This window comes from Myotis myotis, unplaced genomic scaffold (assembly GCF_014108235.1).
Source record: "Myotis myotis isolate mMyoMyo1 unplaced genomic scaffold, mMyoMyo1.p scaffold_m19_p_10, whole genome shotgun sequence".
NCBI lineage: Eukaryota > Metazoa > Chordata > Mammalia > Chiroptera > Vespertilionidae > Myotis > Myotis myotis.
Window position 1 is genome coordinate 31917141 of NW_023416314.1, and position 71744 is coordinate 31988884.

General features: G+C 42.1%; 1 protein-coding gene and 3 pseudogenes across 3 annotated transcripts; all 4 read right to left on the minus strand.

The window, feature by feature from the left end:
- Window positions 1-21108: 21108 nt before the first annotated feature.
- LOC118662745 (selection and upkeep of intraepithelial T-cells protein 1-like) lies at window positions 21109-28941 on the minus strand. 3 transcript variants are annotated; one of them, XM_036321517.1, is made up of 4 exons: window positions 28723-28939; window positions 23457-23604; window positions 22688-23035; window positions 21109-22290 (listed from the first exon to the last, which is right to left on the minus strand). In XM_036321517.1, exons 2-4 carry the CDS (start codon window positions 23584-23586, stop codon window positions 21962-21964), a joined length of 807 nt encoding a protein of 268 aa, XP_036177410.1. In that variant the 5' UTR covers window positions 23587-23604; window positions 28723-28939; the 3' UTR covers window positions 21109-21961. The 3 variants fall into 3 exon arrangements, with proteins under 3 accessions (XP_036177410.1, XP_036177420.1, XP_036177430.1); XM_036321527.1 differs by lacking the exon at window positions 28723-28939 and adding an exon at window positions 27225-27332; XM_036321537.1 differs by lacking the exon at window positions 23457-23604 and having other exon boundaries at window positions 28723-28941.
- A 1111-nt stretch (window positions 28942-30052) lies between these two features.
- On the minus strand, window positions 30053-35139 carry LOC118664166 (annotated as a pseudogene).
- A 1036-nt stretch (window positions 35140-36175) lies between these two features.
- Window positions 36176-37268, minus strand: LOC118664167 (annotated as a pseudogene).
- A 3061-nt stretch (window positions 37269-40329) lies between these two features.
- LOC118664169 lies at window positions 40330-44559 on the minus strand (annotated as a pseudogene).
- Between the last annotated feature and the right edge of the window lie 27185 nt (window positions 44560-71744).

A 71744-nucleotide genomic window follows, 5' to 3' on the forward strand; every position in this document is an offset into this window, starting at 1 on the left:
ACATATTGCTTGCCTCCATTTTGTTTACTTCCTTTTCTGGTGATGCCTCCTTTTCTTTCATATGCAGACTGTTTCTTTGTCTTCCCATGATCTCTCATCTCTGGGTGTCTGGTTATGTAGCTGTCTCTCTCCTGCGTTGATTTAAAGGCACAAAATACAACACAACATGGCACAATGCACAAGGCACTGAACACAAATGTATTCACAATACTAATAACCCCAAATAAAGGTGACCACCAGAGAGCAGAGAATTAGGGGGGAGGGGAGGAAAGGAGTGAAAAAAGTTATATATATATATATATATATATATATATATATATATATATATATTTTTTTTTTTTTTTCTGCTTAAAGTAATACAAAGGGTATTACATATGTGTCCATTTTTCCCCCCCGCCCTAGACAGTCCGCTAGCCTCCCCTATCCCCCAGTGTCTTATGTCCATTGGTTATGCTTATAGGCATGCATACAAGTCCTTTGGTTGATCTCTTACCCCCCTACTTCCTGTCCCCCAACCCTCCCTGGCCTTCCCGCTGCAGTTTGACAATCTGTTTGAGGCAGCTCTGCCTCTGTATCTATTATTGTTCAAAAGTTTATAATGGTCTCTATTATCCATGAATGAGTGAGATCATGTGGTATTTTTCCTTCAGTGACTGGCGTATTTCACTTAGCATAATGCTCTCCAGTTCCATCCATGACGTTGCAAATGGTAAGAGTTCCTTCCTTTTTAGAGCAGCATAGTATTCCATCGTGTAGATGTACCACAGTTTTCTAATCCATTCATCTACTGATGGGCACTTAGGCTGTTTCCAGATCTTAGCTATGGTGAATTGTGCTGCTATGAACATAGGGGTGCATATATCCTTTCTGATTGGTGTTTCTGGTTTCTTGGGATATATTCCTAGAAGTGGGATCACAGGGTCAAATGGGAGTTCCATTTTCAGTTTTTTGAGGAAACTCCATACTGTCTTCCATAGTGGCTGCACCAGTCTGCATTCCCACCAGCAGTGCACAAGTGTTCCTTTTTCTCCACATCCTCTCCAGCACTTGTCGTTTCTTGATTTGTTGATGATAGCCAGTCTGACAGGTGTGAGATGGTACCTCATTGTTGTTTTGATTTGCATCTCTCGGATGATTAGTGACTTTGAGCATGTTTTCATATGTCTCTTGGCTTTCTGAATGTCCTCTTTTGAAATGTGTTTATTTAGGTCCTTTGCCCACTTTTTGATTGGATTGTTTATCTTCCTTTTGTTAAGTTGTATGAGTTCCCTATAAATTTTGGAGATTAGGCCCTTATCAGATATGACATTGGCAAATATGTTTTCCCACACAGTGGGTTTTCTCGTTGTTTTGTTGGTGGTTTCTTTTGCTGTGCAGAAGCTTTTTACTTTGATGTAGTCCCATTTGTTCATTTTGTCTTTAGTTTCAAGTGCCCTAGGAGCTGTATCAGTGAAGAAATTGCTTCGGCATATGTCTGAGAATTTGTTGCCTTTGGATTCTTCTAGAATTTTTATGGTTTCCTGTCATACATTTAAGTCCTTTATCCATTTTGAGTTTATTTTTGTGTATGATGTAAGTTGGTGGTCTAGTTTCATTTTCTTGCATATTATCTGTCCAATTTTCCCAACACCATTTATTGAAGAGACTATCTTGGCTCCATTATATGTTCTTGCCTCCTTTGTCAAATATTAATTGAGCATATTGGTTCGGGCCGGAAAAATGATATTGAGAAAGGAAAAAAAGTAAAAGAGAAAAGAAAGAGAATAAAAAAGAAGTGGGGGAAAATCTAGTTATATGAGGAGTAAACTCCAATAGAACAACTACTAATCCCAGAAAATGCAAACAAACACCCAGATATGAATGCAAACTACACACAACAACTAATAACAAGTGAGGAGAGGAGAAACAGGAGCAAAAAACAAACAAAAACAAAAAAAAAGAGAAACACTCTCACAAACAAGCACACATACAAAAAATACCAATCTAATCAACAATCAAGCAAACAACAACAATAGGACAGAGAGAAAGCAAGGCAAAACAAAACAAAATAAAACCAAAAAACCTAGGACAAAACAGAACAAAACAAAACAAAAAAACCAATAACAATAACAACAAAACAAACTAACAAAAAGGGAAGAGAGAAAAAATTTGGATAGTGAAGAAAGAGAAGAGAGAGGTGTGTATGGAGTTAGAGCAGGAGATCAGAAATTAGATATATAAGTAGGATGAATTTTTAACAGGGGGTAAAAAGAAGGAATAGGGATAATCTAAAGCAGGAATAGGATAAGAGAAACAGGACAATAAAAGGGGAAAACTGAGGAAGAGAGTGTTGGCATAAAGATAAAGTTGATATAGAGTAAAATGATGCTAAAGGGAAAATGAAAATAGAATGTAGAACACTAATCCTAAAATAAAATAAAATAACGAGAAAATAAAATGGCACTTTTAAAAAAGGTAATATAGAGAAACCAAGATGGCGGCATAGGTAAACACCGGAGTTTGCTGCCTCGAACAACCACTTCAAAAATACAACTAAAAGATGGAACGGACATCACCCAGAACCATAGGAAGGCTGGCTGAGTGGAAATTCTATAACTAGAAGGAAAGAGAAAAGCATACTGAGATTCAGAGGAGGCGCAGTATGGAAGTAAAATACTAAGGTGCGGAGGTGCATGTGGAGCGGGCTGGCGGCTGAGGGTGTGGTTGTCGTTTTCAATCCTGAGGGAGTCTCAGGCTCTGAGCTCCAGTTCCGGGCGAGTCTCTAGGGACCCAGAATCATATGGGAGAAGTGGGACTGTCTGGCATCGGTCGGAACCCAAGGGCAGCTTTCTCTCCGAGGGGCTTGCAGCAGTTACTCGGACACTGAGAAGCAGAGCCTCTGAGGGCAAGTCTGAGAGCAGCCATAACTGCTAGCCCCGCACTGTTGAGCCCATGGGACCCAAAACCCTGCAAGGAGGCTTTTGCTGGATAGCCGCAGGCAAAGGCTAGATTAGCACCTCCCTAGAGATCCAGGAGCCAGGAAGCCCAGAGGTCAGAGTGGGACCATCCAGTTTGCAGCTCCCTGGAAACATAAAGGATACACTCAGGAGGCAGACTCTGTGAGCACCAAAGCCCCATTGAAGCAAGTCTTGCCCCAGAGGGGTTTCTCCAGCACAGAAGTTCTCCCACTGCAGACACAGCTGATTCTCACAGCCAATTGACCTGGAGATCAAGTCCTCTCAGTGATAACTACAACAATGAAGGCTCAACTACAACAAGACTGTGCACAAAGCCCACAAGGGGGTGCACCAAGAGTGTCCTCACGTAATTGGGGAGGCTGAACCACTAGGCTCTAGAGGACATTCAGCACAGAAAACCAGTTTATCAACACAGGGAAGCATAAAAAATGCCGAGAAAAAGAAACAGGACACAAACGACAGAAATGGAGGAAAGCAAACTGCTGGATATAGAGTTAAAAACCACACTTTTAAGGTTTTTAAAGAACTGTCTAGAAGCCACCGATAAATTTAGTAAGACCCTCGAAAAGACTGGTGAGACCGCCGATAAATATAGTGAGATCCTCAAGAAATCTAGTGAGACCCTCAATGTTGTGATAAAGAACCAACTAGAAATTAAGCATACACTGACTGAAATAAAGAATATTATACAGACTCCCAACAGCAGACCAGAAGAGTGCAAGAATCAAGTCAAAGGTTTGAAATACGAAGAAGCAAAAAACACCCAACCAGAAAAGCAAAATAAAAAAAGAATCCAAAATTTGAAGATAGTGTAAGGAGCCTCTGGGACAACCTCAAGCAAACCAACATCAGAATTATAGGGGTGCCAGAAGATGAGAGAGAGCAAGATATTGAAAACCTATTTGAAGAAATCATGACAGAAAACTTCCCCTACCTGGTGAAAGAAATAGACTTACAAGTCCAGGAAGCGCAGAGAACCCCAAACAAAAGGAATCCAAAGAGGACCACACCAAGACACGTCATAATTAAAATGCCAAGAGCAAAAGACAAAGAGAGAATCTTAAAAGCAGCAAGAGAAAGACAGTCAGTTACCTACAAGGGAGTACCCATACGACTGCCAGCTGATTTCTCAACAGAAACTTTGCAGGCCAGAAGGGAGTGGCAAGATATTCAAAGTGATGAATAGCCAGAACCTACAACCAAGATTACTTTATCCAGCAAAGCTATCATTCAGAAGTGAAGGTGAGATAAAGAGCTTCACAGATAAGGAAAAGCTAAAGGAGTTCATCACCACCAAACCAGTATTATATGAAATGCTGAAAATTATCCTTTAAGAAGAGGAAGAAGAAGAAAAAGGTAAAGATAGAAAATATGAATAACAAATGCACATCTATCAACAAGTGGATCTAAAAATCAAGTGAATAAATAATCTGATGAACAGTATGAACTGGTGATTATAATAGAATCAGGGACATAGAAAGGGAATGGACTGACTATTCTTGGGGGGGAAAGGGGTGTGGGGGATGCGGGAAGAGATTGGACAATAATCGTGCACCTATGGATGAGGACAATGGGAGGGAAGTGAGGGCGGAGGGTGGGGTGGGAACTGGGTGGAGGGGATTTATGGTGGGAAAAAAGAGGAACAACTGTAATAACCTGAACAATAAAGATTTAATTAAAAAAATAAAATAAAAAAGGTAATATAGTAGTAGTAATAATACTGATTAAAAATAAAAAAAATAATTAAAAAGGTAAAATCAAGTGAGAAAAAGAGAAAAAAATTAGTGTCTTAAGTAAAAGATGAAAAAATATAAATGTGCAATAGTGAAGGTCATTCACTTCCTCTACTGTTCTGTTTGGCACACCTGTTTCCTTTCAGGTACTCAGGATAGTATTGAAGTTCCCTGCATTCCACTGCTCCTCTGTGTTGTAAGCCACAGTCCTGATTTTCAAGCAGGCAGTATTTCTTTATTTCTTAGACTCCTTTATTTGTGTTTACACAAGAGTCAATTTGTGATTCAACCCCTGGGTGGCAGTGTTTCTGGATTGACCTCTTGGGCTATAAGTCCTCTCTAGCCAGTATTTAGATTTTGTTTTCCCTGTTGCACTGAATACTGGTTTGGGCGAATGGACTGCCCCAGAGCTGGTTCTCTGATTGTTACTCCCCGCTCTGATCCCCAGGTTCCACAAAAACAGCTTTCCTCTGCAGTCTCTTAGAGTGTCCCCAATTGGTTGATCCTATGTACTGGGCTTAGTAATCAAAAGCAAGGATTTAAAGAAGAAAAAAAAAAGAGCCAGAGTAAGTGTGCAAACTCATGACTTTTACCCTCCCACACTGCGTGCAACTCTGTGAGCATCTCTATGTATGTCTTTTTCCCCCCTGGCACTATGCAGCCAGCACACTGGTAAAAACTGCGGGCTACTTTTTTGCACCCAGTCCATCTATGGATTGATTTTCTGCCAGCAGTCCTGCAGATCCCCTTCCACATTCGCAGATCATGCTAGCCCCGGAGAGGGGAGGGTGTGTGTCCCTCAGCCCAGCCTGCACCCTCTCCAATTGGGGACATCCCTCTCACAATCTGGGACCGTTGGCTCCTAACCACTCACCTGCCTGCCTGCCTGATCTCCCCCAACTGCCTCTGCCTGCCTGCCTGATTGCCCCTAACTGCCCTCCCCTGCTGGCCTGATCTTGCCCCCAACTGCCCTCCCCTGCCGGTCTGATCTCACCCAGTCTCTGTTTCTCTTTGTTTTTCTCAGCAGTCCTCCAGGCCTCCCTGCCTCCCTGTGTCCCTCTTCCTCTTTCCTGGCTGGGAGGGGGTGGGGCCAGTGTGGGCCGCTCCACCCTCTGCTTGCCCTCCCTTCCATCCAGGCCTCTTCAGGCCCAGTCTGTTTTGTTTCCATCTCTCCATCCCAGTCTCTGTCTCTCTTTGTTTTTCTCAGCAGTCCTCTAGGCCTCGCTGCCTCCCTCTTCCTCTTTCCCGGCTGGGAGGGGGCAGGGCCAGTGGATGCTGGGCAGGTGCTAACTCTGTTGGTGGGGTCCTCTCAGGCCCTCAGCACACAGGGAGCCGGGCTGCCCACTGTGATGCCTGTAGTGCTGCCCACTTCCTCCAGAGCCAGGTCCGCTCAGAGGGCGGGATCTTCACAGAGGCCTCACGGGAAACAGGTCTGGGAGGGCATCTCAGGGCCGGTGGGACTGAGGGAAGTGTGGCCAGCCAGCAAGCATGGCCTGCAGAGAGCAAACAGCAAGGCCTACTTGCAGGTCGCTGCGGCAACCAGGCGAGCAGGCAAGAGGCCCTGCTGTCTGCTCTCTGCAGGTCCGCTGACAGGCAGGGCTGACAGGACTGGGGACAGGCAGCACTCGCCTGCTTCCTCCCCCACCCCTGCAGGGCTGACAGGACCAGGGACCCCAGTGGGGCTGAGGGGACTAGGCGCCACCATCTTGTGGCTATGGGCACCGCCATAGCCCCTCCTTTATTTCCCCAGCGCCTGGAGTGGAGGCCAGGTCTGGCTGGAATCCTGGGTTGCTCCCAGCGACCCAGGCCCCCAGCACCTCCTTGAGTGGAGCTCAGTGCCGGCTGGAAGCTTGGCTTCCTCTGTTGCCGGGAGCAGCCCAAGCCTCCTGCTTGCTCCAGCTCCATGGCCACTGCCATCTTCAGCCATCTTCAGTCTTTGCTCCATGCCCGTGCATACAAATTAACCACTATCTTTGTTGGGTTAATTTGCATAGTTGCTTTGATTGGCTGGTAGGTGTAGCAGAGTGGCGGAGTGATGGTTAACTTGCATGTTTCTCTCTTTTTTTAAATAAATCTTTATTGTTCAGATTATTACAGTTGTTCCCTCTTTTCCCCCCCATAGCTCCCCTCCACCCAGTTCCCAACCCACCCTCTGCCCTTACTCCTCCACTGTCCTCATCCATAGGTGTACACTTTTTGTTGCTGGGTCAAAGGTCATATACATGGAAAATGTAGCTATTTCCATCCACGATGTGTTCCTGTGTTCGGAAAGGTCTCTCACGACTTGTTCACGCTCTACTCAGAAAGGGTACGGAGACATGTAACGGCTTTTTAAAATAATGTGTCCTCTTATGTTTAAAATGAGAATTTCACCCCCTCACAGGGGCCATTTCAGCCTCACCGGGGCTGTCTCAGCCTCACAGGGGCCGTTTCAACCTCACAGGAGCCGTCTCAGCCTCACAGGGGCCATGTCAGCCTCACAGGGGCTGGCGCAGCCTCGCAGGGGCCATCGCAGTCTCGCAGGGGTCGTCGCAGCCTTGCAGGGGGGGCCATATCCCACTTTGGGGGTGAAGGTGCGAGTAAGACGCTCCTCTCGCTGTCTCTCCTGCTGCTCCCTTGCGTATTGCCGATGCTGGAAATGTCTGAGAGCAGTCTGCAGGTGCTGGACATACTTTAACTGGTCAATATGAAGTTTGGCATTCTGTCTTTTGTTGGGCGGCTCCTTGCTGGACAAAATCTCCAGGTGTTCTTGCTGGCTGAATATCTGGTATGCTCTCTTGGATTTCGTTTTCTACTAAGTGCACAGACTGCTTGTCTGCCGTCTCCCGGCATCCCATGTGAGACTGGATCTGGTGGACCTGCTTGTGCATTTGCTGGTACAGTGGTTCCATGACACTGGCCCAGCTGGGTCCGACTCCGGCTTCCTCTGAACCTGATTCTGCTTCTTGAGTGTGTGCCTTATGGATGCGAGGAGTTGAAATCTGCAGTTTGTTGGGTTATGCTGCAAAAGCGCAGGTGGTTCCTTTTGTGCCACTGGCACAGCTTGGGCGGGGATGTAAATTGAGTAGGGCGGGGTCTCTGGGAATCATCAGAGCGGAGAAAACAGCAATGGCATCTCTGCGACTCCTTGCCTCTCCGTGACTCTGTGTCTCCGCATCCCCGACTGCTGGCGAGAAGCTCCGTGAGAAAGTGACCCTCGCTCTCTGACCCACTGCAAGGCCATCCCGCCTCTTCCCATAGGGGTCTGGGACCTCAGAATCCAGCCCCAAACAAGCTCAGTGGATTTGAGAGTTTGTAACCCCTTCCGATTGAAAAAAACCACACATCCAGTTGCAGCCCGCCTGGCACGCACTTCCGTACCTCTGTTCTTGGCACCTCTGCACATCCTACTCAGTCTCAAGGCTCTTCTTTCTTTCCTTCCAGCTGTAGAACTTCCACTGGGCCAGCTTTCCCATGGTTCTGAATGATAGCTGTTTGTCTTATAGTTGGTAGTTTCAGTGTTGTTGTGGGAGGCAGTACGCACATGTCTATATTTTACGCCGCCATCTTGGTTCTCCCTTCTTTTATTAGTGTAGATAAAGTGATCATCCTGATAAATCTAGTACCCATCTGACATCATATACCAGTATAGTTATTACGATGTGCCAGCAGCCGGGGTAAGGAAGGCCTACTCTTGCATGAATTTCATGCAGCTGGGCTCTAGTCCTATCTAATAATAGAGAAACATGGTAATTAACCATAACTTCGCTACCCTTCCCATTGGCTAATCAGCAAAATATGCAAATTTACTGCCAACCAAGATGGCGGCCGGCAGCCACGCAGCTGAAGCAAACATGAACATGAGGCTTGCTTACTCCAGTGATGGAGGAAGCCAACGTTCCCTGCCTGCTGCAGCTCAGCTCTGAGCTCCGGATGAAACAATGTTGCAATTATAGAACCTAAACAAATCCTAGAAACCTGCTTTCAGCCAGCGCGGCCTCAGAGATTAGAGCAGCCAGTGATGGCAACAGAGAATCAATTATAGAATCTAAACAAACCCAGGTACCTGCTTTCAGCCAGCAACAGCCTCAGAGCTGGAGCCGGCTCTCAGCTCCAGTGACAGCTATAGAAGGTAAATAAATCCCAGAATAAAAAAAAAAGAAAAAAGGAGAGGCAGGGCACTTCAGTTGCCCACCAGCCTGAAACAGCCATCATCCCCTCATCCAGGCTGGCCAGGCACCCAAGCGGGACCCCCACCCTGAAGGGGGTGTGACCAGCTGCAAACAGCCATCATCCCCTCATCCAGGCTGGCCAGGCACCCAAGCAGGACCCTCACCCTGATCTGGGACACCCTTCAGGGCAAACCAGCTGGCCCCCACCAGTGCACCAGGCCTCTATCCTATATAGTAAACAGGTAATATGGAAACTGACACTAACAGCAGAAGGACTGGGAGTGACTGATCACTGTGACACACAATGACCACCAGGGGGCAGACTCTCAATGCAGAAACGGCCCTCTGGTGGTCAGGGCACTCTCACATGGGAGGAGCTCTGCTCAGCCACAAGCCTGGCTGATGGCTGCCAGTACAGCGGTCGTGGTGGGAGCCTCTCCTGCCTCCTCAGCAGCGCTAAGGATGTCCGACTGCAGTTTAGGCGTGCTCCCCGCTGGCAAGTGGACATCCCCCGAGGCCTACCAGGCTGCCAGAGGGATGTCTGATTGCCATCTTAGGCCCAATCTCCAGGGGAGCGGGCCTAAGCCAGCACGTCATTATCTCCTGAGAGGTCCCAGACTGTTAGAGGGCACAAGTGGGGCTGAGGGACACCCCCCCGCCAGTGCACAAATTTTTGTGCACCGGGCCTCTAGTCCTATATAATAATAGAGAAACATGGTAATTAACCATAGCTCTGACACACTTCCCATTGGCTAATCAGCAAGATATGCAAATTAACTGCCAACCAAGATGGCGGCTGGCAGCCAGGCAGCTTGAAGCAAACAGGAGGCTTGCTTGCTTCAGTGATGGAGGAAGCCAACGTTCCCCGCCTGCCACTGCCAGCCTCTGAGCTTTCAGTTTAAGAAACATTGTGTGATTATAGAAGCTAAAAAACCCCCAGAAACCTGCTTTCAGCCAGCCGGGCCTCAGAGCTGGAGTTGAAACAGTGTTTTGATCACAGAACCCAAACAAACCAGATACCTGCTTTCAGCAGCCGAGGTCTCAGAGCTGGAGCCGAGCCTCAGAGAGAAAGCCGGCTGTCAGTTCCAGTGACAGCCATAGAAGGTAAATAAATCCAAGAATAAAAAAAAAAGAAAAGAAGGAGAGGTTTGGAGTTTCAGTCACCCGCCAGCCTGAAAACGGCCCTCAGCCCCTCACCCAGGCTGGTCAGGCGCCCCAGTGGGGACCCCCACCTGAAGGGGGTGTTACCAGCGGCAAACAGCCATCATCCCCTCATCCAGGCTGGCCAGGCACCCAAGTGGGACCCCCACCCTGATCCAGGACACCCTTCAGGGAAAACCAGCTGGCCCCCACCCATGCACCAGGCCTCTATCTTATATAGTAAAAGAGTAATATGCCTCCCAACACCGGGATGAGCGGAGGAGCGAGGCCTCATGCCCCAGGATCAGCGGAGCCACGAGGTCTCCCGGCACTGGGATCAGTGGAGCAGCGAGGCCTCCTATCACCAGGATCAGCCGAGCAGTGAGGCCTCCCAGCCCTGGGATCAGCGGAGCCGTGAGCCCTCCTGGCCCCTGGAGCAGCCTGATAGAGGGCAGAGCCCAAACCCCCTGATTGCCCTGCAGCTCTGTGTGTGACAGGGGGATAGGCCACAACCTTCCTATCCGCCCTGCTCTGTTCATGACAGGGGAAGGCACCCCAACCCCCTGATCGGCCCTGCTCTGTTCCTGATAGGGGGGAGCTCCCCAACCCCCTGATTGGCCCTGCTCTGTGTGTGACAGGGTGGAGCCACAACCTCCCCATCGGCCCTGCCCTGAGTGTGACAGGGGGGAGCGCCCCCACCCCCTGATTGACCCTGCTCTGTGGGTGACAGGGGGAGGCGCCCCAACCCCCTGATTGGCCCGGCTCTGTGTGTGACAGGGTACGGAGCCCCAACGCCCCTGATGGGCCCTGCTCTGTGCATGACAAGGGTCAGCGCCCCAACCCCCTGATCGGCCCCGCTCTGTGCGTGACAGGAGGTGGTGCAGCACCTCCCCATTGACCCTGCCTTGAGTTTGACAGGGGGTAGCACCCCAACCCCCCAATCGTCCCTGCTCTGAGCCCGACCAGGGGCTGCATCTAGGGATTGGGCCTGCCCTCTGCCACCCGGGAGCGGGCCTAAGGCACCAGGTGGTTATCTCCTGAGGGGTCCCAGACTGTGAGAGGGCACAAGTGGGGCTGAGGGACACCACCACCCCCCCGGCCAGTGCACAGATTTTTGTGCACCGGGCCTCTAGGATGTATATGAGTTCTTTGGTTGAACTCTTCCCACCCACCCACCCTCCCTTGCCTTCCTCTGAGGTTCAAAGGTCTGTTCCATGCTTCAACTTCATCAGTAGTTATTGAGCTATTCAGGTTTTCTGATTCTTCCTGTTTGAGTTTTGGAAGATTGTATTTTTCCAGGAATACGTCCATTTCATCCAGGTTGTCCAGTTTGTTGGAATATAGGGAGGGCTTCATCAAGGGGGAGCTTCCTCCATATGGGTTTGCTCAGAATTTGGAGAGGAATAGTCTCTCCTGAGTTAGTGCAGCAGCACTAATACATGCAAAACATATGAAAGTAAATGTTTTTTTCCTGTTTCTCCAAGTACTCATGTGTAGTTTCTGGTCACCTGGTAAATTCTGTAACAGAAGGAAAGATATAAATAAATTAAGAACTAAAGTCAGGAAAGATTATTAGCCAAAAATTATAAATGTAATGAAATAAAAAGGTAGTTCATTGAAAGATAAAATAAAATTGATAAATTTCTAGTTGGATTAATCAGGAAAGAAAGACAAAACACGCATAATTCCAATATCAGGAGTGAGAGGATATTACTACAGAACCTTCAGACAGTAAAAGAAAAATAAGAAAATTTTTTTAAACAACACTATACCAAATTAAGAAGCTAAAATACAGAGTTTATTCAATCAATTTAAGATATAGCAAAAAGCCAAGGAAAGAGATAATTTACACTAACACACTAGGAAAATTTGCAAGCACACTTTGCAAATCCTGTACTGAGCAGTGTTCATAGATCCTTTTTCACTGCCTCATCAATCCTCGTTGCTGATTGTGTGGTTTTAAAGAAAAAAGAATCTTGAACATGGAGGTTCAGTAATTTGTTACCTGAGGCCCAAACCATACTTGCAGGATAATTATACATAGCATAGTTGTAGCTCTTTATTGACTTAATAAACAAATAGATTTTTACTAATTTTTTGGGCAAAAGATGGATGAATCCAAAATAAGTATTACCAATGAGTTGTCAATTTAAGACCTCATAAATGAGTGCTCCATATGCCTCATGATATTTAGCATATCGTGAATATTTGGTTCCTCCATCAGTTTTCTATCCTTTTCTATCTTCCTGCTTCTTCTCCCACGATATTAATAATAACAATAACAATATTAATAATACCCTTTCATTGAATGTCTTTGTGTGGGTGCAAGGCAAGGATGCTTTATGAAAATTGTTTCCTTTAATCCACTAGAAGTTCTATAAATAACATATTATTTCCCATATTTTATGGTTGAGGTATTAGAGTCTCATTGATGTGACTTCCTCTGAGCAGAGCCTTTTCTGGTTTTGACCTTGTTCCTAAGCAGAAAGGTGAAGGACACTCTGAGAAGGGAGGTTTGCATATTGAAAAAAAAAGAATACCTTTACCTGAGTTTGCGCTTGTATTTGAAACAAAGTCCTGTGATTATGCAATTCAGCAGTACCAGAAGTGCCAAAGCTACACCCATTATGATGGGTATCTTACTGTCGGGCTCAGCAACTGAAATACAGATATCAGTTAGTTTCCCAGAAGAGAGTTGTTCCCACATTCACTTCCTGCTCAGTGAATCCCCAATCATGTTCTCTCTAACAGTAATACATTGTGGATCCTCCATCTATTTCCATTTCCTTTCAAAGTATGGCTAATTAGTAAGTTCAAGCCTCCATTTAAATATTATCTTACTCAGCTTACTTGCTCAGAAAATAAATAAAGCAAATAAATTCAGTTCTTCCATGGAAAAGGAGCAATGTAACAGTATGTAACAGAATTGAATGTTGAGACAAGAGTAAGACATTGAGTCAAACCAAGTAGTTTATTCAAGGCTGATGATGCTAGCCCGGGAGAGCATAAAAGAATAAAGGGACCAGAGGTCCCTATGAGGCTGAAAAGGCTGTGTAAAAAGAGGTAAAGTATAAAGTTGGTAAAATTAAAAGTTGTACTCAGAAAGTGAGATACTGGGATTTAATGTTTAGAACTGAAACATTTTCACTTTTGGGTCAAGCTGAAGGTCTGACACTGGCAGTGGGCGATTGACGTGAAGTGGGTCTCTGCACTGTCCCTATTCCACAAACACTTGTTTGCTTTCCCTTTACCATTCTTATTGGACAATTTCTACTCACTCTTCAGTCATCAGGTGCAATAATATCTCAAAGAAGTGCTTGTTGTGAGAAGTGTCTAAAATCTGAAATTAAGGCAAAATCAAATTCTATGTCTTTTTAATATCACGCTAAAACATTAGCTGATAAATTTATCTAAGGATCATCTGACTTAGGGAAATAAAAGTTTATTATGGTTTTATTGACCTTTGGATATGAACTCAGCAGTCTTATTTTAGGATTGAATTTTTAACTGCTGCTGACCAGTTTTGTTATCTGCTCTCTCCCTTATGAGTTAATTAAAATTATTACATATGATTTTTATGGGAATTTATGTTCTTAACATTTTGAAAATTGCAGTTTGACTACTTCGTTTCTCCTTTCAATATCTGTCTCTTCTTTGTGTTTTCATGGCATTCTGAGCTTGATCCATACATTGTAATATAACAGAGTTTAATTCATTCAAAGAATATGCATTGAATGCAACTTAGGTGCCACATACAGTGATAGGTTTAGTGATACCGTGGTGAACAAGGCAGACATGGTCTAACTTTCAAAGGTTTTTTCTTTTGCATGGCCTTTTCCTCCTACAGATTATTAGGTTCATAAGTATAGACTATGTTTAAGCCATTATGACATTCTCAGTGCTTAGTATTTAGGTGCCCCTCAAAAGTTTATCAATAAACATTTGTTGGATAAATGTGTGGGTGAATGTATCATAGTCATCAGATGCTATATTAACTCAAAGAAATGTGGCATTCATAGAGCTGATATGTTAGTGTGTTAGGTGAACTATCTCCTTGTACTGGAAGTAATCTAAGGTGATGAGAGTTATTAGTGTGGAGAGACAGACTGTAATTCAATCATAAGTAAGAGAAAAGGAGCAACAGGCTTGTGACAAAACCTCAAAAAACAGGAAGTACTTACATGATTGGAAAAAGAGAAAGTGCTGGAATTGGCCTTGGGAATTGAATTCAATGCCAGGAATGTAGGATTCTTAGGGAAATTTAGATTTTAGGTAAGGCAAGAAGGTAGGTGGAATTTGAGGGAAGAGATGGATGATGTTTCAGGAATGTTTTTCAATAGAATAAATTTATATAGGGTCAGAGGAAAAGTTTGGGTTAGGGGTATTGGGAATAGAGGGAAATTGATTCAAAGTAGAGGATGAATGGGGTGAATAATCTATATCACAACTTAAAACTGGATCTTATAAAAATATTATTCTTTCAGCTTTATTTCATACCACTATCCTTTATCTCCCCTTGCCTGGTCTCATGTTCACTCTCCTCATTCATTAAAGGTACCAGGCCCTGGCTTCCATGCCATTTTTCAGGCCAAGGTCTGTCATTATCCTTAGTGACTTTAGGGTCCACATGGACAAGACATTCAAAACCCTTTTCTTTCTCTCTACTTATCTCATTAACAACACATGTTTATTGAATGCTTTCTTTGTTTCCTCTACTATATTAGGCAGTGGGTTAGAGTGATTTAAAAAAAAATCATGCCTCCCATCTTTGGGAAACTTTCTGCATACTGAGTGACATTGACAATAAAAAATGCACAAGGAATTATATGTATAATTGCATTTGTTTCAGTACCAATATTATGAAAAAACAACAGGTTACTATAAAAAAAACAATGCTGGAACATAATTCATCCAGAGAGGCAGTAAAAGTAAGACTCTTTAAAGAAATAATATTTCATCCAAGAGTAGAGAATAAGTAGTAGTTATCTAGATGAAGAACAGAGAGAATAATTGAGAAACTACCACATAGAAATCTGGTGCAGTATGTTGGGGAGCACTCTGACTTATGCAGCCATACATATTGGAAATCTAAAAGTTTGAATTTAAGTCAGATGTGGGGCAATTCTATCATTGATGACAAGTCCTGAAATGACCATGAGAGCAAGTGGAGAAAAGTGGAGTCAAAGTGAAGACTTACATAATTTGCCCTCTCTAGCTCCTAAAGTTGATCTAAGTTACTCTCCTCTCTGAAATTAGTTTTGAGCTAGGAGACTGAGAACTTGAGTTTGGTGAGTGTTTGGTGCTCACCTAATCTGGTTTGGATGGACAAAATGCCTTAAACAAGTATTGTTCCCTTGTCTACCTATCTGTTTTCTCTGACTTCTGTTTGGAATGTATGAGGATATTGTACTGGCAGGTACACATTATTTTCATTGCCCTTTTATTTTAATCTCTTTCTAAGGAATATGGTTCCTAGATATAAGGTCCCTTGTTCAGCTGAGGTTTAGATGGATATGAACAGGCAAATTTGGAAGTAGGAGTTAAAGAAAGTTGAGTTTTTCTTTATAGTAGAAGTTAATAATTCACTGTGTGTATGTGTCTGTGTGTGTGTGTGTGTGTGTGTGTGTGTGTGTGTGTGTGTGGTAATGGTAGTGGTGTCGAACACAGCAGTTTAAGAAGGAAGGGGTCAAGTACTGAAGAGTGAGTATGGATGGAGAAGAGGGAGATTGGATCTAGGGACATAGAAGGATTTTGGTATAACCCCACCATGTCTCCCTCTAAAATTACAAATAAATTCTACAAAGAAGAATGCCAATCTAGAACAAACACTCCAAAAATTTATATGGAACAAAAAAAGACCCCAACAGCCACAGCAATCCTGGGAAACAACAAAGTTGGAAGGATCATAATACCAGATATCAAGTTAGACTACAAAGCCACTGTAATCAAAACAGCGTGGTACTGGCACAAGAACAGAAATATAGATCAATGAAACTGAGCAGAGAACTGAGAAATTGACCCATGACATTATCCTCAATCAATCTTTGATATAGGAGACAAAAGCATACAATGAAGTAAAGACAGTCTCTTCAATAATTGGTGTTGGGATAATTGGACAGCTACATGTAAAAAATGAAACTAGAGCACCAATTTACATCATACACAAGAATAAACTGAAAATGGACAAAATATTTAAATGTAAATTGTGAAACCATAAAAATTCTTGAAGAAAACATAAATAGCAAAATATCAGACATCTAACATAGAAAAATTTTAACTGGTACAATGCCCAGCACAAGAGAATCAAAGGAAAAAATAAACAAATGGGACTACACCAAAATATGAAGCTTCTGCACAGCAAATGAAAACCGTATCAAAATGAAAAGGGAACTGACTGTATGGGAGAACATGTTTGCCAATGATACATCTGATAAGGGATAACTATTGGAAAATATATAAAGTACTCATACAAATCAACAAAAGTAAAACAAACAACCCACTTAAAAAATTGGCAAAAGACCTAAATACACACTTCTCCAAAGCAGACATACAAATGACCAAGAAACATATGGAAAAATGCTTGTCACTAATCATCAGGGAGATGCAAATTAAAATGATGAGGTACTACTTTACACCTGTCAGAATGGCTACTATAAATAAATTAACAAACAACAAATGTTGTCAAGGATGTGGAGAAAAAGGAACCCTAATACACTGCTGGTGGAAATGCAGACTGGTAGAGCCACTATGGAAATTAGTGTGCAGTCTCCTCAAAAACTTAAATATGGAACTGCCATTTGACCCAGTGATCCCACTTCTAGGAATATATCCTAAGAAACCTGAAACATCAATCAGAATGAACATATGTGCCCCTATGTTCATAGTAGCGCTATTTACAATAGCTAAAATATGGAAACAGCTCAAGTGCCCATCAGTAGATGAGTGAGTAGAAAAGCTGTGGTATATTTACACCATGGAATACTATGCAACAGTAAAAAAAAAAAAAAAGGATCTCTTACCCTTTGCGACAGCATGTATGGACCAGCATAGTATTATGCTAAGCAAAATAAGCCAGTCAGAGAAAGACAAGTATCATATGATCTCACTCATATGTGGAATCTAATGAACAAACTAAACTGCTGAACAAAATAGATCCAGAGACATAGGAACATGGAACACATTGTCAAATTTTATTTTTATTTATTTATTTTTTTAATTAAATCTTTATTGTTCAGATTATTACAGTTGTTCCTCTTTTTTCCCCCCATCGTTCCCCTCCACCCAGATCCCACCCCAACCCTCTGTCCTTACCTCCCCTCCCACTGTCCTCATTCATAGGTGTATGATTTTTGTCCACACCCTTGCATCCCCCACACCCCTCCCCTTGGAGAAGAGTCAGTCCACTCCCTTTCTATGCCCCTAATTCTATTATAATCACCAGTTTATTCTGTTCATCAGATTATTCATTCACTTGATTTTTAGATTCACTTGTTGATAGATGTGTATTTGTTGTTCATAATTTGTATCTGTACCTTTTCCTTCTTCTTTCTCTTCTTAAAGGATACCTTTCAGCATTTCATTTAATACTGGTTTGGTGGTGATGAACTCCTTCAGCTTTTCCTGATCTGTGAAGCTCTTTATCTCACCTTCAATTCTGAATGATAGCTTTGCTGGATAATGTAATCTTGGTTGTAGGTTCTTGGTATTCATCACTTTGAATATTTCTTGCCACTCCCTTCTGGCCTGCATAGTTTCTGTTGAGAAATCAGCTGACAGTCGTATGGGTACTCCCTTGTAGGTAACTGAGTTTCTTTCTCTTGCTGCTTTTAAGATTCTCTCTTTGTCTTTTGCTCTTGGCATTTTAATTATGATATATCTTGATGTGGTCCTCTTTGGATTCCTTTTGTTTGGGGTTCTCTGCGCTTCCTGGACTTGGAAGTCTATTTCTTTCACCAGGTAGGGGAAGTTTTCTGTCATTATTTCTTCAAATAGGTTTTCAATATCTTGCTCTCTCTCTTCTTCTGGCACCCCTATAATTCAGATGTCGGTATGCTTGAAGTTGTCCCAGAGGCTCCTTACACTATCTTCATATTTTTGGATTCTTTTCTCTTTTTGCTTTTCCAGTTGGGTGTTTTCTGCTTCTTCGTATTTCAGATCTTTGACTTGATTCTTGCGATCCTCTAGTCTGCTGTTGGAAGTCTGTATAATATTCTTTATTTCAGTCAGTGTATGCTTAACTTCTAGTTGGTTCTTTTTCACAACCTCGAGGGTCTCACTAGACTTATTGAGGATCTCATTACATTTATCAGCGGTCTCACTAGATTTCTTGAGTGTCTCACTAAGTTTATTGGCGGTTTTTAAAAAAATTCTTGAAAAACCTTAAAAGTGTGTTTTTGAACTCTATATCCAGTAGTTTGTTTTCCTCCATTTCTGTCATTTGTGACCTGTTTCTTTGTCTCCGCATTTTTTATGGTTCCCTGTGTTGATAGAGTGGCTTTCTGTGCTAGGTGTCCTATAGGGCCCAGTGGCTCAGCCTCCCCAGTTACCTGAGGGGGACACTCTTGGTGCATCCCCTTGTGGGCTTTGTGCACAGTCTTGTTGTAGTTAAGCCTTGATTGTTGCAGGTTTCACTGGGAGGAATTGACCTCCAGGTCAATTGGCTGTGAGAATCAGCTGTGTCTGCAGTGGGAGAACTTCTTTGCTGGAGACACCCTTATGAGGCAAGACTTGCTTCAGTGGGGCTTTGGTGCTCACTGAGTCTGCCCCCTGAGTGTGTCCCTTATGGATCTGAGGAGTTGTAATCTGGATGGTCCCACTCTGACCACTGGGTACACTGGCTCTTGGATCACTAAGGAAGTGCTAATTTAGCCTCTGCCTCAGGCTACCCAGAGGGAGCTCAGCTTTGAAGGAATGCAAGCTGCTGTGGGGCCTTTGGCCTTCTTTTGGAAGTTCTGGGTCTCTCTGACCCAGCTGCAGTTTGTTAGGCAATTTTCAGATTGTAAAGGGCCACTCCTTTCATATGCAAAAGCCAGCACACAGCTTGGGCAGGGAGGGGTCCCAGGGATCAACAAGCTGGAGCATGCAGCTATGGCTGATCCTCAGTCCTTTCCTAAGAGGCTCCGCTTCTCAGTGTCCCAGTAATCACTGCAAGCACCTCTGAGAGAAAGCTTCCCTCGAGGTCTGACCGATGCCAGGCAGTCTAGCCTCTCCCCGTATGAATCTGGGTCCCCAGAGACTCGCCTGGAACTGGAGTTCAGTGCAGTCGGGAGCTTGAGACTCCCTCCCAACTGAAAAAGACAACAGTGTCCTCAGCCACCAGCCCTTTCTGTGTGTACCTCCTCTGAGTCTCGGTATGCTTTTCTCTTTCCTTCTAGTTGTAGAATTTCACTCAGCCAGTCTTCCTGGGGTTCTGGATGATGTCTGTTTTATCTTTTAGTTGTATTTTTAAGTGGTTGTGCGAGGCAGCAATTTCCTGTTTTTACCTATGCCGCCATCTTGGTTTCTCCCATATTGTCAAATTTTAGAGGGAAGGAGTGGGTCAGTGGGTCAGTGGGAAGAGATGGACCAAAGAACTTGTATACATATATATGCATAGCCCATGGACATATACAATCATGTAGTGAAGGCCAGGGTTGGGAGGGGCGGGGGTGAGAGGCGAGGAGGCTACATGGGGTTAATGGGGAAAAACAAAGGGACATATATAATAATTTCAACAATAAAGATTAAAAATAAAAAAGAATAAGAAAGCCAGACTAGGTTGTTCCAGTTAGAAGAGTTAGCAAGTGTGGAGGCCCAATGTAAGACAAAACTAGTTGCCTTTGAGGAATTGGTCGAAGCCAGTGCACCCAAAACTCAGTGAGAGAAAAAGAGAGAGAGTTAAAAAGAGAGAAAATGACCTAAGTCTTCACTTGACTCCACTTTTTTTCATTTGCTCTCATGACCACTAATGGACATGTCATATAGAATTGTCCCACATCTGATTTAAACTCAAAAACTTTAGAAATCCAATATGGCTATGGCTGCCTAAGTCAGTGTGTTACTCTTCTTTGCTTGGAAATAAAGCACCAGCATAAAAAGAAACAAATAAAAATAAAACTGTAAACCCCATACTTTAAAATAGGTGCAAAGGCTGCTAAAATAAGCTATGATCACATAGCAGCCATGTTAGAGAGAGTGAAGAGAGGTGTGGAGAATGAAGACCATGCATTGGAAATAGCAGGAAGCACTAGCAAAAATATCCTTACTGAGCATGAGAGGCATACCTTGGAGATCAAAAGCTACAAGCTTTTTTCTAACAAATTGTTCAGCAACTGAGGTGTACATCCTAGACCTACTTTTGTTTAGAGCAGTGATGGCGAACCTTTTGAGCTCGGTGTGCCAGCATTTTGAAAAACCCTAACTTAACTCTGGTGCCGTGTCACATACAGAAATTTTTTGATATGTGCAACCATAGTAAAACAAAGAACTATATTTTTGATATTTATTTTATATATTTAAATGCCATTTAACAAAGAGAAATCAACCAAAAAAATGAGTTAGCGTGTCACCTCTGACACGCGTGTCATAGGTTCACCATCACTGGTTTAGAGAGGCAGAGGGCATGGGATATGCAAATGTTCACACAGGAGCCATGTTGGTAGGAAAAAGCCTGTCTCTGTGGCAGCAGCTGATGTGAGAATCAGCTCTTCTAGAAGCTACACTAGCCTCCCTGACTCAAGAAACTTTTGGAAACAGCTGGCCCAGGAAAATTCAATGCATGTAATAAGGAGTAAGTCAGTAAGAGTATTATGGGCACTTCAGCACAGCAACAGTACAAATATTATACATTGAAAAAGAAGAAAGATAATAAAAATTTACTAGAAAAATGCTTCCACAGACTAGATGAATACTGCAGCCAAACATTTTATCATGAATTTAAAACCTAATATGGTATAATGCAGTGATGGCGAACCTATGATACGTGTGTCAGAGGTGACATGAGAACTCATTTTTTTGGTTGATTTTTCTTTGTTAAATGGCATTTAAATATATAGAATAAATGTCAAAAGTATAAATCTTTGTTTTACTATGGTTGCAAATATAAAAAAATTTCTATATGTGACACGGCACCAGAGTTAAGTTAGGATTTTTCAAAATGCTTGCATGCCGAGCTCAAAAGGTTCGCCATCATTGGTATAATGGCATCTATGAATTAATACCACAAGATAAAAATACTAAAATTTAAGAAAACTGTGGAAAGACAACAGAAATCAGGAAGGACGTGAAATACATATATACAGCAAGCTATATTAAAATCACAACTGCATGTCGACAGGAAGCTGACCTGGGATTAGGCTCATAGTATTTTTTGCAACTTGTCATCTAGGTAGAGAGAGAATCCAGTATGGGGTGGGAGGGGGTTGAGGAAAAATATTATAAATGAGACACAGGAGTGACTGCCCTTTTGGGGACTAGTAGGAAAAAGTGTGAAAGTGGTTTTTGTTGAAGAGCGATATGGTTTGGATGTTTGTGCCCCCTCAAAATTTGTATGTTACAATTCCAATGCCCAATGTGAAGTCCTAGGCTCATGAATGAGATTAGTGTCCTTATAAAAAGTCTCACCCCTACACCCTTGAGCTCCCTATGCCTTCTACCATGTGAAGACACATAGAGGGGTTGGCTGTTACAACCTGGAAGAGGACTTTTACTAGAACCTGACTATGCTGACACCCTGATCTTGAACTTCAAGCCTCCAGAACTGTGAGAAATAAATATTTGTCATTTATAAGCCATACAGTCTGTGGTATTTTGTTATACCAGCCTGAATGGACTGAAGAGGATGGTCCTGTTCATGGACAGGAACCTTTGGTCAGAAAAGGATGGGAGAAGGTAGAAACATAGAAGGGAAGTTGGCTCCTGCAAGGAGAATGGTGTGGATGTGATGAAAACACCAGAAACAAGCTTATATGCTTAGAGCTGCCACCACCATGGACTGTGAGCATCAAACTGACTTTGTGGGGGCACAGTGAGGGGAGAGAGAAAACTGACCTGCTATGGACAATTGTTCTTTCTTTTTCTGATCCAGTTCTGGGTTCCAGATAGAGCATGTCAGATTCTTCTGAGAAGTTTCTCTGAGTAACAGTGATGTTGTTACATGGAACAAACCACCTTTATCCTGGGTGTGAATCTCAGTCTCAGCTGGAATTTCTCCTCCCTCAGAGTCCGTCCACTGGACCTTTGGCTGAGGGAACCAGCCCTCTGACTTGCACTTTAATCGGAGTTGTCCGAACTTAGTGACTTCCACAAGTAACTGAGGATGTGAGCCGATAGCTGGCAAGAGGAAGAGAGAGAAGTCAGGTCCTAAGCTTATTTTTCAGTACATATATCCCTCTCGTTCTTATGAAGAGTTTGTGCTGCTGACTAGACCTCAATGTGCAGAACAGGAAAGTGAGGCTCTGAAGAAGTCTTGGCAACACAGTAGCGGGACCTAGACTCCTGGGTGAGAGGGGAGTCCATCACAGTGTAACACAAATGGCCCCTGCCTATTTCTTGACTCCCACTATGAGTCTCTTTATTTTTTAATTCAGCCCCCAGCAGTGATATATGGAATAATGGGGTGAGTAGATGTAAAGGCCATCTCCCTTTCTCCTGTGAGTTTTTAAATATTTCCCAGGAAAACTGGATCAATGCCCTAAACTTACCCCTGGGGGTGAAAGTCGGCAATTACCTGCCACTTTAAGCTCAATCATTGTATCACTGTAGAAGAAGCCATTTTGGATCACACAGTGATATTGTCCATTGTCAGAGGGTTGAATAGTGAGGATTCTCAGGACCACGATCCCCTTATGCATGACATTTTCCACAAGCGTTGTCCTCTTAAAATACTCCTCCATGGCTTCCTCAGGCTTGTCCCTCCCATCCTCATACAGGTGCACCACCTGGGAGGGTAGGAATCTGGTCCATCTTATATCCATATTTTTAATATTTTGAGGAGGCAAGAGGAAGCAGGGCAGCTCAGCATCACCACCCAGCATGGCCACCATGGGTTTATGGGGCCCCTGGACTTGGAATGCTCCTGAAAAGAGAACAGAGATGGAGTCAGGGTTGAAGGAGGTGGATTTGGGCAGATGAGGTGGTGTTGACTACATTATTGGTTGTTTCCATCCTAACCAAGTCCTGAGAACAATGTCTGAAATAGTTGCTGGATCTTTTCTGACATAAAAACACCCCCCCCACACACACACACATACACACACACATACACACACACACACACACACACACTCACCAGGATGCCTAGACCAGGAAATACAAATGAAATGCCTAGTATACTGGGTGGCACTTAGTAAGTAGATAAAGTTAACCCCTCTACTTTTTGCCAGGATCTCATAACATTTGTATTTATGTCAAACTTTTTCTTCCAGCTCCCTTCTCTCTTTTCCTTTTTCCTTTCCCTGACATAACAGAGAATCTGGGACTCATGTAAGGATTCCTACCTGCACCCATTATGAGCATCTGGAGGCAGAGGTTGAGTGAGATGAGGCTGCCACAATGAATTGGAGAGACTTGCTGCCTCCTCAGGTGACTGAGGCAGGGTGAGCCCAAGGCGTTGTGCTGATGGTTCATTGGAAAAGGAGGGAAACACTGTAATGAGGAGAGAGATAAAAAGAGATCTCTGAGACTTAAGTCAAGAGGAAGAGAAAGGAGGGAATGAAGAAATCTCACTCCTAGGCAGGTATTGGGCACATCTTATCTATGGGACTATGGTGAGGATCAGAGTAAGATTCTTGCTCCTTTTTCTACAAATTTTGGGACCCTTGATTTTCAGGACTACTCAGGGCACTCACACTTCCAGTCTCTCTGTTCCTTATGCATTTCTGTCTGCTCCCACTCAGCCTCCTTCGCTGGCTTCTCTTCCTCACCCCACAGCTTAACTGCTCCTCCCCCAGGGCCCTGTCCTGGATCCTTTTTTTTTTTTAAAAAAAAAATCTCACTTTATATATTCTCCCTATGAGATTATTTGTAATGTAATGGCTCCAGCTATCTTCTACATGCTGATGACTCACTCCCACATGTATATCTTCTGTACATAATGTCTTGATCCATGGTCAGGACCCTGTTTCTAGAGGAACCAGGAGCTTAGGGGCCCCTCTGCCTTAGACCAACAGAAAAAGCAGGTGGCTTCTGTACTTTCCAGCATCACTCCCTCCGAGCCTGGCCAAGTAAGGCTTCTGGTGCCCTTTTTCAAAAGATGTAAATTAGTAGTGGAAGTGAGGCAGAGGCTGTAACACCTCAACAACCAGTACAATTTGGTGACCATGTCTGTGAAGTTTGCTGCCCAGGGCCAAGGGCTCAGAGATCTTGCTGCTCAGAGAGTGTCTCGGAAAGGTTGGCCCAAAGCATGGATGGGAAGACATCCCAAAGGCCATGTTCTCTCTAGGCAGAGGAGAAATGTACTTTATATGTGGGGGAATGGATCCTGAGCTGGTAGAGGCATGTGGTATATAATTGTGCAGGGTCTTAAGGACCATGGGAGCAACTGCAGAGATGGAGCATATATTACCTCTCCATGGACTAGGCAGCACTTCTCAACCTTTTTCATGTCGTGGCACACAGAGAACATGATGTTATTTGTTGGGCACACTGTAGTAAACTGCAAGAGGATTAGGCTATATGGGCTTCATGGGGGAAAATGACATTTTCTCTATATTATACAATTATATAAGGAAAATGTAATAGAAATTTAAACAAATATGTTAAATACTAGTGGCCCGGTGCACAAAATTTGTTCACATTAAAAGGGAATTAATTAGAGGAACTATTTTAATATTGCTATTTGCCCTTTCTCTATAATAGAAGTGTCAGAGATGAAAGAAAATTAGTAAAATGTATATTGAAATCTCCCTCCTGTCAGAGTCTGGGGCATGCCATGGGACCCAGAGTCAAGTCCCTGCCCACCTGCATGTGCCTTGAAATTGCGCGAGACCCAGACCCAGCCAGCCCTACCCCTATCAAGCCCTGCAGGATAGGGGGAACAGCCCCAGGTCCCCTGGTCCAGTGCTGGGTGGTGGTCGCATCCTCAGGTACTCAGGCTAGGCACCAGGGTGGCAGGTGCAACCTCAGATCCTGCAGCCCAGCCTCAGGTTCCCTTGCCCTTGTGCGAGGGCGTGAGGGTGCAAGGGTGAGAGGGTGGAAGGGTGTGATGACTATTTGCATATTAGTTCTTTATTATATAGGATATCTTTAGAAGGAATACACATAAAATCTTAAATTTTTATAATTTTTAAAGTTGCTTGAATTCTGATTATATACTTGATTTCTGATTATATACTTGTTGATTTCTGATTATAGACTTGAAATGACTACAGATAATTATCAATGTGCAATTATAATTATCAATGATGATCCCTTCAATTTCTTTTTTTAAGATTTTAAAAAACTTGATTTCAGAGAAGAAATGAGAGACAGATAGAAACATCGATGGTGAGAAAGAATCATTCATTGACTGCCTCTTGCATGCCCCACCCCCCACCCCTCCCCAGGGATCAAGCCCACAACCAAGGCATGCACCCTGACTGGGAATTGAACTTGACCTCCTGGTTTATAGGTCAATGCTCAACCACTGAGCAACACTGTTGGGGCTTGAATTTCATTATAGTCACCATTGGTGAGCTAGTTCACTTGCATAAGTAGGCAATATGAATTTTTAAATCTTTTAAAATTTAATTCATTTAAATTATACTTAAAGAACCTCACAGCTCCTTCTTTTCTTTCATTCATAAATGTAATGTTGAAATGTCTTGTAAAAATTGGAATGGATTTAAAATTCAATTGAAGTATTACTTTGGAGTAAAAATAAGAGTTTTACTTTGTAGAATGTGCATGCAATGTTATGATAATCACTATGCAACTAGTTTTCATGTATCTACGCATATAGATTTTTAAAAAAAACCATTCGATTTAATTAAGACAGAGTTTGGGTGTTGCTGCTTTGAGCTCTACCAGGAACTCCTCCCTGGCCTCCAATCTGCCCCAGGTAGGATCACATATGGGCTCCTTTTGCAGCTGCACTTTGAACTCTTCCTGTTGTTCTATGGGGTCCTTTTCCTGAAGGGCAGCATTCAGTGCAGTTGGCTGAAGACTAAATCTAGGCAGTAGATCAAGCAGAGTGTGTAGTCACTATCACCAAACAGAGGTTGACAGAAGGTCCTCTTCCCATTTGCTATTCATCTTGCAAAGCCATCTGAAGGATGAAACTGGTGGGAAATTGGTATAAAGACATGTTTAAAGATGAAGCTTGAAGGCCTACTGGTATCTGTACTGGTACATGGTACCTTCAGCTAAGTCAACTAAGTGAAGTCCTGTTTCCTTGATAATGGCATTAATATGAAAGTGTAGGAAATGACAGGTTAGGGACAAAATTTTGTGGCAACTATCTCATGTGGGCAAGAGAAAGTTATTGTGCCCCCTTCCCCTACCAGGGCAGAGCCTGCTTCCCACCAATGGCAGGGAGGAGACACTGTGGAAATAATGTGGAGACCTAAGAATCTGTTGAGAGACCTGATAGAGAAAAGTGGGGAGGATCTTAGCAAAGAGTTCCAGGCTGTTAGTGCCAAGCTCTTCACAGAGCTGTCTTGACCAAAATTTCTTTATAGAAACTCACTGCAAAATTAAAGAGCCCAGTACAACTTTTCCAATAGTTCCCTTGTACTTCTGCCACACCACACATGATGTATTTATGGTGGAAACAAAGGAAATGGTTTTGAAAAAAAGGAAAGCAGGAACAAGACTTCCTGTTCTATGAAGACTCAGGGGGACCTGGAGGATGATGTGGCCGTTAGGGTCCCACTAGGCAAATCTCAAGTGGCAGCATCCCAGCTCTAGTTATGGGCCCTTACTTTCTAATAGCAGGTGTTTAGAGTATTTTGCCAGCTGCCAATCACACTTTGCTGGAGCAGTGTGATGTTCCTGGTAAATTTCATCAGAGACTTCACTTGCTCCACCATGGCTACCTCCTCAGGCGACACTGAAATAACCAGCTAGTGATTTCATTTTAGGTTTACTCACCCTTCAGTATTTGTAACTTTCTTCTCTGAAAGTGAGAATCCTGGCTCTTGAACCTTAATATATTTATATTTTTAATAAACCCCTGTGTGTGAGGCCAAGTTCTCACCTCTGTTTACATGCTTTCTCCTACATGGATGCCCCCCTCAACCCTCTCCAGCACTATGCTGGGCACTCCCTCCACATGGATGTCTCCTTACCTTGTGTGGGCTCTGTCATGTGGTCGGCAAACTGTGGCTCACGAACTACATGTGGCTCTTTGTCCCCTGGAGTGTGGCTCTTCCACAAAATACCGACTTCTGCGCATGGGCCACGAAGTTTCAATTGCACTGTACATGCACGCCTGCACGTGGTATTTTGTGGAAGAGCCACATTCAAGGGGCCAAAGAGCAGCATGTGGCTCGCAAGTTGCAGTTTGCTGACCACAGTCCTAACCCATTCCTCACTGTGCTCCGGCTCTGACACTCATTGGAGAGCTTCCTCCCCCCATGGACTTTCTCCTCCCCCATGGACTTTCTCCTCCCCCATGGACTTTCTCCTCCCCCATGGACTTTCTCCTCCCCCATGTCAGGTTGCCCCCATGGGCTGGTATCCCTTCACCCCTCAGAGGGCTTTGATCTCTTGTTGTGGGTCACCTCAGTTCCCCTTCTACCAGCACATCCTGTCCTCACTGCACTGCCAGAACAAATGTTGACTTTACTCTGCCTTATCCAAACAGTTTAAGATTGGGTTGTTCAAGAAGGGAAGGGAAAGAAAGGTAAAGAGAAAGAGGGAAGGAGGAGAGGAGGGAAAGGCTATCCCTTTTTTTATTATTATTATTTAGGTATTATAAATAGTAGTACATATGTCTCCTTTATTTTCCACATTGACCTTCCCCCGGCCTCCCCTAACCCCCTGGCACTTACCCTCATCCCTCACCCCCTGCAGTATCTTGAGTCTGTTGGTCATGTTTATATGCATGCATACAAGTCCTTCAGTTGATCTCTTGCATCCACCCAACCCTCCCCTCGTTTTTTAAAGTAAAGGAAATACAACTTTGAGAGATGGGATAGAAAATAAGCCTCTCCAACCATTTTTGAAGAGCCCATATGGGGTTTGAGGGTACACACATTCACCTGGTTCACACCACTCCTACTTGAGTATCTTGCAGTCTTTTTATACCCTCAGATGTATGTATACTGTATTTTGAAAACCACAGATTAATAATGGCATGCAAACACCTAGGAAGAGATTTCCTACCTCAGAATCCTGACAAACAGGCCCCCAAGACTTTTAGTTACCACAATTATTTGACCCTAGACCAGGGGTGGGCAAACTTTTTGACTTGAGGGCCACAATGGGTTCTTAAACTGGACCAGAGGGCCGGAACAAAAGCATGGATGGAGTGTTTGTGTGAACTAATATAAATTCAAAGTAAACATCATTACATAAAAGGGTACGGTCTTTTTTTTTTTTAGTTTTATTCATTTCAAACGGGCCCACGGCTGCCCTAGACCCCAACCTCTACAATTCTACTCCCCTTCCCTCCTTCTGTCCTCTTTCATCCCACTTTCCGGTGAAGAAGCACAGCTCTCTCCATCCACACCTCCTCTGTGCAGGAGAACCTTTCACAGAACACTAACTTGGTCCTTTCTTCAAACTGCCTCCTCTTCCAACTTTGAGACTGACCCCCTCCATAGGCAGGGGCTCCAGACTTACCTCTGCCTCTGCTGTGGGCTGGGTCTCCAATCATCTGTGGTAGGTCTGGTTAGAGACGTTTCTCTCAGGAGCTCAGGGTTGGGAGCTGAGGTGGTCTGGGTTAGAGGAAGGATGTCCAGAGGTATTGAAAGGGGAGGAACTTCATGAAAATGAGGTACATTCTTTGATGGCCTTTGGACTTGTACTGGGACTGTGTGTTTGGCATAGAGAGGAATAAAGCACTGCTTTTCACAAACCAATGTTATGAGGGCTTTCTATCTCTCTTCTTTAGAGTATGAAACTGATCACCAGTTATGTATCTTGGTAAATTTCATGAACATAAAGAGCATAGAACTAAGAAGATTTTTGGCCTATAAATTAATTGTTAACATAATCAAGTTTAAACAAAGAGCATATAACTAGGAAGATTGGTTACCTGTAAATTAATGACTAAAATCAACAACTAAATTTGAAACACTGGCACTCACACCAGTTTCCTTGATCATGTTCCACATCTACTTTCATACGTTTTCTTTCTTCTCAAACCCCATACCTCACGGCTAGTCTTCTCAGCTGCCTCATTTTCATTGACACAAAGAAGCAATCAAATCTTTATATCTATACTTACTCACTGCAAACAAAGCCCAATTTCATCTGTGTATAATTTCTCCTTTTCTGTGTTAATGGGGAAAATAGGTTTCTATCTCCATGTCCTAGGCCTCCCAATCAATTTTTGAACAAATAAATTGTATATTAAATCCCGTTCTCCTTGAGCTCTCCAGAGATGTTTCTATTTCCTATATTTTATGCTGACTGATACACTAAAGCCCCAGTTTTCTCATCTGATAAATGGGTTTAATAATAATACCTACAACATCTAGGAAAGATAGGTCCTTGCTTGGATCCCACATTTTGGAGGCCTAAGATATCATAACTACTTACAAAATTCATTTATTAACGAAAATGAAGACAGCACTGCCACTTGGTAATCTGTTCTCAGTACAAAGTGTCCCCTCAAGTATCCACTCTCATAATTAACACTATTCAGGCTCAGGGAAACATACCTCAATAGTTTTGTCCTATATCCTTAGAACTAAACTGTATCTGAATGAAGTAAAAGTTTGTGGTTTATAATGAGGTGGAGTTTTATTGTGTGTATTTTTTGTGACAATTTCAAATACAGTTTGATTTAATACATTGTGTTTTATCCTTACACTGCGGTGCCTAGAAAGGGCAAGTTTATTTCCTGCCCCTGTGCACATGTTCTATATGCAAGTATAGAGATTGCCAGATACTTACTATAGCAGCTCATCCTTAAAACTTCCATGGAATTTGGTGCAAATTTGGGTCTTTCAATGTTTTGTATGGAACAAAAACTAAGAGGTGGATCAGTTTGCCGTGACCCACCTCTTCATTGATGGGTCCAGGAGAAGGAACCACCAGATGGAGGAGCTCCGTCACTAGGGAAGCCCCAGGCATTCCTCCTGGCTTACCTCCTGCTCTGGGACAGCTTGGGAAGGATAGAGTTGCGGACTTTCTCCAGCTCTTTCTGCTGATGTTCAAATTCTTCCTTCTCTGCAGTCTGATTCTTATGAAACCAGTTGATGATTTCATTACATTTGTCAAGAATCATCTGTTTATCCTCATCACTGAGCTGAACTTGAAGTTTCTTATCTTCAGCATTTGCTTTTATGTTGATTGCCAACAATTTAAGTGAATTTTTGGAAGATGCCTTGTCCCACTGCTTCTCCTCTTTAGCTTTGTACTTCTCAGCTTCTTGGACCATATGTTCTCTGTCTTCGTTGCTCAGATGGGTCTTGTGGTTAGTGATGATAACCGTATTCTCTTTTCCTGTGCTTTTATCCCCAGCAAAGACTTTGAAGGTGCCATTGGTGTCAATATCAAAAGTGACTTCAATCTGAGGAACATCAGAGTACAGGTGATAGGTTTATGAGTTCAAACTTGCTAAGTAGATCATTATCCTTGGTTATGGTGCACTCGTCATCATAAACCTGAATGAGCACACCTGGCAGCTGGTCAGAGAAAATAGTGAAGGTCTGTGTCTGCTTCAAAGCCAATTTATGAGACTGGTAGTTCTTGTTTAGGAAGGCTATTCATTATTAATTCAATGTCTTCTTTTTTTAAAAATTGTTGATAGTATTACAGATGTCAACTATTTTACCTCTCTTTGTTCCCCTCCACCCAACCACCGCCCCACCCCAGCTTTCAGCACATTGTCTATGTCCATGGGCTATGCATACATAGGTATATATTTTTGTGTTATCTCTTCCAGTCCCTGTCATCTTTACCCCTCTGAGATCAGTCTGTTACATGTATCCATGCCTCTAGTCCTATTTTGTTTGTCCGTTTATTTTGGTTCATTAGATTCCATATGTTAGTGAGATCATGTGGTACTTACCTTTCCCTGAGTGGCTTATTTCACTCAGATCTTAGAATAATAATGACCAGGTCCCTCCATGCTGTCAAAAACCTTAAGAGTTCCTTTGTTTTTATAGCCATGTAGTGTTCCATTGTGTAAATGTCCCATAGCTTTTTAATCCACTCTTCTATTGATGAACACTTGGGCTGTTTCCAGATCTTGTCTACTGTAAATAAGGCTGCTATGAACAAGGGGTATATATATTCTTTCTTATTGGCGTTTGGTACTCTTAGGATATATATCCAGAAGTGGAATCATTGGGCAAAAGGCAGTTCCATTTTTAATTTTTTGAGGAAACTCCATACTGTTTTTTACAGTGGCTGTACCAGTCTACACTCCCACCAACAGTGCACTAGGGTTCCCTTTTCTTCACCTCATGGCCTACATTTGTTGTTTGTTGATTTATTGATAGTAGCCATTTGATAGGTGTGAGGTGATACCTCATTATAGTTTTAATTGGGTGAAGCTCAAGGTCTGACACTGGCAGTCGGCGATTGAACTGAAGTGGGTCTATGCACTGTGCCTATTCCTGGAACACTTGTTGCCTTTCCCTTTACCATTCTTACTGGACAATTTCTACTCTCTCTTCAGTCATCAGGTGCAATATTACCTAAAAAAAGGCCTATGTTGAGAAAAAGTGCCTAAAACATGGAAATGAGGCAAAAAAAAAAATCCCATGTCTTTTAAATATCATGCTCTTATATTATCTGAAAATAATCTGACTTAAGTAAATAAAACTTTATTATGCTTTTATTGACCTGTAGAAAATTAACTTAGAAGTCTTATTTTAGAGTTGTATTTTTTTTTACTGTTTTTGAGCCAATTTTGTTATCTGCTCTTTTTCTCACTTATGAGTTAATTAAAATTATGGCACTTGGTTTCTCTGTATTTTTATTATGATTTTTAAAAATTGAAAATTGCACTTTGATCTCTCCTCTTTGCCTTCCCATATCTATCTCTCCTTTGAGTTTTTAAGACATCCTCTGCTTGCTCCATACATTGTATTATAACTGAGTTTAATTCATTCAAAGACTATGCATTCGATTCCTCTTTGGTACCACATTCAATGATAAGTGTTAGTGATATCATGGTGAACAAAGCAGACATGGTCTAGCCCTCAAAGGTTTTTATCTTTTGTGTCACCTTTTTCTCCTACTAGAGTGTACATCCCATAAGTATAGACTATGTCTTAGCCATTGTATCATTCTCAGTGTTAAGCATTGTGTAAACCCACAAAAGTTGCTCAATAAGTATTTGTTGGATGAATGTGTGGATGAGTGTATAATGGTGGAAATATGGCATTCCTAGAAATATGACGCTAGTGTGTCAGGTGAACTGTTTTCTTGGACTGGAACTTATCTAAGGTGATACAGATATTGTAGTGGAGAGGCAGACTGTTACTCAGCCATAAGTAAGTGAAGAGAAATGACTGGCTTATGACAAAACCTTAAAAAACAAGAAGTATTTACATGATTTGAAAAGGAAACAGGGATACTTATTTTTCTCTGACTGGTTTATTTCACTCAGAATGACTAATGAACCAAATAAACTGGTGATCAAAAACAGACCCAGAGTCATAGAATCATCAACAGAAGTTGAACCTCAGAGGGAAGGCAGGAGAGGGTGGATGGGAAGAGAACAACCTATGAACTTGTATGCATATATGCATAGCCTATGGATACAGACAGTGGGGTGGTGAGGGCCTGGGGGAGGGATGTGTAGGATGGGAGTGGGCTGGAAGAGGTTAATAGGGAAAAGGAGAAACTATGTAATACTTTCAACAATAAAGATATTTTATTAAAGAGAAAAAGAAAGAAAAGGAAACAGGGCTGGAATTGGTCCTGGGAATTGAATGCAATGCCAGGAAGGAAGGATTCTTAGGGGAAGTTTAGGTCTTAATTAAGGCAAGAAGGTAGATGGAATTTGAGGGAAGAGATGGAAGATGACTTGGGAGTTATTTTCAATAAAATACATTTCCAAAAGGCCCAGAGTAATAGGTTGGGTTGTGGGTATTTGGAACAGTGGGCAATTTATTCAAATTACAGGATGAATGAGGGTGAGTAGCCTGCATCAAAACTTAAAAGTTGATCATATTTAAAAATTTTCTCTTTTAAGCCTTGTTTGATGCACTATCCTTTATTTCCCCATGCCTGGTCTCATGGTCACTCTCCCCATTTGTTGATGCACCAGGCCCTGTCTTCTATGACACCCTCCAAGCTCGAGTAGGTCATTATCCTTGTTACTTCACTGTCCACATGGACAAGCCATTCAAAACCCTTGCCTTCCTCATTATTGAACTTTAACAACAAATGTTCATTGAATGCTTTCTTTGTTCCCTGTACTATATTAGGTAGTGTGTTTAGAGTGATTTTAAAAAATCATGCCTCCCATCTTCAGTAAACTTACTGTAAACTGAGTGACATTAACAATAAATATGAATGCAATAAGTAGAAATTATATGTATAATTGTATCTGTTTTAGTATCAATATTATAAAAAGATAAAAGTACATAAAAGAGATAATGCTGGAATCTAATTCAGGCAGATGCACATTAAAAGAAATGCTCTATGGAAGTAATATTTAATCCAAGACTAGAGAGTAAGTAGTATTTTCCAGATGAAGAATAGAGAGAATAATTGAAAAACTACCACATATAAGTGGGGTACAATGTTCTTGGGAAACACAATGACTTATGTAACCACATTCATATTGGAAATTTAAAAATTTAAATGTAAGTCAGATATCAGGTAATTCTAGAAATGGCCATGACAGCTAGTGGAGAAAAATAGAGTCAAAGTGAATATCTACATAATTTGCTCTCTCTCTAGCTCCCTAATTTGTTCCCAATTAAATTCCCTCTTTCTGGCTATAGTTCTAGGGTAGGAGACTAAGAAGTTGAGTTTGGTGAGTGTTTGGTGCTCAGCTACACCTGGTTTGGATGGACAAATTATATTAGACAAGTCTTATTCCCTTTCTACATGTTAGTTTCCTCTGACTTTCTCTTTGAAATGTATTAGGTTATGGTACCAGGAGATAAACATTATTTTCATTGCGCTTTTATTTTCACCTCCTTCTAAGAATAAGGTTCCTAGATGAAAAGCACTTACTTCAGCGGAGGCTTTGATAGGTCTGGACAGGCAGATTTGGAGGTAGGAGTTAAAGTTGTGTTTTCCTTTGTAATAGAAGTAAATAATTCAGTGTGTGTGTGTGTGTGTGTGTGTGTGTGTGTGTGTGTGTGTGTGTGTGTGTCTCGAAGACACGGTTCAGGGAGGAAGCAATGAAGAGTGAGTATGGATGGGGGGAAAAGGTTGCTGGAGCTAGGACATAGCAGGATTTTGGTGTGACCCCACCATGTCATTCTCTCAAAATGTAAAATTCTACCAAGAAAAAGTCAGAATAGAGCATTCCAGTCAGAGGAGTTAGCAAGTGTGAAGGTCTGATGTAAGAAAAAGCCTAATGCCTGGTTAAAGCCAGTGTGCCCAGAGCTCAGTAAGGGAGAGAAAGAATGATAAACTGTGATGAAGTTTGAGAGCTAGAGAGAGGGCAAATGACATAGGTCTTCATGTTGACTCTACTTTTCTCCACTGGCTCTCATGGCCATTTTAGGTGTTGTCATCACCAAGAATTGCCCCACATCTGACTTCAGTTCAAACTGTTATATTTCCAATCTGAATATGGCTGAATAAGCCAGTGTGTTCCCCTTCTCTACTTAGGTATACAATACCAGCAGAAAAAGAACCTCCCAAACCATACCAAAAAAACAACTGTAAATACCAGACATTAAAATAGGTGTACAGGCTGCTAAAAGTAGTTATGGGCACATAGAGGCTCTGTGGGAGAAAGTGAAGAGAGGTGTAGTGAATGGTGAGAAGAGCATGCAATGGCAGATATCAGAAAGCACTAGCAGTGATATCCTTACTGAGGATGAGGAACATACCTTGCAGAGCAAAAGCTACGGGCTTCTTTGTTATAAATGGTTCAGGAGCTGAGGTGTGCATCCTAGGCCTATTTTTATTTAGAGAAGCAGAGGGCAGGAGATATGCAAATATTTACTCCCACAAGCCATATTGGTAGGAAGAAGCCTGTCTCTGTGGCAGCAGTTTAATATGAGAATCAGCTATTCTGGAAGACTGAATCAGCTTTCTCCCTGCCTCACAAGAAACTTGTAGAAATAGCTGGCCCAGGAAAATTCAATGCATGTAATAATGAATAAGACAGTAAGACTGGCATAGCAACCATATAAATATTATATGTGGAAAAAGGGGAATTAAGATTTACTAGAAAAATGCTGCCATAGAATAGATGAATATTGTAGCCAAACATTTAGCCATGAATTAAAATACTCTTAATGAATAGTAGCCTCTATGAAGGAACACCACAAAATAGAAATACAATAATTTAAGAAAACTATGGCAAGACAATGGGATCTAGCAGATATTAGTAAGAAAGGGAAATATAAACATAGCAAGATGAATCAAAGTTATTACTGCATGTTAACAGGAAGTTGATCTGCATTTAGGCTCATATTTTTGCAACAGATCATCTAGGAAGAGGGAGAATGACAACATAAAAATATGAGGAGAAACATTGTAAATAAGACTGGCCCTTTGGAAGGCAAGTAAAGAGAAAGTCGAGAAGTATTTTTTGGTGAAGAATGCTAATGTTTGGATCCCCTCAAAATTCATATGTTGAAAACCCAATGCCCAAATTTGAAGCCCTGAGCCCATGAATGGGATTAGTGTCCTTATAAAAGAGATCACCTCCTATCCCTCTCAAGTTCCCTATCCCTTCTACCATGTGAGGACACAATGAAAGGTTGGCTGATGAAACCTGGAAGAGGGTGTTTGTTTGTTTGTTTTTTTTACCAGAACCTGACTATGCTGACTCCCTGATCTTGAACGTATACCCATCAGAACTGTGAGACATAATTTTTTTTATTGTTTATAAGACATATAGACTTTGTTATACCAGCTTGAATGTACTGAAGGTCCTCTTACATGGAAATGTTAAGTAGGTGTAGACTAAAAAAATTGGTCAGAAAAGGATGGGAGAAGTTAGAAAAAGAGGAGGGAAGTTGGATTCTGGCAGTGAGACAGGTGTGGGTGTGATGAAGAGAGCAGGACCAAGCTTATGTGCTCCACCATGGAGTGTGAGCATCAAGCCCATTTTGTGGGCAGATTGAGGGGAAATAGAAAATTAACCTGCTATGGAGAATTGTTCTTTTTTTTCTTATTCAGTTCTGAGTTCCAGACAGAACATGTCAGATTCTTCTGAGGAGGTTCTCTGAGTAACAGTGATGTTGTTACATGGAACAAGCCATTTTTGTCCTGGGCGTGAGTCTCAAACTCAGCTGGAATTTCTCCTCCCTCAGAGTAGATCCCCTGGACCTTTGGCTGAGGGAGCCAGCCCTCTGACTTGCACACTACTTGCATTTGTCTGGACTCAGTGACTTCCCCATGGATGTGAGGATGTGAGCCAAAAACTGCAAGAAAGAAGAGAGAGAATTCAGGTCTTAAACTAATTTCCCTGCACTGATATCCCTCCCCTGCTTCTGAAGAGTTGTTGCTGCTGACTAGCCCTCAGTGTGCAGATGAGGAAACTGAGGCTTTGAAGAAATTTTGGCAACAAAGAATTGGACCTAGACTCCTGGGCTAGAAAGGGTTCCAACACAATCTAACACAAATGACCCCTGTATATTTCTTTACTTCCATGATGAGTCTCTTTAATATCCTTTATTTAGCCCGAAACAGTGATATATGGATGATGGGGTAAGTAGACTTGTAATGGCCATCTCCATTTCTCCTATGACTTCTTTATATTTCACAGGAAAATTGGATTAGAGGACGGAGTCCATCCCAGAATACACTCACCTCTGTGGGGTGTCAAGGGGATAAATGTGGCCATTACTTTTCACTTTCAGCCCAATCACTGTATCACTGTAGAAGGAGCCACAGAGCATTACTGCCCACTGTCAGAGGGTGAGACATTAAGGATTCTCAGGACTACAATCCCCTCATGCACAATTTCTTTCACAAGCTTTGTCCTCCTCAAATTAGTCCTCCATGGCTTTCTCAGGCAAGCAACTACCATTCTCATTCAGTTGCACCACCTGAGAGGGTAGGGATCAGGTCCAGCTTCTTTTCGTCCTCCTCCTCCTCCTCCTCCTCCTCCTCCTCCTCCTCCTCCTCCTCCTCCTCCTCCTTCTCCTCCTTTTTCTCCTTCCTTTCTTCTTCTTTCTTTCCACTCCTCCTCCTCCTTCTCTTCCTCCTCCTCCTCCTTCCTTTCTTCTTCTTCCTTCCTTCCTTTCCTCCTCCTCCTCCTCCTCCTCCTCCTCCTCCTCCTCCTCCTCCTCCTCCTCCTTCTCCTTTTTCTAGAATACCCTTCAACATTTCATGTAATACTAGTGGTTTGCAAGTGATGAACTCCTTTAGCTTTTTCTTGTCTGAGAAATTCTTTAACTGATCTTCAATTCTAAATGATAGTTTTGCTGAGTAAAGTAATTTTGTTTGTAGGCCTTTGCTATTTATCACTTTGAACATTTCTTGTCACTCCCTTCTGGCCTGAAATTTCTATTGAGAAATCAGCTGACAGTGTGGGTACTCCCTTGTTGGTAACTAACTGCTTTTCTCTTGCTGCTTTTAAGATACTCTCTTGGTCTTTAACCCTTGGCATTTTAATTATGATGTATCTTGGTATGGGTCTCTTTGGATTCCTCTTGTTTGGGACTCTCTGTGCTTCCTGGACTTGTAAGACTATCTATTTCATCATGGAGGGGAAATTTTCTGTCATTATTTCTTCAAATAGGTTTTCAATATCTTACTCTCTCTTCTCCTTCTGGCACCCCTGTGATGTGAATGTTAATACATTTGAAGTTGTCCCAGAGCCTCCTTACACTATCTTTATATTTTTGAATTCTTTTTGCTCTTCTGATTGAGTGTTGTTTGCTTCCTCATATTGGAAATCATTTATTTGATTCTTGGCAACCTCTACTCTTCTGTTGAGTTTCTGTAATTATTCTTTATTTCAGTTAGTGTATGCTTAATTTGTGACTGGTCATTTTTCATGTTTTTGAAATTCTCACTAAGTCCCTTGAAGCTCTCATTAAGATCCTTGAACAATCTTTTAACAGTTTTGAACTCTGTATCTAGTAGTTTGCTTGCTTCCATTTCATTTAGTTCCTTTTCTGCATATTTCTTCTGTTCTTTCATTTTTGACATGTTTCTTTGTCTCTCTATTTTGGCTGCTTCCCTGTGTTTGTGTCTGTGTACCAGGTAGAGCTGCTATGTCTCTTGGAATTGGTAGAGTGGCCTTGTGTAGTAGGCATGCTGTAGTGCCCAGTGGCTCAACCTACCCAGTTACCTGAGCTGGGCACCCTTGTGTGGGTTGTGTGCACAGTCTTGTTGTAGTTGAGCCTTGGTTACTGTTGGCATAACTGGGAGGAATTGATCTCCTGGCCAATTAGCTGTGAAGACCAGCTAAAGCTACAGCAGAAGATCTGCTGTGCAGGAGAAACCATTATGAAGCAGGAATTGCTTCAGTTGGGTTTTGATGCTCACTGAGTCTTCCTTTTAAGTGTGTCCCTCATGAATGTATGGAGTTGTAATCTGGTGTTTTTTAAAGCTGTCCACTGGGTGTACTGGCTCTGGGGCCTCCTGAGCATGGAAAATTCCACCACTACCTTGGGATACCTAGCATGAGCTATATACGGTTCTGCAGATGGCTGCTATTTTTGTTGGGCTTGGAAATGCCCAAGTGAGACCAAGCTGTGAAATAAGGAAGGCTGCTGTTAGTGCTGTGTCTTGGGCCTCTTATTGGTAGATATGAGGTACTCTGATGTCAGCTGCTGCTTGTTTGAGAGACTTTAGTTAAATCTGAAGCTTGAGTCAGGACAGGCCATTCACATGGAAAAACTGCTGCAAACAGCTTGGGTGGGACTGCAAATTGGGTGAAGTAAGTCTCAGGAAATCACCAGAGTGAAGCCAACAGTGTGAGCCGGGTTGATGGAGACTCAGATATGGCTGCCAGCCAGCTCTGTGACAGGGATGTCCCAGCACAGGAACAATGACCCCTGTGAGCACCCCTGTATGGGAGAAAGCTATTCCCAAGCTATTGCCCCAGTGCCAGACAATCCAGTTCCTCTCTATATTTTCCTGGATCCCTCTAAGCCGGTTCCCCAGCCCTGGAGCTCAGAGGGTGTAAGACAAGGTAAGTTGCTGTGCTGGCCCTTTAAGAGGAACTTCTGGGACTCCAGCAGCCTCTGTGTCACTTAGCCATTTTCTGCACTTGTTTCTATAGCCCAAAGTTATGGTGTCTTCCCTTCCAAGCTTTGGAACCCTGGGCTAACTGGCTGGTGTGGGGCTGGAACGTGTTGTTCCTCACAGGGGGCATCTGTAACCTAGATATATCTCCTGATTAAAAAAAGGCCACATATGGGTGTCTGAAAAGCCCATTTCATCCCTCCATCCCTCTTAGTATTCTCAATGTGCTTTCTTCTTTACTTCTCTAGTTGTAGGATTTATATTCAGCTAGATTTCAGGTGGTTCTGAATGCTGGTTGTTCTGTATTTTAGTTGTAATTTTTTTTAAAAATATATTTTATTGATTTTCCACAGAGAGGAAGGGAGAGAGATAGAGAGAGTTAGAAACGTCAATGAGAGAGAAACATCGATCAGCTGCCTCCTGCACATCTCCCACTGGGGATGTGCCCGCAACCCAGGTACATGCCCTTGACCGGAATCGAACCTGGGGCCTTTCAGTCCGCAGGCTGACGCTCTATCCACTGAGCCAAACTGGCTTCGGCTAGTTGTAATTTTGATGTGGTTGTGGGAGGTGTCAAGTACTGCCATTTACCTATGCCACCATGTTGGTTCCAAGGTCATTCTTTTCTTTCTCTCTATTTTAAAAAAATATTTTTTATTGATTTTGAGAGGAAAGGAGAGGGAGAGATAGAAACATCAATGATTAGGTGCCTCCTGTACACTCCTTGCTAAGGATTGAGCCCCCAACCCAGACATGTGCCTGACTGGGAATCAAACTGTGACCTCCTGGTTCATAGGTTGATGCTCAACCACTGATCAACACTTGCCTGGCAGACAGTGATCATTTTCTACTGCAGGTTGGTGCATTGGGAATGGGTTCCCATGCTATAGTGTCTCCATATCTCCTATGTGTTTCTATGTGGTTACTTTCTCACTTGTTGTGTAGAAGTTGCTCAGTCAGCCCCCAGGTATTCTTCAGGGAGAACTGCTCTGTCTGTAGGTATGAATTCAATGTGTTCATGGGAGGAGGTGAATTCAGGGTCTTCTTACACTGCCTTTTTGGACAGGAAAATACAGATCTTACACTAGAGATGGAATCTTATGGGGTGTTGAATGGGGTGCGATCTCCTTTTAGGTGCTCAGGTTCACCAGGAGGTTAGTCAGGATTTGGCCAGGACAATAGAGAAGGAACTTAGAAATTCCCTCCTGTAAACAAGTTGTCCAGTCAGAGAAACCATTAACCCATCCACCAATGGGGATAGGAAACCAGCACCCATGAGGGAGCCTTATCCCAAACATACATTATTTCATTAATCCTCACATAGGCCTTATGAGCAGGTATAATTATTGGCATTTTATCAATGTGGAAAATTACAGTGGGAGACATTAAACCACTTGATATAGCTTCCCTGTTTAGCTTCCAACCTGGTTTACAGCTGATATAAAACCTAACCCTTACATGCAGGAACATTTTCCTACCTCTCCCAAATGGTCTTCACAATAAAAACCTTAAAAGCTAAGCTGAAATATCCCAGTGCCTCCCCACCACCTCCAAAAAAACACACACAAAACTACAAACAGACAAACCACCACAGGCCAATTTCTTTAGCAGAGTCCTAGGCCAAGGCAAATGGAATTCTAGGGTGTTCCTAAGGCACATCTGTACCAAGCTGAAGTTTAAGCTTCTAAACCCTGCATAATGCCAAGAAATGGGGACAAGGGTCGGGGTGTCAATAGGGGGAAGGAAACAGAGGTGGTTTGAGTGAGGTCCCTCTCTCTTAAACATGTGTTTTTTTGTTTGTTTGTTTGTTTTTTTATTGTAGGAGGTAGATTGCCCCTTTTTAGATAGACTCAGTGGCTGGAGAGTCTTGTTCCCCTCTGGGTTCTTTCCATCCTTTAGCTCTAAGGCTTCCTTCAGTTCTGGGAATGTCTGGAAGAGTTCATGGATCTGAAGGGTGAAATATGATCCATTCAGTGGCATTTTTGATTGGGGAGAGGAGTTGGTGTTGGTGGGAAGTGCTCAATTCTTGCTCCCAGTGGCTGCTTGAGTCAAGATTTTCCCTTCTTGTGGAAATTTTCTCCTTCTGGGTGCCGGTCTCTTTCAGGACAGGGGCAAGCACACACCTCAAAGCTGTTCTGTCCCAGAAGATTGCCACTGGAATCTTTCAGTGTGATGATGGTGAACATGGGCTACCAGCTAATGCCTCCCATGCAGGAGCTGTTACACATGAAGTTGTAGTGAATGATGGTACAGTCAGAGTTCACGTCAGGTGGCTCATAGGGCACATCCATACTATGTTGAAATGTATTTTTGTCGTGCAAATACTAGGCACATAAATTCCTTTCCACCCAGATAAGATGGTTAGAAGGGGCCAAACTATCGCTATTGTCAGAGCAACACTCATGGTAGAAACAGTGCCTCATGACCTCTGTCATGTACTTGGATTTCTCATAGATGGCCATGGCACAGACACAGGTACTCAGTGGAGGTGGGGAGCTGACCTACACTTGCAGGGGGCTGGTCTTTGCTAGCTGGCAAACAATAAGTTGAGGGTAGAGGAATATGTGCAGTTTACACACCTGCTGTCCCAGAATTCAGGAATCCTAAACAGACACCATAGCTGTCCATGTAGGTCTTCTGGGAAGGGACAAAGGATGACAAGGGCCAGAAGGTGGCTGGTGCTGGGATATCAGCTGCTGGTGCAGGAGTTGCTGGCATACTGGAGGCTTCATTTGGACCTTTGTCCAGACAGGTTACAAGGTCTGGGGACAGCAGCAGTTCATCCACTGCCAGGGATACTTTGGGGGTCAGAGCATTGTTTTTTTTTTTTTATTTTTTTATTGATTAAGATATTACATATGTGTCCTTGTCCCCACGTTACCCTCTACCCCCCACCCCCCCCACCCCCGCTCATGCCCTCACCCCCCCGTTGTCCATGTCCATTGATTAGGCCTATATGCTTGCATATAAGTCCTTTGGTTGATCTTTCCCCCTTACCCCCACCCTCCCCTACCTTCCCTCCAAGTCCCGACAGTCCAATCAATGCCTCTCCGTCTCTGGATCAGTCCTTGTTCATCAGCTTATGTTGTTCATTATATTCCACAAATGAGTGAGATCCTGTGGTATTTATCCGCTCTCAAGTTCCATCCCTGCTGTGGCAAATGGTAAGAGTTCCTTTTTCTTCTTCCTCTTCTTAAAGAATACCTTTCAGCATTTCATATAATGCTGGTTTGGTGGTGATGAACTCCTTTAGCTTTTTCTTATCCGTGAAGCTCTTTATCTGACCTTCTATTCTGAATGATAGCTTTGCTGGATAAAGTAATCTTGGTTGCAGGTTCTTGCTATTCATCACTTTGAATATTTCTTGCCACTCTCTTCTGGCCTGCATGGTTTCTGTTGAGAAATCAGCTGACAGTCGTATGGGTACTCCCTTGTAGGTAACTGACTGTCTTTCTCTTGCTGCTTTTAAGATTCTCTCTTTATCTTTTGCTCTTGGCATTTTAATTATGATGTGTCTTGGTGTGGTCCTCCTTGGATTCCTTTTGTTTGGGGTTCTCTGCGCTTCCTGGACTTGTAAGTCCATTTCTTTCACCAGGTAGGGGAAGTTTTCTGTCATTATTTCTTCAAAAAGGTTTTCAATATCTTGCCCTCTCTCTCCTTCTGGTACCCCTATAATTCTGATGTTGGTACGCTTGAAGTTGTCCCAGAGGTTCCTTACACTATCTTCATATTTTTGGAATCTCTTTTCTTTTTTCTTTTTCGGTTGGGTATTTTTTGTTTCTTTGTATTTCAAATCTTTGACTTGATTCTTGGGATCCTCTTTTCTGCTGCTGGATCTCTGTAAATTATTCTTTATTTCAGTCAGTGTATGCTTAATTTCTAGTTGGTCCTTTTTCATGTCCTCCATGGTCTCCCTATACTTATTGAGGGATTCATTAAATTTATCGGCGGTTTCCATAAAATTCTTGAAAAACCTTATAACCGTGGCCTTAAACTCTATATCCAATCGTTTGCTTTCCTCCATTTCTGCCATTTGTGACCTGTTTCTTTGTCTCCGCATTTTGGCAGCTTCCCTGTGTTGATAGAGTGGCCCTGTGCGCCAGGTGTCCTGTACGGCCCAGTAGCTCAGCCTCCCCAGTTACCTGGGGTGGACACTCTTGGTGCACTCTTGGTGCCTTGGTTGTTGTAGAATCACTGGGAGGAATTGACCTCCAGGCCAATTGGCTGTGAGAATCAGCTGTGTCTAAAGTGGGAGAACTTCTGTGCTGAAGACACCCTTCTGGGGCAAGACTTGCTTCAGTGGGGCTTTGGTGCTCACTGAGTCTGCTCCCTGAGTGCGTCCCTTATGGATCTGAGGAGTTGCAGTCTGGATGGACCCCCTCTGACCACTGGGTACAGTGGCTCCTGGTTCTAAGGAGGTGCTAATTCAGCCTCTGCCTGAGGCCACACAGCAGGAGCCACGAAGAGGCTCAGCTGTGAAGCAATGCAAGCCGCTGCGGGGCCTTGGGCCTTCTCTTGGAAGTTCCAGGTCTGCCTGGTTCGGCTGCAGTTAGGTACATTCACATGCAAAAGCCTCTGCCGCAGCCTGGGTGGGGCGGGTTCTCAGGGAGTCAGAGGGCGGAGAAAGCAGCCATGGCCGATTCTCCACCCGGAGTCGCGCGTCTCAGTGTTCCGGTAACGGCTGCAAGCACCTCTGAGGGAAAGCCGCCCTCAAGTTCGCTCGCTGCCGGATAGACCAGCCTCTCCCCGTATGAGTCCTGGGTCCCCAGAGACTTCCCGGAACCGGAGTTCAGAGCAGTCAGGAGCTTGTGACTCAAAAAGTCAGCCGCGTCCTCAGGCACCACCCCCTTTCCTCGCGCGCGCCGCCGTACCTCTGCACTTCACCTCCGCAGCGCCTCTGGCTCTCAGCGTGCTTTTCTTTCCTTCTAGTTGTGGAATTTACACTCAGCCAGCCTTCCTGTTGTTCTGGATGATGTTTGCTCAGTCCTTTGCGGTAATTTTCAATTGTTGTGTGAGGCGATAATTTCCCGGTGTTTACCTATGCCGCCATCTTAGTTGACAACTCAGAGCATTGTTTTCATGATGTAGTTTCTGCCAGTCCGACAATGTCTTCTGACTCTGAAGGGGCCCCATGAAGAGTTCTGACTGTGGCTCCTCCATTGCAGCTTCCAGTAAGGCAGTGTGGCTGTCAAACCTCAGGGGACTGTATCACGGTCCTGGAAAGCACACTGGGAGGTCAGCTGCCAGGTGACCCAGGGGCCCCGAGGATACCTGCCTCCAGGATGTTGGCTCTGGACTTTTTGCAGGTGTGTATTTTGTTTCTTGATTACCATTTGCATAGATAGTTTTTTTCTCACTTTTTTTGGTTTTTATTTTCATTTATTTGTTTTTTATTGAATTTATTGGGGTGACATCACTAATAAAATTATATAGGTTTCTATAATAAATCACCTATGTATTGTATTTTGTGTTCACTACCCCAGGTCAAGTCTTCCATCACCATATATTCCTCCCCCAACCGCTCGTGCCTAAACAGTTTTAACAGTGTCATCTGGATACTCCACTCTATTGCACTGGGAAATATGTAGTCTGGTCATTAATAAACTATAATTTTGCTGCTATCTAATTGTACTCTAACAATTGTACCATCTGGGAAAATGGTTTGTTTTTGTCCATCAGGAAATAACTTTTCATTTATTTGTTTTGGGATTGGGGTGTGTGTGGAGAGGGAGTGAGAAGAGAGAGAGAGAGAGAGAGAGAGAGAGAGAGAGAGAGAGAGAGAGAGAGAGAGAGAGAGAGAGAGAGAGAGAAACATCTATGTGAGAGAAAAACATATATCAGTTTTCTCATGTAGGCGCCCCACCAGATGCAACCTGCAAACCTACAACCCCAGTATGTGTCATGACCAGAATGCAACCCTTCAGTGCATAGGATGAATCACCAAGCAACACAGGCTAGATGTACAAAGCTTTTTAATAATCTGGTCAGGAAATGAAATTTGTTTTCTTCCATCTGGAAAATGTTTTTATATCTATAACCTTGAGAAATGCCAGACTTTTAGTTCTTCTGGGTAAATGATGTGAGTGGTCCAGGAGGTTGCATGGTAGTAGATCACTCATCTGGCACGATGTGCTTCACATCACCATTGAAGAGTGCTTTTCCCTTTGTACTCATTCATTTTTGAGTTTTGTTTGGAAGCTATCGCATGGCAGGCATCGCAGTTGGTATTGGTGTCAGTGACTTGAACAGATAAGGTGGGACAGAGGGCAGCTCTGTCGTCTAAGATTGGACAGTTGATATACTGGCTGTCTAAGATGGACAGCTGGTCTGGGGGGTGCGATGGTAGAGAACACGGTAGGATTTCCTGCTTCTATAAGAAGAGGAAACAAGTTTGTTCTTTGTTTTGAAAAGAAATTATTTTATTTCTCAAGGTTACTCACTGCAAACTCAACCTTGAGAAATGATCCAAGAAAAGAAAATTCTAGCCATTGCAGTCTTGGCACACTTAGCAAGTCTATGCAGGGCAGAGCTGGGACTTGTGTAGGCAAGTGAAGCAGCCAGGATGCACAATTTAAGGAGGCATTTACTCTCAGTGTCATGCAAAACGGGCAGCATTTTTGTAAACCTGAGTTACTGCCTCCCTAAGGTTTTTAAAAATCTTCACCAGAGGATATTTTTTCCATTGACTTGTAGAGAGAGTAGGAGAGAGAGGGAAGGGGCAGAGAGAGGGGGGAGAGAGAGTGAAAGAGAGAGAGAGAAAAACATCAGTATGAGAGGGAGACACACTTCGATTGTGTCTTTAGCACGTGCCCCGACTAGAGCCGGGATGAACCTGAAACTGAGCTATGTGCCCTTGATCTGGGAATCAAATCCACAACCTTTGGGTCTGTAGACTGATGCTCTAACCACTGAGCAATCAGCCAAGGTTGCATCCATAAACATTGTGTTTTAGGCACCTCCCTTACTTCACCCCAGTCCTGAGATGAGGGCCTGGACACTCAGGATGGAGCGTGTCTGGGCCTCCAAGAAGTACAGATTAACATCAAGATACATAGAGTACAAAGAAGTTACAAAAATTTCTTTACGTCAGTTAAAGGTTACCTATCTATACCCATGTCACTATATGACGCTAAGCGTGCATGCCCATCACAAGACATTAAACAATTCTAGCACAGGGTTGTGGCCCTGCAGCAAAGAGAGATAATGCATTTTTTTCCAACCTACTGTGTTGAGATTATTTCTAGACTACAGAGCAGAGAGGAGAATTCCATGGGCAGAGCTGCCTTATTGAGATGAAGAGACAGAGATCAGTGTTCAGAGAGGCTGAGGGGGTAGAATTTTTTGAGCAGAATATCAGAGAAAAGGAAGCTAGGCAAAGAGAGAGAGCTCTAGAAATCTACACAGGGATTCTCTTGAACTGGTTGCTGAATATGAGGTGTGGGAAGGTACTAATGGGAATTAAAAGCTGGAGAATCCTCAGAGCTCACACAGAACTTAAACACATTAGAGTTCCAATTAGTCAGAGTGGAGATACCTTGCTTTTTAGTAGAAAGCCAGAAAGATTATGACAGGAATAGGTGTAAACTAGCTTTAACAGTAAAGGCTACTCCAGACTTGCTCTATATCCAGAGGAAATAGCCTTAAAAAATAACAGAAAGTGGGAAAAAAAAAAAGGCCAAGAGAATTTGTTACCAGCATTGGCACACAACAGGAAGATTTAACGTTCTTTTTTTTTCTTTTTTTTTTTCAGGGAGAAGGCCAATAATACCAAATGGAAATGTATGGGGAACCTCTGGCCCACAGGCCATATGAAGCCGGCAAACTCATATGGTCTAGTCCTGCCAAGGCATTAGGGGTGAGTTAATGAAATGTTCAACCACATATAGCAGGCTATTTATTAAGTTGATAATTTTATATAGCCCATGAATGATGTTATAAATATCCAAATGGACTTTGGCAACAAAAAGGTTCCCCACCCCTGACCCACGGAAAGGATAGAGTACTGGATATGGCAGTGTAGATGCATTTTAAAAAGCTACTTTTTCCCTTATTTTTAATGTCTTTAAAAGATAATTGGCTCTTTAAAGGAAAAATAATAACAACATATGTAACATATATAAGAAAAATGTATGATAAAACTAGCACAAAGAACAAAGGAATTAAAGCATCTCATTGTAACATTTTTATGCTAGTCATAAGGTATTACAATATTGTTTCAAGGTAGAATGGGACAAGTTAGAGATGCATGTTGTAAACCCCAGAGCAATCACTAAATAAATGAAAGAAAAAGGTATAATTGTTACGTCAATATTAAAGACAAAATAATAAAAATAATTAAGTAAAAAAAAAGGCAGGCAAAGAAAAAAACAAGGAACAATGAACTAATCCTATATAATAAAAGGCTACTATGCAAATCAACCGAACAGCAGAAACAGGTTGCTATGATGTGCAATGACCACCTGGGAGAAGACTCTCAACACAAGAGCTTTCCCCTGGTGATCAGTGTGCTCCTACAGGGGGATTGCTGCTTAGCCAGAAGCCGGGCTCACAGCTGGTGAGCACAGTGGCAGTGGCAGGAGCCTCTCCCGCCTACACGGCAGTGCTAAGCAATTAGTCAGACATCCCTCAGGGGCTCTTGGACTGTGAGAGGGTAATGGCCAGGGACCCCCTCCTGAGGGACCCCCTCGCCCCAATGCATGAATTTTGTGACCCGGGTCTCTAATTGTCAATAAGTAGCACAATGGTAAATTTAAATCTAACCTTATCAGTGGCCTAAACCTGTGCTGTCCAATGCAGTAGCCACTAGCCACATGTGGCTATTGAGCATGTGAAATATGATTGGTGCAATTGAAAAACTAAATTTCAAAATATTATTTACTTTTAATTAATTTAAATCTAACAATTGATAGTCCAATTATTGGAACTCTTTCAAATATGCTTAGAGCAACTTGGGTATGTTAATCTACTTTGTTAACTATAAATTTTATAAAATCTATATACAAGTCAATTATTTCTGTAAAATATTTAGTGTATAAACTGAGATATGCTATAAGTATAAACTTTATGTAAGAAATTCATTTTATATATAGATTAAAAGTAAAAGAATGAGGAAAGATATGCTATGTAAACCTTAATCATAAGAAAGCTAAAGTGGTTATATTGTTATTTAATAAAGTAGAATGGAGTACAAGAAATATTACCAGGAGTAGAAGGGACATTTTATAATGACAAAAAGGGACAGTTCATAAGAAGACATAAAACTCCTAAGTATGTTTATGTCATAACAGAAACAAAATAAATAGAGCACACAGAGAAAACTGAATAGGAGAAATAGAGTAATACACAATTATACTTTAAAATTCCAACACTCCTTTCTTAGTAATTGCTGAAACCAGTAGACTAAAAACCAGAAAGGATTTGAAGACTTCAATAATACTATCAACCAATTTGACCTAACTGATATTACAGAATATTTCACTCAAGAATAACAGGATACAAATTCTTTAAAAGTGCACATGGTATATTTACTAAGATGGACTGTGTGCTGGGCAAGAAAACTAGTCTCAGTAGTCATAAAAGGGTTAAAATAATAGAAAGTCATGTTCTTTGGCCACAGTGAAATTAAACTAGAAATATCTTGAGTATTCCCAAGTATCTGGAAATTAAATAAACATTTTTCAATGACCCATGGATCAAAGAAGAAATAACAAGGAAAATTAGAAAATGTTTGAACTGAATAATAAAAATACAATACATTAAAATTCATGAGATACAGTGAAAGCAGTCTTAGAGGAAATTTTATTTGTATATTTTATTCACTATGTTATGCGTTAGGTTTGAAGATTTTTTAATGACAGACTTTTAAATGAGAGTTGTGGCTATTGTAAAGAATAATTGGTCAACTACTGTGGAATAGTTTAATTTGTTCACAAAGTTATCTGCAATGGAAGGTCTGATAGCCCCAATATTACAATATTTTTATGATGTTCAATATTATTTCATATTAGTTTCATGTGTACAGTATAGTGGTTAGTCATTTATATAACTTATGAAGTGATCACCCCAGTAAATCTAGTACCCATCTGACACTATATATAATTATTATAATATTATTGACTATACTAGAGGCCCAGTGCACAAAAATTTGTGCACTCGGGCAGGAGGGGGTCCCTCAGCCCGGCCTGTGGCTTCTCGCAGTCTGGGACCCCTTGGGGGATGTCCGCCTTCTGGCTTAGGTATGCTCCTTAGGGGATTTGGCCTAAGCTGACAGTCAGAAATCCCTCTGGCAGCCCGGGAGCCCTCAGGGGATGTCCACTTGCCAGCAGGGAGTAGGCCTAAGCTGCAGTTGGACATCCTTAGTGCTGCTGAGGAGGCGGGAGAGGCTCCCCCCACCACTGCTGTACTGGCATCCATCAACCTGGCTTGTGGCTGAGCAGAGGTCCCCCTGTGGGAGCGCACTGACCACCAGAGGGCAGCTCCTGCATTGAGCGTCTGCCCCCTGGTGGTCAGTGTGTGTCATAGTGATCAGTCATTCACAGTGGTTCTGCTGTTAGGGTCAATTTGCATATTACCCTTTTATTATATAGGATAGAGGCCTGGTTCATGGGTGGGGGTAGGCTGGTTTGCCCTGAAGGGTGCCCTGGATCAGGGTGGGGGGCCCGCTTTGGTGCCTGGCCAGCCTGGGTGAGGGTCTGAGGGCCGTTTTCAGGCTGGCCACACCCCCTTTAGGGTGGGGGGGGTCCTGATGGGATGCCTGGTCAGCCTGGGTGAGGGGCTGATGGCTGATTGCTGGCTGGTCACAGCCCCTTCATGGTGGGGGTCCCCGCTGGGGTGTCTGGCCAGCCTCGGTGAGGGGCTGAGTGCCGTTTTCAAGCTGGCCATACCCCCTTCAGGGTGGGGGCTCCTGCTGGTGTGCATGGCCAGTCTGAGTGAGGGGCTGATGGCTGTTTTCAGGCTGACCAAGGCCCCCAGTGGGGACCCTCATCCCATGAGGTTGTAGCCAGCCTGGGTGAAGGGCTGATGGCTGTTTGCAGGCTGGCCACAGCCTCTTCAGGGTAGGGGGCTTCATGGGGGTGCATGGCCAGCCTGGGTGAGGGGCTGGTGGATGTTTACAGGCTGTCAGTGGAGGCTGGCTGGAAGCAGGCATCTGGGATTTATTTATCTTCTATAATTGAAAATATGTTGCCTTTAGCAGAGGTCCTGCGGGAAGCTTGGCTTCCTCCTTCGCCGGGGCAACCAAGCCTCCTGCTTGCTTTAGCTCCGTGGCTTCCAGCCACCATCTTGGTTGGGTTAATTTGCATATAGTTGCTCTGATTGGCTGGTGGGCATGGCTTGGGGTGTAGCAAAGGTATGGTCAATTTGCATGTTTCTCTTTTATTAGATTAGACTCCTTATGCTGTAGTTTACATTCCTGTCACTATTTTGTAATTACCAATTTCTACTTCTTAATCCTTTTACCCTTTTCACTTATCCCACTCTCTGCCCATCTGGCAACCATTAGTTTGTTCTCTATATCTGTAAGTCTGTTTTTTAATTTTTATTTTTAATCTTTATTGTTGAAAGTATTACATATGTATCCTCTTTTCCCCATTGACCTCTACTAGCCTGCCCCTATCCCAGGACTTCACCACCTATTGTCAGTGTCTATGGGTTATGCAGATCTATAATAATACTAGTAAAAGGGTAATATGCTAATTAGGCTAGATGTGATTCTCGACATGATTCTGGACATTCATCCAGATTAAGCTGGGGCTGGAGCAAAGCCTGGGTCCCAGGTGCCTGTGGACGAACAGAGGGAAGCCAGCCTGTGTCTCTGATGCCTACCAGTGGCTGGAGGGAAGCAAACCAGGGTCCCAGGTGCCAGGACAAGCCAGTGCCAGCATCCAGGGGAAGGAAGGCCTACTCTTGCATGAATTTCATGCATCGGGCCTCTAGTATGTATATAAGTTCTTTGGTTGAAATCTTCCTACCCACCCACCCTCCCCTGCCTTCCTCTGAGGTTCAAAAGTCTGTTCAATGCTTCAACTTCATCAGTAGTTATTGACCGATTCAGGTTTTCTGATTATTTCTGATTGAGTTTTGGAAGATTGTATTTTTTTCAGGAATATGTCCATTTCATCCAGGTTGTCCAGTTTGTTGGAATATAGTCATTCATAGTATTTTTTTACAATCCTTTGTATTTCTGTGGGGTCAGTTACTTCACCTCTTTCGTTTCTGATTTTGTTTATTTGGGTTTTCTCTTTTTCTTGATGAGTCTGGCTAGAGCAGCCGTTTGCAAACTATGGCCTGTGGGCCAGATCCGGCCCGTTCGGCTGTTCTATCTGGCCCGTGGAGCCGAAAGAGCGGAGGATTCTCTTGCTCTCCCCTCTGCTCCTTCACCAGCAGTAGTGTTAACATGGCAACGTCGGGAAACACGGCCGCAGCTCCTTCTTCTGAGTCCAGTTTAAGAACCCATTGTGGCCCTCGAGTCCAAAAAGTTTGCCCACCCCTGGGCTAGAGGTTCACCAATTTTGTTTATCTTTTTAAAGAACAGCTCTTGGTTTTATTGATCTTTTGTATTTTTTTTTAGTCTCTATGTCATTTATTTCCACTGTGATCTTTATTATTTCATTTCTTCTACTTACTCTTGGCTGTTGTTCTCTTTCTAATTCTTTAAGTTGTAGGGTTAGACAACTTATGGTAAGTTTTTCTTGGTTTTCAAGGAAGACTTGTAGTGCTATTCATTTCCCTCTCAGGATTGCTTTCACTGTGTCCCATAGATTTTGGGTTATTGTTTGTTCATTTTCATTTATTTCCAGGGTATTTTTTATTTCTTTTTTGATCTCTTTGGTAACCCATTCATTGTTTAATATCATGCTAGATAGCCTCCATGTGTTTGCATGTTTTTATTATAGATTTCTAATTTCATGTCATTGTGATCTGAGAAGATGCTTGATATGATTTAAATCTTTTTGAATTTTTAGAGACTTAGTTTGTGTCCTAACATGTGGTCTGTCTTTGAAAATGTCCTATGTGCACTTGAGAAGAATGAATATTCTGGGGCATAATGTTCTGAAAATGTCAATTCCATCTGATCTAGTGTGTCATTTAGGATCACTGATTCCTTATTGATTGAAATGTGTTGGTTTGGTGGTACTACTCTTTTAACCTGCTTTTGTCTGTGAAACTCTTTATTTAACTTCAATTTTGAATGATAGCCTTGCTTGATAGAGTATTCTTGGGTTTATTCCCTTGGTTTTTATTATCTGTGTACTTCATGCCATTCCCTTCTGACCTGAAGTGTTTCTATTGAGAAGTCAGTCTAATGGGAGTTTCCTTGTAGATAACTTCTGTCTCTCTCTTACGGCCTTTAGGATTCTTTCTTTGTCTTAATGTTTGCTTTTTAAATTAATATATGTCTAGATGTGGGTCTTTTGGGGTTGACCTTGGCTGGGACTCTGTGTTTCCTGGACTTAAGTGACTTTTTCCTTCACCAGGTTAGGGAAATTATCTGCCATGATTTCTCCCAACAAGTTCTCTACTCCTTGCTTGGATTCTTCTCCCTCTGGTATCCCTATGATGTGAATGTTGTTGCATTTCATGTTGTCCCAAGCTGCCTTAAACTTTCCTCCTGGTTTTTAATTTTTTTTCCCATTTGCTGCTCAAAAATGGGTGGGTTTTTATTTATTTATTTTTTAACCTTATCTTCTAACTCACAGATTCAGTCTTCACCTTCTTCTAGTCTACTGCTGAATCCTTCCAGTGTGTTTTTTTCCAGCTATGTTTCATTTCCAATTGATTCTTATGTATTCTTTCAATTTCTCTTTTCATGTTGGTGTAGGTTCCATTAAGTCTCTTAATATTCTCATTAATTTCCTTATAATTATCATTAAGTTGCTTGTAGTTCTCACTGAATTGTTTGAGCATACTTATTGCCATTACTCTGAATTCTTTACCTGAAAAATTGTTTACCTCCATTTCATTTAGTTTATTTTCTGATAATTCCTCCTTTTCTTTCATTTGGCGATTGTTTCTTTGTCTCCCCATTTTCATTTCCCTTTTTTTTTTTTTCTATGTATTAGATCAAACTGCAGTGCCTCCCAGATTTTGTGGGGTAGTCTTATGTAGTCAGTGTTTTTTGGGACCCAGTGGTGCAGTCTCTTAGATATCCTGAGCTGTGTGTTTTCAGAGAGCCCCTTACTTGAGCTATTTGGGTTCTCCTATTGTAGTTAGGTCTTGAATGTTATTGTCTTGTTGGTGGATGGAATCTCTTCTCAGGCTGGCTGTCTATGTAGCTCATCCCATCCACGTTGTGTGAGCTATTGTGGAGGTGCTTACCAAACAGAACAAAATGCAAGAAAACAAAACAGGAAACAAAAGAAATGATACAAAAACGTACACAAGACCCTACAGCACCAACAAAAGGAACCACTAGAGAAGAGAGAATTAGAAAAGAGAAAAGAGAGCAAGAATGGTAGAAAAAAAGAAAAAAAAATTCAAGGGGAAAACAGAACACAGCACAACAAACAAAGCACAAACAAAAACAAACAAGAAAATGGAGGCAGAATATGTATATGCAGAGCTGAGATAAAGAAAATAAGAATAAAGAATTATAATAATAAGGGAAGAGAAATGGTTTAAAATAAATGAGGGAGAAAATAAATGAAAAGACAAGAAAAATATGAAAAGGAAAATAGAGGAGAAAGCAGATATACCTAAAGTAAGAAAAAGAAAAAAAGATTAGAATGCAGGAGAAAAAGAAAAGAGAGCAAAAAGTTGAGCAGTGTAAAAAAAGAACAAAGGAAAAAATTGAGTTGGAAAATGGAACAATAAAATTAGGTATATGAATAAAACAACAGAGGCTAGAATAATAAAAAATAAATAAATAAATAATGAAGATAAATTTAAAAATGGAAAAAAGAAATAAAGAAAAATATTCAAAAAATAGAAAAAAGAAAAGAAAAAAAGGAGAAAAAGTGGTGAGAAAAGTGCAGTGGAGGTTGGTTCAACCAAGTTTAATGCCCCATGGGAGCGAGCTTTGGATCCCACTCTTCTGTTCTGTTACTTCTGGGCTTCCTTTTAGGTACTTAGATGCTAACCACTGTTAGACACTGTCTTTTAGCTTTAGGCAATCTGCTTGAAACTCTAAGCCAGCGGTTCTCAACCTGTGGGTCATGACACCACTGGGGGTCAAACGACCCTTTCACAGGGGTTGCCTAAGACCATCGGAAAACACATATATAATTACATATTGTTTTTGTGATTAATCACTATGCTTTAATTATGTTCAATTTGTAACAATGAAATTGGGGGTCACCATAACATGAGGAACTGTATTAAAGGGTCGTGGCACTAGGAAGGTTGAGAACCACTGCTCTAAGCGATCAACTGATCCACCGCTTGAGTCTGTCTCCACAGGCCTTGGCCTCAAGCAGGGGGCCAATCTGCCCTCAAGTAAGTTTGTTAGCAGCACAGGGCCCAGTGCTTGGTCAGCACCCTTCCCCGGGTTCCTCAGGCTCCGCCTCTTGCCTGCCTTTGCCTGATAGCCAGCTGTCAATCTTAATCACTCAGTAGTCTGTTTCTGAAAGGGCTTTAGGTGTGGGAGGTGCTGTTTAGCTTTCAGGGAATATGGTGGATGTGTTTGCCTGTCTCAGAGCTACTCCTCTGCAAGTGGCCCAAAATATTAGTCTGCCCTTGGCTGGACAGAGATCCTTGTCAACAGGCCAGCTGGAAACCTGGAGTTTTTAATCAGTTCTTCCATGTGGGAAAAATATCAGTCTGGTTCCCAGGATATTGGGGCGGATGGCCCCTCCCCAAAACTAGTCACTGAGGCCTCCTTGAGACTGTTCAAACCCATAAGCTCCTCTCAGGAAAATGGCCATTTTGGTTTGGGGTCCTATGACCAAATGCTCTTGGCTGTTATTCCACCAAGTCTCCCCACAATGCTTCCTATCCCAGCCTCACCCCAGGCACCTCAAGCCCACATCTCTCTTCCTGCACCAAAGCCTCAGGTGAGTAGTTGCAAATGAAAACTCCTATATTTAGAGATTTTAAAAAACTGTAACTGCCACTTTATCTTTCACGGCTGGATGCTACGGGGGCTGTGGGTCTCTGCTGTGGTGCTTGAGGGCTGTGGATCCCAGCCTGGGTTCAGGGCCTCTATCTTCTGAGGGAACTCTTCTCTCTCAGACTGCCAGTCTGCTGGCTTGCCACCTCTGGGAGCTGGGTCAGCTCCTTTCATGACCTGACCCTTCCTACTAGTCTCCAAGTGTTTTCTGTTTCTTCTTGATATGTCCTCTCCTCAGCTGGACCTCAGTTGGTAACTCTAGGTGAATACTCTCTAATTTAGTTGTATTTTTAGTCTGGCCCTGGGGCAAGGTGAACAATAGGTCTGCCTATTTGGCTCCCATTTTCTTCTATAAATTTGAGTCTGTTTTTGTTTTGTTTGTTCATTTATGTTGTTTTTTAGATTGCAGAATAAAAGAAATCATATGGTATTTGTCTTCCTGTGTCTGTCTTATTTCACTTAGCATAGTACCCTTCTAGAGAGAAATTTATAGTATCAAAGTGTTTAAATGCTTGCATTAGGAAAGAAAAAAGTAAAAAACCACTTATGAAGCTTCTACCTCAAGAAACTAGCAAAAGAAGAGAAAATTAAACACAAAGAAGTGGTGGGGAAAATAAGACATTGGATGAGGGGAGGGGCTAACAATCTGAATCTGTGCCAGTAATCTAATGTTCATTCTTGATAGTCTATAATTAAGTCACTGCCCCTTTCTCCACAATCTGGTCTTGCAAGACCAGTTTACCTAAATACTCAAATTTTACAGAGGCCATAAACCATGAACAATACATAACCCCCAGAGGGGGTTATCAGTGCTGGTGCCAGGCCAGGCCTTTAGGTATGGTCTCATGGCCCCAACCCGTGTTAACACATGCTTTTTGCAAAGTCCGTGAAAGGTCCAGAAGTCCCATCCATATTTGGGGGACAAAGAAACCAAAGGGTATAAAAGAAGTGCTTCCTCCATATTGATTTGCTTAGGATTTGGATAAAAACAGTCTCCTCTGAGTCACTGTTACAGGTGAATCATCTGAAAATAAATGTTTTCTTCCTGTCTCTCCAAGTACTCCTGTGTATTTTTTGGTCTCCTGGTAAATTCTGTAACAGAAGGAAAGATATAATTAAATTAAGAACAAAAGTCAGGAAATATTATTAGCCAAAAATTATAAATGCAATGAAGTAAAAAGATAGTAATTTGAAAAAATTAATAAAATTGTTACATTTCTAGTTGGATTAATCAGGAAAGAAAAACACACATAATTCCAATATCAGGAGTGAGAGGACATTACTACAGAACCTTCAAACAGTAAAAGAGGAATAAGAAAATGTTATAAACAACTCTATGCCAAATTAAGAAGCTCAAAATACAGAGTTTATTCAATCAATTTAAGATATGGCAAAAAGCCAAGGAAAGAGATGATACTAGGAGAGTTTGCAAGTGCACTATGCAAATCCTGTACTGAGCAGTGTTCATGGGTCCTGTTTTTCTCTGCCTCATGAATCCTCGTTGCTGATTGTGTGGTTTTAAAGACTAAAGAATCTTGAACAAGGGGGTTCAGTAATGTGTTACCTGTGGTCAAAATCATACTTGCGGATAATTATATGTAGCATAGTAGTAGCTCTTTATTTTCTTAATAAACAGCAATAGATTTTACTAATTTCTTGAATAAAAGATGGATGAATCAAAAATAAGTATTACCCATGGGTCATCAATTTAGGACCTCATAAATGAGTGCTCCATATGCCTCATGCATATTTAGCATATATGAATATTTGGTCCCTCCATCAGTTTTCTATCCTTTTCTATCTTCCTGCTTCTTCTCCCACAATATTAATAATAACAATAACAAGAATAATAATAGCCTTTCATGAATGTCTTTGTGTTGGTTTAAGGCAAGGATGCTTTATGTAAAGTATATCTTTTAATCCACATGGAAGTTCTATAAATAAAGTTTATTTTCCATTTTTTATGGTTGAGGTATTAGAGTCTCATTTATGTGACTTCCTCTGAGCAGAGCCTTTGCTGGTTTTGATCTTGTTCCTAAGCAGAAAGGTGAAGGACAGATACCTCTGAGAAGGGATGATTATATACTGAAAAAAAAAATACCTTTACCTGGTTTCGTGCCGGTTTTGGAGACAGGTGTTTAAATAAAGCCCAGTGGTGATGCAAGTCAGCAGTACCAGAAGTGCCAAAACTATACCCATTATGATGATTGTCATATTGTCAGGCTCAGCAACTGAAATACAGATGTTCCACTATCAGTTTCCCTGAAGAGAGTTATTCCCACATTCACTTCCTGCTCAGTGAATCCCCAAACATGTTCCCTCTAAGAGGAATACATTGTGAATCCTCCATCTATTTCCATTTCTCTTTCAAAGTATGGCTAATTAGTAAGTTCAAGCCTCCGTTCAAATATTATCTTACTCAGCTTACATGTTCAGAAAATAAAAGTAAGCAAATAAATTCAGTTCTTCCATGGAAGAGGAGCAATGTAACAGTATGAACAGAATTGAGTGTTGAGGCAAGAGTAGGTCATCAATTCAAACCAAGTAGTTTATTCAAGGCTGAAGATCCTATCCTGGGACTGCATGAAAGAATCAAGGGACCAGAGGTCTCTATGAGACTGAAAAGGCTGTGTAAAAAGACAGAAAGTATAAGATTGGTGAAATTAAAAGTTGTGCTCAATAAGTGAGCTATTGAGACTTAATGTTTAGAACCGAAACATTTTCACTTTTGGATCAAGCCCCAGGTCTAACACTGGCAGTGGGTGATTGAAATGAAGTGGGTCTCTGCACTGTCCCTGTTCCTGGAACACTTGTTGGCTTTCGCCACCATCCTTATTGGACAACTTCTACTCACTCTTCAGTCATCAGGTGCAATAATATCTCAAAGAAACTTTTGTTGTGAAAAGTGCCTAAAATCTGGAATTAAGGCAAATACAAATTCTATGTCTTTTTAATATCATGCTAAAACATTAGCTGATAAATTTATCTAAGGATAATCTGACTTAGGGGAAATAAAAGTTTATTATGGTTTTATTGACCTTTGGACATTAACTTAGCAGTCTTATTTTAGGATTGAATTTTTAACTGAAGTTGAACCAGTCTTGTTATCTGCTCTCTCCTTTATGAGTTAATTGAAATTATTACAAATGATTTTATGGGAATTTATGTTCTTAACATTTTGAAAATTGCAGTTTGACTTCTTTCCTCCTCCTTTCCATATCTGTCTCTTCTTTGTGTTTTCATGGCATCCAGTGCTTACTCCATGAATTGTACTATAACAGAGTTTAATTCACTCAAAGAATATGCATTGAATTCAACTTAGGTGCCACATACAGTGATAGGTGTTAGTGATAACATGGTGAACAAGGCAGACATGGTCTAACCCTCAAAGGTTTTTTCTTTTGCATGACCTTTTCCTCCTACAGATTATTAGGTTTAGAAGTCTATGTCTAAGCCATTATGGCATTCTCAGTGTTAAGCATTTAGCTGACCCACAAAAGTTTACCAATAAGCATTTGTTGGATAAATGTGTGGGTGAATGTACAATAGTCATCAGGTGCAATATAAACTCAAAGAAATATGGCATTCATAGAGCTGATATGCTGGTGTGTTAGGTGAACTGTCTCCTTGGACTGGAAGTAATCTAAGGTGATGAGAGTTATTGATGTGGAGAGACAGACTGTAACTCAATCATAAGTAAATGAGAAGGAGCAACAGGCTTATGACAAAATCTTAAAAAAAAGGAAGTGCTTACATGATTGGAAAAGGAGAAAGGGCTGGAATTGGCCCTGGGAATTGAATACAATGCCAGGAATGTAGGATTCTTAGGGAAATATAGATTTTAGGTAAGGCAAGAAGGTAGATGGAATTTGAGGGAAGGAATAGATGATGTTTTGGGAATAATTTTCAAAGAATAAATTTCTAGAGGGCTCAGAGGAAAAGTTTGGGTTAGGAGTATTGGAATAGTGGGAAATTGATTCGAAGTAGAGGATGAATGGGGGTGAATAATTTACTTAAAACTGGATCTTACAAAAATATTATTCTTTCAGCTTTATTTCATAGCACTACCCTTTATTTCCCCCTGCCTTGTCTCATGTTCACTCTCCTCATTCATTGAAGGCACCAGGACCTGTCTTCCATGCCACTTTCCAGGCCAAGGTCTGTCATTATCTTTAGTGACTTCAGAGTCCACATGGACAAGACATTCAAAACACTTTTATTTCATTTTATTGATCTCTTTAACAACAAATGTTTATTGAATGCTTTCTTTGTTCCCTCTCCTATATTAGGCAGTTGTTTAGAGTTATTTAAAAAACAATCATGCCTCTGATCTTCAGGAAACTTTCTGACATTGACAATAAAAAATACACAAGGAATTATATGTATAATTGCATTTTTTTCAGTACCAATATTATAAAAATAACAGGTTACTATCTATACTAATAAAAGCCTAGGTGTCCTTCATGCCCTCACGTCATCACAAGATGGCCACCCCCATGTTCTCATAAGATGGCCACCCCATGTTGTCACAAGATGGCCGCCCATATCCTCACAAGATAGCCACCACCATGTCATCACAAGATGGCTGCAACAAGATGGCCTCCACAAGATGGCCACCACAATATGGCCACCACAAGATGGCCGGCAGGGGAGGGCAGTTGGGGGCAATCGGGTCAGCAGGGGAGTGGTTAGAGGGTGATCAGGCAGGCAGGCAGGTGAGTGGTTAGGAGTCAGCAGTCCCAGATTGTGAGAAGGATGTCCAGCAGTTGGACATCCCCCGAGGGGTCCCACATTGGAGAGGGTGCAGGCTGGGCTAAGGGACACCCCCCCAACCCAGTGCACAAATTTTGTGCACCAGGCCTCTAGTAAAAAAATAATGCTGGAACATAATTCAGTCAGAGAGGCAGTAAAAGAAAGACTCTCTAAAGAAATAATATTTCAGAGCTCTTGCCAGGGAAACTCGAGGAGGGATGTGGAAATCTCTGGTGTCTACAGGTGGTTGGAAGCACAGGTGACCACGTGGACTTGCATCTGGCGACTGGAGTGGAGATGGTGCAGCAGATCCAAGCAACAGCAACCTCCTGAGCACCACACCCTCTGCTGAGGAACAGCAGCTGTACGTGAAACCTCGCCCCACCAGCCAGAAGAGCCACCACAGCTGTGAACAGCACCCACCAGAGGAGCTGCTGCCAACTGAAGAGCAGCTGCTACCGCAACCGCCCGAAGAGCAACCACAGACCAAGGAGTCACTGCCACCAAGGGAGCAGCCACTGAACGACTCAACGTCTAGATATGTCAGTGAGATCAAACATGGGTAGACAAAGAAACCCCCAAAGGAAAGAGAAGGAGGACTCTCCAGAAAAGCAGCTAAGTAATACAGAGGCATGCAACATGACAGATAAAGAATTCAGAATAAGGGTCCTAGAGTGCATAAACCGGATGGAGGAAAAAATCAACAACCTCTGCAAGAAGCAAGACGAAACAGATGAAAAAATCGATAACATATGGAAGAAGCTAGAAGAAACAGATGAAAAAATCAACAACTTAAGTAAAACCCAAGAAGAAATGAAGAGTGATATAGCTGCAATGAAAAACTCCATTGAAAGTATCAACAGTAGACTGGGTGAAGCGGAGGACCGAATTAGTGAATTAGAAGACAAGGAAGCAAAACACACCCAAATTGTACTGCAATTGGAGAAAAAAATTAAAAGACAGGAGGAGAGCCTAAGGGAGCTTTGGGACAACATGAAACGAAACAACATACGAATAATAGGGGTACCAGAACAACAGAAGGATGAACAAGGATTAGAAAACCTATTAGAAGAAATAATATCAGAAAACTTCCCTGAGGTGGGGAAGAAAAAAGTCACACAAGCCCAGAGAGTCCCAAACAAGGTGAACCCGAAAAGACCCACACCAAGACACATCATAATTACCATGGCAAATGTTCATGACAAAGAGAGAATCTTACAGGCTGCAAGAGAGAGACGGAAAGTTACATACAAGGGATCTCCCATTAGATTGTCAAATGATTTCTCAACAGAAAACACATCAGGCCAGAAAAGAATGGACGGAAATTTACAAAGTGATGCAAAGCAAAGGACTGAATCCAAGAATACTCTATCCAGCAAGGCTATCATTCAAACTTGAAGGGGAAATAAGAAGCTTCACAGACAAAAAAAGGCTAAGGGAGTTTATCACCACCAAGCCAGCAATGCAAGGAATGCTAAAGGGACTGGTATAAAAATAAGAAATAAAAAGCTCAGAAAGAAAACAGCCACACAAAAACAGAAATGGCTACAAACAAGTACCTTTCAATAATAACTTTAAACGTAAACGGACTAAATGCTCCAAACAAAAGACATCGAGTGGCTGAATGGATAAAAAAACATGACCCATACATCTGCTGTCTACAAGAAACCCACCTCATTAGAAGGGACTCACACAGACTGAAAGTGAAAGGATGGAAAAATATCTTTCAGGCAAATGAAAGGAAAAGAAAGCTGGGGTAGCAATACTTATATCGGACAAAATAGACCTCAAAGTGAAGGCCATAACAAGAGATAAGGAAGGCCACTTCATAATACTAAAGGGATCAATACAACAAGAAGATATAACCCTGGTAAACATATATGCACCCAATGCAGGAGCACCCAAATTCATAAAAAAACTCCTGGAAGATATCAAAGGAGAGATCGACAACAATACAATCATAGTAGGGGACTTTAATACACCACTATCAGCACTGGATAAGTCCTATAGACAAACAATCAGCAAAGATACAGCAATCCTAAATGACTCACTAGATCAGATGGACTTAATAGACATCTTCAGAACACTTCACCCCAAAGCCAGGGAATATACGTTCTTCTCAAGAGCTCATGGGACATATTCAAAAATAGACCATATATTGGGTCACAAGCAAAGTATCCCCAAATTCAAGAAGATTGAAATCATAAAAAGCGTCTTCGCAGACCACGATGGCATAATATTAGAAATAAACTACAATAAAAACAACCCAAAATACTCAAACACCTGGAAGCTGAATAGCATGCTATTAAATATTGATTGGGTTACCAATGAAATCAAAGAAGAAATTCGAAACATCCTGGAAACTAATGACAATGAAAACACAACAATCCAAAACCTATGGGACACAATGAAAGCAGTCCTGAGAGGGAAGTTTATAGCTCTACAGGCCTATCTCAAAAAACAAGAAAAAATGGTAGTAAATCATCTAACTCTACAACTCAAAGAATTAGAAAGAGAGCAACAAGAAAACCCCAGAGTGAGCAGAAGGAAGGAGATAATAAAGATTAGAGCAGAAATAAATGACATAGAGACCAAAAAAACAATACAGAAAATCAATGAAACCAAGAGCTGGTTCTTTGAAAGGATAAACAAGATTGACAAACCTCTAGCCAGACTCACCAAGAAGCAAAGAGAGAGGACCCAAATAAACAAAATCAGAAACGATAGAGGCGAAATAACAACAGACCCCACAGAAATACAAATGATTGTTAAAAAATACTATGGACAGCTCTACTCCAACAAACTAGACAACCTGGAGGAAATGGACAAATTCCTAGAAAAATACAACATTCCAAAACTCAATCAGGAAGAATCTAAAAATCTCAACAGGCCAATAACTATGGAAGAAATTGAAGCAGTCATCAAAAAGCTTCCAGCAAACAAAAGCCCAGGACCAGACGGCTTCACAGGGGAGTTTTACCAAACATTCAAGGAAGAACTGAAACCTATCCTCCTCAGACTACTACAAAAAATTCAAGAGGAAGGAACACTTCCAAGCTCATTCTATGAAGCCAGCATCACCCTAATACCAAAACCAGGTAAAGACAACACAATGAAAGAGAATTACAGGCCAATATCCCTCATGAACATAGATGCCAAAATCCTCAACAAAATCTTAGCAAATCGGATCCAGCAGTACATCAGAAAGATCATACACCATGACCAAGTAGGATTTATCCCAGGGATGCAAGGATGGTACAATATCCGCAAATCAATAAACGTGATACATCACATAAACAAATTGAAAGAAAAAAACCACATGGTCATGTCAATTGATGCAGAAAAAGCATTTGACAAAATTCAACACCCATTTTTGATAAAAGCTCTCAGCAAGGTGGGAGTAGAAGGATCATACCTCAACATAATAAAAGCCATATATGACAGGCCCACAGCCAACATCATACTCAATGGACAAAAACTAACACCATTTCCCCTAAGAACAGGAACAAGACAGGGATGCCCCCTCTCACCACTCCTGTTCAACATAGTACTGGAATTGTTAGCCATTGCAATTCAGCAAGAAGAAGAAATAAAAGGCATCCAAATTGGAAAAGAGGAAGTAAAACTGTCCTTATTTGCAGACGAAATGATATTATACATACAAAACCCTAGAGACTCCATCAAAAAGCTACTGGACTTAATACATGAATTTGGCAATGTAGCAGGTTACAAAATTAACCCCACGAAATCCGAGGCATTTCTATACACCAATAGTGAACTTTCAGAAAGAGAGATTATAAAAACAATCCCGTTTACCATCGCACCAAAAAAATTAAGCTACCTAGGAATAAACTTAACTAAAGAGGTAAAAGACCTCTACGCAGAAAACTACAGGACGTTGAAAAAAGATATAGAGGAAGACATAAACAGATGGAAGAACATACCGTGTTCATGGATTGGTAGAATCAACATCATTAAAATGTCCATACTACCCAAAGCAATCTATAAATTCAACGCACTTCCCATTAAAATACCAACGGCATACTTCAGAGATCTAGAACGAACTCTCCAAAAATTCATCTGGAATAAAAAAAGACCCCGAATAGCTGCAGCAATCCTGAAAAAGACCAAAGTAGGTGGGATCTCAATACCAGATATCAAGTTGTATTACAAAGCCACTGTTCTCAAAACTGCCTGGTACTGGCACAAGAATAGGCATATAGATCAATGGAATAGAATAGAGAGCCCAGAAATCGGCCCGAACCAATATGCTCAATTAATATTTGACAAAGGAGGCAAGAACATACAATGGAGCCAAGATAGTCTCTTCAATAAATGGTGTTGGGAAAATTGGACAGATATATGCAAGAAAATGAAACTAGACCACCAACTTACACCATACACAAAAATAAACTCAAAATGGATAAAGGACTTAAACGTACGACAGGAAACCATAAAAATTCTAGAAGAATCCAAAGGCAACAAAATCTCAGACATATGCCGAAGCAATTTCTTCACTGATACAGCTCCTAGGGCACTTGAAACTAAAGAGAAAATGAACAAATGGGACTACATCAAAATAAAAATCTTCTGCACAGCAAAAGAAACCATCAACAAAACAACGAGAAAACCCACTGTGTGGGAAAACATATTTGCCAATGTCATATCTGATAAGGGCCTAATCTCCAAAATTTATAGGGAACTCATACAACTTAACAAAAGGAAGATAAACAATCCAATCAAAAAATGGGCAAAGGACCTAAATAGACACCTTTCAAAAGAGGACATTCAGAAAGCCAACAGACATATGAAAACATGCTCAAAGTCACTAATCATCCGAGAGATGCAAATCAAAACAACAATGAGGTACCATCTCACACCTGTCAGACTGGCTATCATCAACAAATCAACAAACGACAAGTGCTGGAGAGGATGTGGAGAAAAAGGAACACTTGTGCACTGCTGGTGGGAATGCAGACTGGTGCAGCCACTATGGAAGACAGTATGGAGTTTCCTCAAAAAACTGAAAATGGAACTCCCATTTGACCCTGTGATCCCACTTCTAGGAATATATCCCAAGAAACCAGAAACACCAATCAGAAAGGATATATGCACCCCCATGTTCATAGCAGCACAATTCACCATAGCTAAGATCTGGAAACAGCCTAAGTGCCCATCAGTAGAGGAATGGATTAGAAAACTGTGGTACATCTACACGATGGAATACTATGCTGCTCTAAAAAGGAAGGAACTCTTACCATTTGCAACGTCATGGATGGAACTGGAGAGCATTATGCTAAGTGAAATAAGCCAGTCAATGAAGGAAAAATACCACATGATCTCACTCATTCATGGATAATAGAGACCATTATAAACTTTTGAACAATAATAGATACAGAGGCAGAGCTGCCTCAAACAGATTGTCAAACTGCAGCAGGAAGGCCGGGGAGGGTTGGGGGGCAGGAGGTAGGGGGGTAAGAGATCAACTAAAGGACTTGTATGCATGCATATAAGCATAACCAGTGGACATAAGACATTGGGGGATAGGGGAGGCTAGGGGACTGTCTAGGGCGGGGGGATAAAATGGACACATATGTAATACCCTTTGTAATACTTTAAGCAATAAAAAAAAAAAGAAAAAAAAAAGAAATAATATTTCACCCAAGAGTAGAGAATAAGGAGTAGTTATCTAGATGAAGAACAGAGAGAATAATTGAGAAACTACCACATAGAAATATGGCACAATATGGTGGGGAGCACTCTGACTTAATCAACCATACTAGTACATTTTGGAAATCTAAAATTTTGAATTTAAGTCAGATGTGGGGCAATTCTATTATTGATGACAGGTCATGAAATGGCCATGAGAGAAAATGGAGAAAAGTGGAGTAAAAGTGAAGACTTACATAATTTTCCCTCTCTTTAACTCTTAAAGTTGATCCAAGTTATTCTCCTCTCTGAAATTAGTTTTGGGCTAGGAGACTGAGAACTTGAGTTTAGTGAGTGTTCAGCTAATCTGGTTTGGATGAACAAATTGCCTTAAACAGTATTGTTCCCTTGTCTACCTGGCAGTTTTCTCTGACTTTCTGTTTGTAGTGTATGAGGATATAGTACTGGCAGGTAACAGTCTTTTCATTGCCCTTTTATTTTAATCTCCTTCTAAGGACTATGGTTCCTAGATATAAGGCCCCTTGTTCAGCTGAGGTTTAGATAGGTATGAGCAGGCAAATTTGGAAGTAGGAATTAAAGAAAGTTGAGTTTTCCTTTATAGTAGAAGTACATAATTCAGTGTGTGTGTGTGTGTGTGTGTGTGTGTGTGTGTGTGTGTGTGTGTGTTTGTGTGTAGGACAACAGTTGAAGAAGGAAGAGGTCAAGCAATGAAGAGTGAATATGATGGAGAAGAGGGAGATTGGAACTAAGGCCATAGCAGGATTTTGGTATGATCCCACCATGTCTCCCTCTAAAATTGCAAATAAATTCTACAAAGAATGCCAATATAGAACAAACACTCCAAAAATTTATATGAAACCAAAAAAGACCCCAAACAGCCACAGCAATCCTGGGAAAGAACAAAAAAGTTGGAGGGATCACAATACCAGATAACAAGTTATATTAAAAAGCCACTGTAATCAAAGCAGCTTGGTACTGGCATGAGAAAAGTAATATAGATCAATGGAACAGAACAGAGACTGAGAAATTGACCCATGACATTATCCTTGATTAATCTTTGATAAAGGAGACAAAAACATACAATGGAATAAAGACAGTCTCTTCAATAAATGGTGTTGGGATAATTGGACAGCTACATGTAAAAAATGAAACTAGAGCACCAACTTACATCATACACAAGAATAAACTGAAAATGGATAAAATATTTAAATATAAATTGTGAAACCATAAAAATCCTTGAAGAAAATATAGATAGCAATATATAAGATGTCTAACATAGCAAAGTTTTAACTGTTACAAAGCCCAGCACAAGAGAATCAAAGGAAAAAATAAACAAATGAGACTACAACAAAATAGAAAGCTTCTATACAGCAAAAGAAAACAGCATCAAAATGAAAAGGGAGCTGACTGTATGGGAGAACATATTTCCCAATGATACATCTGATAAGGGATTAATATCAAAAATATATAAAGTACTCATACAAACAAACAAAAATAAAACAACCCAATAAAAAAATGGCAAAAGACCTAACTACACACTTCTCCAAATCAGACATACAAATGACCAAGAGACGTATAGAAAAATGCTGGTCACTAATCATCAGGGAGATGCAAATTAAAACAATGAGGTACTACTTTACACCTGTCAGAATGGCTACTATAAATAAATCACAAACAACAAGTGCTGGCAAGGATGTGGAGAAAAAGAAACCCTCATACACTGCTGGTGGGAATGCAAACTGGTACAACCACTATGGAAATCGGTGTGGAGTCTCCTCAAAAACTTAAATATGGAACTGCCATTTGACCCAGTGATCCCACTTGAAGGAATATATCCTAAGAAGCCTGAAACACCAATGAGAATGAACATATGCACTCCTATGTTCATAGCAGTGCTATATACAATAGCTAACATCTGGAAACAGCCCAAGTGCCCATCAGTAGATGAGTGAGTAAAAAAAGCTGTGGTATATTTACACCATGGAATACTATGCAGCAGTAAAAAATAAGTATCTCTTTCCCTTTGAGACAGCATGTATGGACCAGCATAGTATTATGCTAAGCAAAATAAGCCAGTCAGAGAAAGACAAGTATCACATGATCTCATTCATATGTGGAATCTAATGAACAAACTAAACTGCTGAACAAAGTAGATCCAGAGACATAGAAACATGGAACACACTGTCAAATTTTAGAGGGAAGGAGTGGGTGACTGGGTGGGTGGGAAGAGATGAATCAAGAACTTTATACATATACTAGAGGTCCGGTGCAGAAAAAACTGTGCACTCAGGGGGGTCCCTCAGCCTGGCCTGTGCCCTCTTGCAGTCTGGGACCCCTCAGGGGATATCCACCTGCTGGCTTAGGCCCTCTCCCCGGGGGATCGGGCCTAAGATGGCAATCAGATATCCCTCTGGCAGCCCAGCAGCCCTCGGGGGATGTCCACTTGCCAGCAGGGAGCAGGCCTAAGCTGCAATTGGACATCCTTAGCACTGCTGAGGAGGCAGGAGAGGCTCCAGCCACCACCGCTGTACTGGCAGCCATCAGCCTGGCTTGTGGCTGAGCAGAGCTTTCCCTGTGGGAGCGCACTGACCACCAGGGGGCAGCTCCCGCATTGAGTGTCTGTCTTCTGGTGGTCAGTGTGTGTCATAGTGACCAGTCATTCCCATTCGTTCTCCTGTTAGGGTCAATTTGCATATTACCCTTTTATGATATAGAATAGAGGCCTTGTGCACAGGTTGGGGCTGGCTGGTTTGACCTGAAGGGTGTCCCAGATCAGGGTGGGGGTCCCGCTGGGGTGCCTGGCCAGCCTGGGTGAGGAGCTGAGGGCTGTTTGCAGGCTGGCCACACCTCTTTCAGGGTGGGAGTCCCCACTGGAGTGCCTGGCCAGCCTGGGTGAGGGGCTGATGGCTATCTGCAGGCTGGCCAAGCCCCCCAGCAGGGACCCTCACCCCAAGAGGGTGTGGCCAGCCTGGGTGAGCGGCTGAGGGCTGTTTGCAGGCTGGCCACAGCCCCTTCAGGGTGGTGGGTCCCACTGGGGTACCTGGCCAGCCTGGGTGAGGTGCTGATGGCTGTTTTTAGGCTGGCCACTCCCCTCAGCAACCCAAGCTCCCAGTCTCTCCTTATTTTCTTTTTTTTCCCTGGGATTTATTTATCTTCTATAATTGAAACTTTGTAGCCTTGAGTGGAGCTGAGGGCCAGCCAGGGTGGGTGGGAAGCTTGGCTTCCTCCATCGCTGGGGGCAACCCAAGCCTCCTGCTAGCTCCAGCTCCATGGCCACCGCCATCTTAGTTGGGTTAATTTGCATACTTGCTCCTGATTGGCTTGTGGGCATGGCTTGTGGGCATGGCTTGAGCATAGCAGAGGGATGGTTAATTTGCATATTTCTCTTTTATTATATAGGATATGCATAGCCCATGGACATATACAATCATGTAATGAAGGCTGGGGGTGGGGAGGATAGATGGAGTTAATGGGGAAAAACAAAGGGACATATATAATACTTTCAACAATAAAGATTAAAAATAAAAAAGAATTAAAAAGCCAGAATACGTTGTTCCAGTTAGAGAAGTTAGCAAGTGTGGAGGCCCAATGTAAGACAAAATTTGTTGTCTTTGAGGAATTGGTCGAAGCCAGTGCACCCAGAGCTCAGTGAGAGAAAAAGAGAGAGAGTTAGAAAGAGAGAAAATGTCGTAAGTCTTCACTTTGACTCTGCTTTTTTCCCACTTTCTCTCATGGCCATTAATTTGACGTGTCATCATATAGAATTGTCCCACATCTGATTTAAACTCAAAAACTTTAGAAATCCAATGTGACTATGGCTGCATAAGTCTTCTTTGCTTGGGAATAAAACACCAGCATAAAAAGAAACAAATAAAAAAAACCCCTGTAAACCCCATACTTTAAAATAGGTGAAAAGGCTGCTAAAATAAGCTATGATCACATAGAAGCCATGTGGGAGAGAGTGAAGAGAGGTGTGGAGAATGGTGAGAAGACCATGCACTGGAAATAGCAGGAAGCACTAGCAAAAAAAACATTACTGAGCATGAGGGGCATACCTTGAAGATCAAAAGCTACATTCTTGTTTGTAACAAATGGTTCAACAACTGAGGTGTGCATCCTAGACCTCCTTTTGTTTAGAGAGGCAGAGGGCATGGAACCATGTTGGTAGGAAAAAACAGAGAGTGGCAGCAGCTGATGTGAGAATCAGCTCTTCTGAAAGCTACACTAGCCTCCCTGACTCACAAGAAACTTTTGGAAACAGCTGGCCCAGGAAATTTCAATGCATGTAATAATGAGTAAGTCAGTAAGAGTATCATGGGCACTTCAGCATAGCAACAATACATATACCTGGTATTATACATTGAAAAAGGAGAAGAAAGATAATAAAAATGCTTCCATGGAATAGATGAATACTGTAGCCAAACATTTTATCATGAATTTAAAAACTGTTAGGGTATAATAGGATCTATGAATTAATACCACAACATAAAAATACTAAAATTTAAGAAAACTGTGGCAAGACAACAGGATCTGGCAGAAATCAGGAAGGAAGTGAAATATATATACAGCAAGCTATATCAAAATCATAACTGCATGTCGACAGGAACCTTACCTGGGATTAGGCTCATAGTAATATTTGCAACAGGTCATCTAGATAGAGAATCCAGTGTGGGGTGGGAGGGGGCTGAGGAAAAACATTGTCAATGAGACACAGGAGAGACTACCTTTTGGGGACTATTAGGAAAAAGTATGAAAGTGGTTTTTGTTGAAGAGAGCTATGGTTTGGATGTTTGTGCCCCCTCAAAATTTGTATGTTGAAATCCCAATGCCCAATGTGAAGTCCTAAGCTCATGAATGAGATTAGTGTCCTTATAAAAAGTCCCACCCCTACACCCTTGAGCTCCCTATCCCTTCTACCATGTGAAGACACACAGAGGGGTTGGCTGTCATAACCTGGAAGAGGGCTTTCACTAGAACCTGACTGTGCTGACACCCTGATCTTGAACTTCAAGCCTCCAGAACAATGAGAAATAAATTTTTGTCATTTATAAGCCATACAGTCTGTGGCATTTTGTTATACCAGCCTGAATAGACTGAAGAGGAAGGTCCTGTTCATGGACTGGAAACTTTGGTCAGAAAAGGATGGGAGAAGGTAGAAAAATAGAAGGGAAGTTGGCTTTTGGCAGGGAGAATGGTGTGGGTGTGATGAAAACAGCAGAAACAAGCTTATATGCTTAGAGCTGCCACTGCCATGGACTGTGAGCATCAAACCCACTTTGTGGGACACAGTGAGAGGAGAGAGAAAACTGACCTGCTATGGAGACGTGTTCTTCCTTTTTCTGACTCAGAACTGGGTTCCAGACAGAACATGTCAGATTCTTCCGAGAAGTTTCTCTGAGTAACAGTGATGTTGTTACATGGAATAAGCCACCATTATCCTGGGTGTGAGTCTCAACCTCAGCTGGTATTTCTCCCCCCTCAGAGTCCGTCCACTGGATCTTTGACTGAGGGAACCAGCCCTCTGATTTGCACTCTAATCGGAGTTGGCTGGACTTAGTGACTTCCACATGGAACTGAGGATGTGAGCCGAGAGCTGGGAAGAGGAAGAGAGAGAAGTCAGGTCCTAAGCTCATTTTTCTGTACATATATCCCACCCCTGCTTATGAAAAGTTTGTGCTGCTGACTAGACCTCAATGTGCAGAAGAGGAAAGTGAGGCTCTGAAGAAGTCTTGGCAACAAAGGAGGGGGACCTGGACTCCTGGGTGAGAAGGGAGTCCATCACAATGCAACACAAATGGCCCCTGCCTATTTCCTGACTCCCATTATGAGTCTCTTCATTTTTTAATTTAGCCCCCAGCAATGATATATGGAATAATGG

What these genes read in the sequence shown, in the direction of transcription:
- LOC118662745 (XM_036321517.1), bottom strand. Translation starts at nt 23,586, where the DNA reads ATGAACCATCAGCACAACGCCTTGGGCTCACCCTGCCTCAGTCACCTG. An exon ending in GATGCTCATAATGGGTGCAG is followed by an intron (nt 23,036 to 23,456) that starts GTAGGAATCCTT and finishes TTCTCTTTTCAG; the next exon opens with GAGCATTCCAAGTCCAGGGG. An exon ending in GATTGAGCTTAAAGTGGCAG is followed by an intron (nt 22,291 to 22,687) that starts GTAATTGCCGAC and finishes TCCTCTTGCCAG; the next exon opens with CTATCGGCTCACATCCTCAG.